Below are 58852 nucleotides of genomic sequence, written 5' to 3'. Positions count from 1 at the left end.
TGCAGGATGAAAGTAGGAACACCAAATGCCCATTCCTGGAGGGAACTGATTGGTGTGAGATAGTGCTCACACAAGGAGGCTATGGACCACAGGGCAGGGACAGCTTGAACATCCTGAGAATTTCCCAGGTTCTTCAGGGAGGACTTTTCAGGGTACAGAAACCTGTAATGTAGCCTCTGCAAACACACATCACCCAGTTGTCTGGCCAGTCCTGATGATGTTGGGGCAGAGTACACAAGAGCTTTACTGCCTATCAGCAGGAATGTTCTGACATTTTTTTAGATGCCCTGAGCCTGCCCCATGAGTGGCTGGTGTGATGGGTCTCAGCCTTGGTCCTGCTCCCATAAGAAATCACCATTCCCGAGCATGAGTGTGCGGGGCGGGGGGGCTGGAGGGAGGTTGGGGGTTAATGGGGGGGATGAGGACACATTTGTAATACCTTAACTAATAAAAAAAATTAAAAAAACAAAGAAAGAAATCACCATTCCCCTGCCAGGACTATAGCCTGCTCTGAACTCCAGCCTCCTGAGCAAGGTGCTGACTTCCTGCTTGGCTCTCACCTAACGTCCTCTGCAGGAACTATGTGTGGCAGCTGTCCTGGGAGAGTAATTGGTCCCAGGTCTTAGCCTGTCTTTGGTCCCTTTGCTGGGATTTGGCATAAGGATAGGGGTGGGCTCATGGCGGAGTGGCAGGATGTAGTGTGTGACACCAGTGGGTATCCACAAGGCAGAATCAGAGGCAAAGCCATGTTTGCCCAGCACCAGAGATCCTATCCAAAAGGGCCTCATAGATACCCCCTGTGGATGCAAGAGAGTATAGTCCCTGTGGGTACTGTGCAGGAGACTGCTGACCTGCCATGTGCCTGACCTCCAGCCTGCCCCGGGGTGTGAGCCACAGGACAACTTTGCTTTCCTTGAAAGCACAGCAAATTTGAAGCAGTGCGGTACAAATGCTTCTGGAAAATTGGGTATGTGAGGCCTTGGTTAAGTCCTATTATTGCCATATATCCTCGTGGACAGGGCTGTATGTTCTCCTTGGCAATTTGTCAGAACAAAAGAATACATGGACAATTTGTTGTGTATTCGTGTCCTATTCCCTAGGCCAGTGGTTGGCAAACTGCTGCTCAGCAAACTGTGGCTTGTGAGCCACATGCGGCTCTTTGGCCCCTTGAGTGTGGCTCTTCCACAAAATACCGACTTCTGCGCACGGGCCACGAAGTTTCAATTGCACTGTACGTGTGCGCCCGCACCTGGTATTTTGTGGAAGAGCCACACTCAAGGGGCCAAAGAGCTGCATGTGGCTCGTAAGCCACAGTTTGCCAACCACTGGCCTAGGCTAAACAGTACCCCCTGACGTGGTCATCTCTGGGCCCACTGTGGTCCTTCAGAGCAGAGGGTTCAGCTGTGTGACTCCTTGTAACTTCACCAAAGTAGTACCTGCCATCAAGGCTCTGGGGACACTGACAGCTTGCCTGGTCTCTATGAAACTCTTGAAAGGGCAACAATGCCTATTATTCAAGTGTCTTATCAGACAAACAATTTTACTCCTTATTGCCTTTTTGGGGTGCGTCTGACGGTAATTAAGATGGCCCTGGCCACTGTCAAGTATGTCTTTCTAGCTGCGTGTGGGTTACAAGTTCAGCCAGAACCCCCCCCCCTGCCCCCCAGTTGCATCTTTACTCCTACATCCTTACTAGCTGGGTGGCTCAGGGCACATTCTACAAGCTTTTCTGTGCCTCAGCATTCTCTCCTGTATTTAAATGTTCATTGGGAACCTCCTAAGGGTTGGTTGACTCTGCCTGAAGGATAGGCAGGGGAGGTGGACCCAAAACTCTGGTGCTTCAGCAGTTGACAAACTTGATTTAGAGTACTCATCCTTAAAACAAGCTCATATAATAATACCCATTTCCCAGTGGGTTTGGGAAGCCAAATTACTACTTGTGAGATGTTTTCAGGTTCTCAGAAGAAAGGTGATACATCACAGCAAATATGCCTATCATAATTGTGATCTTCTGAAGCTGCCTCAGGGCTAACCTGTATAAAATTTCCATTCATGAAATTGTGGTATTGTAACAACGACTATTATCCATAATACCAGAGTAATGTCTAAAGTATTGCTGTGTTCATGGAAAACTCTTAAATAATCCAGAAGGAAATGAAGAAGGGAGACTAAGTCACCTGCTGTGAGCTTGTCCTGCTCTCCAGTTCCAAAAGTAAACAGACTCCCTGAGGAGGTAGACAACTGTAAGAGCACCAAACAACAACAGCATTCTTAGGGCACCTAGTGTGTATCATGCAAGTTGTCATAGAATGTTCCCAACACGTTTAGAAAGTAGGTTTTATTATCTCTGCAGAGGAGAAAAATTGAGGCTCAAAGATGTTGACTTGTCCAATGAAGATGAACCTGGGAGTTGAAATAGATGGTCTGCAATGGGGACAGAGGCCAGATGTAAGGTGACCAAAAAGTCTAGGCAGGAGCCAAGGAGTCTCTGAATTAGGTTAGCAAAGCAAGGATGATTCCCAGATTTCCAGTTTGGGCATCCCCCACCCCCACCGGTGAATGTCTGCTGCTAAAGGAGAAGGCAACCTAGTAGGGGTAGGCCTTAGGGAGGGAAGATGACTTTGGTGCAGGGTAACCTGAGTTTGGGTAGGCCAGCATATCCCTTTGAGCTGGTCTGCGCCTTGGGAGGGAAGCTGAGAAGCAAACGTTGGAGTCACTGACACATCTGAGTAGTGAAGCCTGGGATAAGATCGCCAAAATGCAACTTCTCACCTTTGGCCACTTCTTCCCTTTCCCTAGGAGGCTCAGTACTCACTAGGAGAAATGTCCAGAAGGCAGCATGGGTCAAGGCAGGTGTCCTGGAAGACCTTACTGCAGGCCTCCTAAGCGGCTGCTCCCTCCCCGCAAGTCTGCACCTGGTCAGCGTCCTCCTTGGGCTCTTCGCCCCTCCCTAGGACCCCGGTCTCCACCAGCCTCTAGACCCCAAAGTCTCCTCAGCACGCCAGGAAGGGAAAGGGTCAGGGACTGGCATAGCTCAAGAGCCAGGCTCTTCACAGGGTGGAGGGGCGGGGCCTAGGGCGCATGCGCGACTGCTGTACGGCATCCCGGAAGGAGGGGCGGGAGGCGGTGGCTCTGGTTTCTCAGGGTGGCAGCGGCAGCAGCGGGGACGCGGCTGGCGCGCGGGCACCATGAACCCGTTGTAAAGCGCAGGCTGCGCGGGGGGGGGCGGGGGGAGGAGGAGGCCGCCGCGGTGAAGTTCTCCGCCATGAACCTGAGGGGCCTCTTCCAGGACTTCAACCCGAGGTGAGGCGCTGCGGGCTCGGCTCTAGGGAGGCTCACCGGCGCTAAGCCGCAGGGAGAGAGGCAGGGCACCTGCAGCTCCGGGCGCCTGCCTGAGCTTCCCTGCCGGTGCGAGAGACTCTCCGGGAAAACAGTTGGTCTGGGCCCAGGCCCGCTTCCTCCTCCCGCGCCCGGTGCCTTCAGTCCTCTGGCCTGTGGCACAATCTACTCTCCCGGCCAGGAACCCCGGTCTTCTTGGCGTGCCCTCTCTTATTGCTGTCCCAACGTCCCCCTCTCAGTTCCAGCTTTTCGCACCCCTCTGCCTGCCCCCTATTCCCCTCACAAGGGCCATTTCACTTGCCCGCACTCCCCTATCCCACAGGTCTTCTCAGCCTTTGAGGTTTCCTTGGAGGTAAGCCCATTCCTCCCTTGTTTGCTTCTTTGTGGGGCAGATATCTGAAACGTTGAATCCTTGGAGTCGGTGCCAGGGTATGGCAATACCTTACATAATGCCTTTGGGGGTGAACCTTACAGTTTTCCATACGGGTTTTCTCATACGTTCACTCTAAGTTTATTTGCAGGAGGTAGATATTGCTGTCCTATTTCCCAGTGGGGGAATAACAGTGGACAATATGGAGAGAACACTGGCTAAAGAATCAAGCATCTGTCCTTGCACTTGCCCAAATGTTCTGTAACTGTTCCCTCCCCCAGGCTATGCGCTCCCTAAAGCAGGGACCATCTCCTGATCATCTCACTGTCCCTAGCACCTCCCATCATGTCTGACAAATAGTAGGCACTTATGAAATATTAGGGAACCTAACCGGGCCATGAGACCTGGATTGGAGACAAGGCCATATGTAACTAGGTGATTCTCTGCTCATATGAAAAATAAGGAGTTGACCTAATTGATCTCTAAAGTCCACTACTCTATGAAGGCTGTGCTTATTTCCCTTATTTGCTGGTTGGAAGCCATGCACTCAATAAACCTTTTGTATGCGAGGTCTTATGCCAGGTGCTTCAGATGCTGGGATGTTCCAGCTTGGGGGTGGAGAAGGGCATGTAAATAGATGGTTTACAGCACCGTGCAGTATTGTACCGTGGGAGCCCACTATCTGGGCCGCTTATGGGGAATGAAAGAAAGTCTGAGGTGGGAGGGAGAAAGACATAGAGAGTGTTGAGAGTGCAGTCTCCTTAGGGACAGAGACATTTTAAGCTATGAGCCATTGTGACTTCCTAGGTGCTTTTGTTCCTCTTTGAGCACTACTGAGTTCATATTTGGGTCTGGAGTGACAAAGTCCCAGTCACTGTAGTCATGATTTTTTTGGCCTGAAGGCACTCTACATAGAGGATCTTGTTGAGAGCAGGTTACTGAAAACAAACTGCAGTGTCTTCCTCTGCTGCTTGTAGGAGTTAGGGCTGGGTTTCAGGATTGGTGCTGGAGTTGGACAGGCCTTGTGTGTTTGCATTGTTTGGTGAGGGTAGTAAGATATGTCAAACCTGAATTGTTTTTTGTCCTTGGACTACTCCTTTATCTGTCCATTTTATCTGTATAATGACCATAATCTCTTAGCAGGATAGAGAGGCCAAATTAATGATTGAGCACAAAGTGCTTTACAAATGGAAAGATCCACGACTATATTTTGTAAGGTGATAGATAATTCAGAAGTCACAAAGAACTTTGAGGAGTAATCTAACTGGCTTTCAGAGTTGCCAAAGCAAAATAGTGCTGCACAGATACTATCTTTAGCTATTTTTCCCCCCACTAGCATCTTGTGCCCTCAAAAAATTGGTATATGAAAATTACAATGAACGATTAGGTATCTAAACAGATTTGTAGTAATCATCAGCATATTTATCAACACTTTAATTCTACTTGAAAAGTTTAAAAATCTTTTATAGGGTGCCATTTTCCTGAATCAATGGGAGTGAATGGTATTACCCCACAGTGGTGACTGCTAAGACAGTGGCCAGGGAATATCAGCAAGTCTGATATATATATTTTTAGCTGGTGGTGTGTCATGTCTTGTGGGCACATCTAGTTTTTTACATTGTTCTTTAGTCTTGTTCCATGAGGAGTAGGGCCCTCCAGACAACTAGAAAGCAACCTGAGGTGTTTAGACAAGAGATATCTTGTGCTAGGACCTCAAACTTTATCACCGCTGCCTTGCTCCCTTGCCTCTAATTTAGAACCAGTTCAACATCTCCTTCTCACCCCAGGACTTTGGCACATACTGTACTCTTTGCTGGAGATTTTCCCCTCTTCTCTCTTCTCCTGTCCTCCTGGCCTAGTTAACTCCTATTTATCCTTAAGATCTCAGCTCACTTCAAAGCTCTTCTGACTTTCCCGACCAGGTCCATTGAGTCAATTTTGTACTATCTGTGTAGCATGCTGTATTTCTCCATCGTAGTACTTATTTGTACCCTTATATTTGTGTGTTTATTTGACTAATGCCTGTCTCCCCTACTAAATTATCCCCTACTATAGTCCTCTCCTATAAGCTCCATAGGGCCAGGGCCAGGGCTCCATTCATTATGGTACCATGCATACCTGCAATAGTATCTGGCTCAAGAAATACTTGTGGAATGAATGAACGAATTACTCTCCAGAGCCTATAAGAGAAGTCTAGAAATGCTTCTTTCAGTCACTGCTTTCCTGGTGGTCTGTGGCCTGGTTCTCTTTCCTCTCATCCTCTTCCCTCCTTTAGAAAGCAGCCATTCCACTGCAGAGACAGGAAAGGCGATGACACTAAGGAGGGATGTGACTGCCTTTGTTTCTTGGATTATGTGTGTCACAGAAATAGTCACTATCATGGTTTGGTGGTCCCAATTCATGGGCCATGGCTCCAGATCTCCTTTCCAACCTTTTGATCCTGGCCAGTCTGAATTCGCTACTGTATTGCCAACACTCTGAAAAACTACAGTGACAGAGAATGATTCACAATTGTCAACACTCAGTTGCATAAGACTGGTGACCCTCTGCCTGTTTCCATCTGGCATAGAACTGGTTGGTCATGAACTACTTCTTAGTTACACAGGTTAGGACTTGCTGAAACAGATTCACTGGACGGACCAAGTCCTTCCTTGCATGCTTGAGGCTTCCTAACAGCTAAGGAGCTTATTCATTGAATTAGCAAACTATTAGAAGTATACAGAATTGGCAAACTCTGACTCCAAGGTGTTCCTGAGAGGTAGAGGTCTGGAAGTAGGTGGCATTCAGTTATCACCCTGCCCTCCCCATGAAGCACTGGGATTTTCTGCTGTCTTGGTGGAATCACTGGCTCAGAGGAGGACCTTTAGCCCTGGTAGCCAGGCAGTGCTTGAAGGCTGTGAGGACTCTGCTAGGCATTCTGAGTTGTCTGCAGTGAGCTCCTGACAGAGAGTGGTGCATCGTACAGGTATGCTGGATTGAGAAAAAAGCTGAGGAACCCTGCTGTAGGGATTCCTTCCAGTGGGTGTGGAGTACTGAGGAGTTCAGTAGTGTTTAAAAACTTCCATGTGCTGCAACTTACAAAGTTATTCTGGAGTCTAAGTTATCTTGTCTCTTATTTGAAGTCAGGAAAAAATGAAATGTGATTTCTGGTAATTATTAATAAAAGGCAGCTACCTGGCCTTTAACAGTCTATTTGTAAAAGATTCATATTTAAAGCATTCATTACTCAAATATCTCCCAAGTTTCTGCTGTGTGCCAAGACATGTGCTCTGTGCTCTAAGTACAAAAAGAAATTGGACATAGTCCCTCTCCATGCTCAAGCCTAAAAGAAGCAGAAATGGAGAGAGAAATTCTGGCTCAACACAGGATGAGGCATTCCAGAGACAGGAACCAAATGTGTGAAAACACAAGGGGCAGAGCCACTAATTCTGTCTGGAGCATGCTGGGAAGGTTCCACAGCTCGATCTTGAAGGGTATAATTATAGGGTTTTGTCAGCCCAGAGGGCAGGAAAGGTACAAAGTATGCAAAGGCACGGGTTCATGGGAGGGCAGGGTATGTTCAGACAGTGGTGAAATGTCAGTGTACTGGGAATACTGCTAGTTACATGTGCCATGTAATTTAAAAATGCTGTACACAGTGTTAACAATTACTTAAAATATTATTCACATATTATGTTTTTTAAAGACAGCGCTAAGTATATGTCAGTACTGTGAATGAACTACTCACCACCCAGATGTCTGTTTACCTGTCATTCTGTCATCTCAAAGCACCTGTAGTAAGAAAAGTCTCTTGATTATACTGAGGTTATTATTAGTAATAGCAGTGACTTATGTGGCACCTACCATATGCCAGGCACAGTGTCAGTATTTTGTATCTATTATCTTGAATCTTTACAACAACCTTGCTAGCTAGATATCAGCCTTATTTTGTAGTCTTAGAGATCTTGTGACTTCCCTAAAGTCACACAGGCAATAAGGGGCCAAACCAGGATTCTAATACAAGTAGATCTACTTCTGAAGGTTGTGCTTATTCCTGCATGCCATACTAATCTCTAATTTAGTGACAGTCTCCCCCACCCCACGACATAGTATGTCCATTATACTGAGGAGCCTTCTGTTTATGAGTTAACTAATTAAATAAAGGGAACCTTATTCAGAGTTTATACATCCAAATGTGTATCATCCTCCAAAGAAGCTACTTAGGGAAAAGAGAAATATATACAGAGTGGGGCAAAAGTAGTTTACAGTTCATATGGGAAATAATACAATAATCCTATATAATAAAAGGCTAGTATGCAAATCGACCAAAGGGTGGAACAACCAGTCGCTATGACGCGCACTGACCACCAGGGGGCAGATGATCCACGCAGGGGCTGCCCCCTGGTGGTCAGTGTGCTCCCACACGCAATGGTGGTGGCGGGAGCCTCTCCAGCCTCCGCTGCAGGCAGGCGGTAAGGAGTGAGGGGTCCCGGACTGCGAGAGCCCCAGACTGTGAGAGGGATGTCTGACTACTAGGAGCAGGCTAAGCCATTGGTTGGACATCCCCCAAGGGCTCCTGGACTGCGAGAGGGTGCAGACTGGGCTGAGGGACCCCCCCCCCCCCAGTGCATGAATTTCATGCACTGGGTCTCTAGTTAATAAATGATTCAAGAATAAACTTTTTTTATGTACTCACAACTGTCAGTGTACTTTTGCCCCACCCTGTATGTACATCTATTCCATTGCTTACACTCCTTGTTACATATCTGAAATTTCCTTTGGAATCAGATTACAAATCATATAAGGAAATGTTTTCTTGTTCTGTAATCATATATAGTTTTGAACTCAAATAATGCCACCTAGTTTGATCACACATCTTATTCACTAAACTTGACTCTGACTTTTGGTTGTTTCTGAAAATTGAATATCATCTTGGTCAAGTTTTGACAGCAATGAAGATATTCAGAAGAACAGACTGCATGCTCTCAAGTGATTCCAGGAGGCACACTCTAAAGATGGTTTGAGCAAAGAAGTGGAATAGTGCATTGCATCCCAGGGGAACTGTTTAAAGGAGACAAGTCTCATTTGAATGTATAATTTCTGGTTTTAAAAATATTTTTCTTATACTTGGCAATTACACACATATTTTTCTTGGCTGTGAGTTCTTTGAAGGCCAGGATGTTGAGGCATTCAACAAATGTACTGATGAGTGATGTTAAGTGTAAGTAGACATATACCACTGGAGACTTTGTTGTAGGGGAGAAACAGTGGGTTGGAGGAGTTTTAGTAGGTTTCCTAGGACTCCGGGGTTAAGCTTGCCAATATTGAGCTTGGGGTTTCTAATTGCCTTGCCTGATTATAGTTCATGTCCATACAAGGTGACCAGAATTTAACATGAAAGCCTTGACTTAAGCTCTGGAGATGGGGTCTTTATAACTGATGATTTGTACTGTGTCCTAATAGGGAGAAGAGTCTCTTGGTTATATTAAGACCTAACAGTGAGAAAAATGATTGCTAAATGAGATTGTTACAGCTGTTCTGTTTTATAAAAAACTAATGGCCCGGTGCATGGAATTCATGCACATTAAAAGAAGAGAATTAATGCGAAGAAATATTATAATATTGCTATTTGCCCTTTTTCTATAATAGAAGTGTCAGAGATGAAAGAAAATTAGTAAAATGTATATAAACTCTCCCTCCTGTCAGAGTCTGGGGCGCTCCGCGGGGCCTAGAGTCAAGTCCCCACCCACCACCCTCACGCGCTTTGAAAAACGCACGAGAACCAGACCCAGCGGATCCCACCCCCATTGGGTGAGACCTAGACCTGGCTGGCCACACTGCCGTCAAGCCCCTCCGGGCGGGGGGCACAGCCTCATGTTTCCTGGCCCGGCCCCGGGGGGGGGTGCGGCCTGAGGTCCCCCATCAAGCCCCGCCAGTCAAGGAGCGTGGCTTGAGGTCCCCATCAAGCCCCGGCGGGCAAGGGGTACAGCCTGAGGTCCACTGTCAAGCCCCACCAGGCAAGGGGCACAGCCTGAGGTCCCCTGGCCTGGAGCTGGGGCAGGGGGCACGGTCTGAGGTCTCCTGGCCCAGAGTTGGGGTGGGGGGCATGGCCTGAGGTCCCCCATCAAGCCCCACCAGGCAAGGGGCTCAGCCTGAGGTCCCCTGTCAAGACCTGCTGGGCGGGGGGCACAGCCTGAGGTCTCCCGGGCCTGGTGCTGGGGCGGGGGGGGGGGCGCAGTCTGGGTCACCCGGCCCGGAGCCAGGGCAGGGGTCCCCCGTCAAGACCCACTGGGTGAGAGGTGTGGCCTGAGGTACCCTGTCAAGCCCTGCTAGCGGGGTCACAGCCTGAATTCCCCCGGCCCAGTGCTGGGGCGGGGGACACAGTCTGAGGTCTCCCGACCCAGAGCCAGGGCAGGGGGCATGGCCTGAGGTCCCCATCAAGTCCAGCCCCCTCCCCCACCCCACAGCGTCATACCAGTGCTGAATGGGGATGCACACAGGCAGCATGACCTTAGGGCTGGGTACAGAAGTCCCTGCCCCTGGCCCTGCCCACAGACTGGTCGTGGCTGGGACACTGTAATGGACAAATTAGCATATTACCTCTTCATTATATAGATGGGTGTAGCAACTAAACTAAGTAAAATTGATTATTGGCGCAGGGCTTTCACTTTGCTTATATTAACATATTGATTGATATATGAGCAGCCTGATGAGGAGACAGGCTTAGGCCCAGGTTGTTCCACCCACGACCACACAGTTTTGTGCAGTCCTGGGCTTCTTATAGTCCTCTTTAAAAGTGATTTGTTTTTATTTGGCTTTTGTGCTTCCTTATATCTATTGGTTAGATGTTCTTAAACATTTTTATCTTAATAAAACCAGTTAAAATGGCCACTAAAAGACATTAAATTTGGTTAGTAAGATTATGCTCAGTGTTTGGGACAGTGTCAGCAGATCGTCAGTTGGGGTCATTGTCTGAAGTGTTAGACATAGAAGCACCCACAGGGATATGTCACCCAGAGCATTCATGTGTGTGCATGTGTGCCTGTTCTAGTTAAGCCAGCAGCTTTCACTGGAGAAAATGGAAGGGTCTAGAAAGAGTTCAGCTGCATTCTTTTGATTTGCAGAAAACAGATACTAGAACATTTACACTCATAGAGTCATCTCTTTACTAGGTATATTCCCTCCCTTCTTCTCTCCCTCTCTCAATTCCTTTCCCCTCCCCACAACGTGGAGAGAGAATCTGAGCCTCAAGCCAAGGCTCCATATAGATTTTAGAGAGGATACTAACTTTGTAGTTTGATCCATGTCAGACTACTAATGATCATATGCTAGCATTACTTATTCAGATGAAGAGTGGAATAAATCTATTTTAAAGGTGTGATTGAACAAGTGAAATTTAGGAAATAGTGGTTAGTGCCAGAATATCCATTGGAACCTCCATTTTTTGGTTTGTGAAGAACCAAGCAAAGTTTATTTTATACTTGTTCTCTAGTCTGAATGTTTCTTGCAAAGTAACACAGAGTAGTGTTGGCTTTGACCATGGTTTTTTTCTTAAAAAATAACTTTTCTTATCACTGTGTTATTGCTGTAGCCTATTTTCTTCTTGCCTGTCAGGTTTGTAATTTCCTATTTAGTATGCAGTATTTTTTTAAAAAACTTGGTTCTGGCTGGGTAGCTCAGTTGGCTGGAGAATTGTCCCCATACGCCAGTGTTGCAGGTTTTATCCCTGGTCAGGGCACATACAGGAATCAAGCACTGAATGCATGCATGGGTAGAAAACAATATCAATGTTTCTATCTCTCTTTCTCTAAAATCAATGGATAAAGATTTTTTAAAGGTGATTGTATTGTTTTTTTCAATCAAATGTGTAGTTTGTTTATTTTTTTCCCCCCAAAGAACCAGTTATTGGTGTAACTTCATTCCGTTTTTGTATCTATCTTTCTACTTTTAGTTTTATTATTTTTTGGCTTCTTTGTGTTCCCGCTCACCCCTAAATTTCTTAGACACTCGGTTCACTAGTTTTTCCTTTGCCTCACTTTTCTTTCTTTTTTTTTTCCGCTTCCATTTACACCTTTTGAGTGGACACATTTTCTCTGAGTTTTGCTTTGGCAGCAGTCCAAGCAAGTATTTTGATATTTCAGTTGTGTTTTAGCAGTATTTTAAATACTCTGTGATAATTTTGTATTTCATCCTTGATTTAGTCCTTACTTCAAGAAGGAAACTAACATTCATTGACTATTACCTGCTTGATACCAAACCCTGCAATAAATGCTTTCTGATAGTTATTTAGTCCTTCTTAGCACTGCCTGGTAGAGGTTGTATTATCTATCTGCCTTTTGCTTGTGAGAAACCTGAAGTTCAAATGAAGTTGCACAAATAATCTCTTCAACACTACTATACTGCTTAACAGACCCAGATAGTTAGACCATTTTCAGTCTGTTTTTGTCAGTTTATTATGAATTGCATAGAATTTCTGCCTCGCGATCTCTACCAATTACAGTCTAGCTTGCACACTCTTCTATACCTTCTGTCACCCTTCTTCCCAGACAATCTTCAGTGGCTTTCTATTGCCCATTAATAAATTCAAAGGAGTTTACCTTGTTATTTAATTCCCCTACCTTCTTATCCCAGCCTGCCTTTCCCTTATTTCCTCAGGTGCCTTTTCTCCTGCCTCTCCAGCACCCTACCCCACAAAATTCAGAGAATGTACTCCATGTGTTCCAGTCTCCTGGATACAAAAGACTGTCTCCTACTTTAAAAAAATCTTATCCCTTTGCCTAGAATTCCCTCTCCCCAACCTACTGACCCAATCCCACCTCCTTTCACAGCTCTTCCAGGGAAGTTAAACTTCCATGTCTTTACCATGGTATATATAGTTACTGTTGATCGATAGTCCCCCTCTGCTCCTATTAATCTTTGAGCATCTTCAGGGCAGAGACTGTTTTTTCATCATCTTTGTATATCTCACACATTGTAGGCACTCCAACAGTTTTTTTTTAAATTTTAAATTAGATTTGTGTTTATTGTGTATCAGTGCCCCATGATTCTTTACCCCCTTCTGGAAAAATCTGTCTGCATGTAAAGAAAGCATTTTTTTTTTGTCCTGCTACTTAATTCTCTCGATAGAACCATGCTATTTTTATCTACTTGAGTGTTCATGTCCATAGTTTCTTTAGGAACTTTGTCTACTTTATCTATTTTGATATAATAGTAGTATGTAGAAGCCCGCAATGAGAATATGTCCGCATATTCTAAAATAAAAATTGTCAGGTTATTTTCATATTCTATGGCAGTGGTTCTCAACCTTCTGGCCCTTTAAATACAGTTCCTCATGTTGTGACCCAACCATAAAATTATTTTCATTGCTACTTCATAACTGTAATGTTGCTACTGTTATGAATCATAATGTAAATATCTGATATGCAGGATGGTCTTAGGCGACCCTGGTGAAAGGGTCTTTCGACCACCAAAGGGGTCGCGACCCACAGGTTGAGAACCGCTGTTCTATGGTCATGTTGTTAGTTTTTTATTACTTAGATTTTCCTTATTAATCATTTTTCTATTTTAATTCTTTTTTTGAAATCTGATTTATTAAATTGCTGTACTAGTAAACTGCTTCTCTTTCCTTACCCAGGCATGATGAACCTTTGTCATCTCTTTTCTTGTAGTTTGTTTGACATTTCACATTGGTTGCAAGTGTGACTCTTAAATGCAACAGATTTAGATTTTATTTTTTAATCCAGCAAGTGACCTTTGTTATTATTGGACTGTGGTAGGCAGAGCAATGACATGCCCCTCCCCCCCCCCCCAAATATTCCCTCATCATAATCCTTAGAACCTGGAAGTATGTTCTGTTACCTGGCAGAGAGAAACTAAGGTAGCAGATGGAATTCAGGTTGCTAATCAGCTTACCTGAAAATAGGGAAATCATTCTGGATCATCTGGTTGGACCCATAATCACAGGTCTTAAATGGAGAAAGGGGAGGCAGAAGAGTAGGTCAGAGTGAGTCAGTGTGAGGAGAACTGGACTCTCCACTGCTGGCTTTGAAACTGGAGCCTAGGGCCATGAGCCAAGGGGCTATGAGGCAGCCTCTACAAGTTGAGACAGGGAAACTCTCTCCTAGAGTCTCAGGAAGGATCACAGCCCTGGTGATGCCTTGATTTTAGCCCAGTGAGACCCATTTCAGATTTTTAATATCCAGAACTGGAAAGATAATAAGTTTGTGCTTTTTAAGGCACTAGGTGGGTGGCAATTTTGTATGGCAGCAATAGAAAACTAATAAAAAGACATTCACCCTATTTCTATTTTCCAGCCCTAGTATTTGAATTGGGAGTAATATTTTGTACTACTATTTGTCCTCTTGTAAGTTCATTATGTATCCTTCCTAATTTTCATTTTTCATGTAATAGGCCCAGAACTCCTATTTTTCCTTTAGACCAGTGGTTCTCAACCTTGGCTGCACATTAGAATCACCTGGGAACCTTTTTAAAATCCTGATTTCTGGGCCACATCCTCCAGAAATTCAGTTTCTTTGTTACTAATGTTGTGGCCCCACCCCATAAGAAAGAAACAGAATTTCCGGAGGATGAGGCCCAGAAATCAGGATTTTAAAAAGATTCCCAGGTGATTCTAATGTGCAGCCAAGGTTGAGAACCACTGCTTTAGACTATCTCAAAACATAATAATCTCTTTTACAACATCTTACACATTTTGGTACTTATATTTTTATTATTTCCACTATTTTCTTCTATTAAAGAAAACTCTCTTTTAGGAAAGATAATGAATTTAACTTACAGGGTTTATCTCCCCCTAACTCATCTTTTTTTTTTTTTTTTTTAAGTCTGAAACTCCTTTAGAAAAATTTTACCTTTACATATTATCTAATTTACTTATGAATCCTATGTTTATCATTCTCCTTTCATTTATTGATGTTCTAAATCACTTATTTCTTTTATTTTAATTTTAGGATCTCACAGTGATTTAATCTAAAATATGAAGGGAGAGGTTTGTTTCTATGTAAAGTCAAATAGGATTGCCTGGATAGGGATTTGTGCCCAGAAAGAAAAATAGAATGGAGCCACAGGGAACAAGAGAGTTAATGACATCACCAGCCCTCAACTTCTGTTCTAGTTACTGAAAGAGCACCAGGGCTCCACTTCCAGCTGCATATCACTTACAGTCAAACCATGGTTGGTTCTCAGTTCTCAAATCTCTCCCATCTCGAACAATTCAGTTCTAGACCAAGTTGTTCATGGAAAAAATGTCTTAGTTTTTTCTAACAAAACTTCAGTTCTGACCTGACAACCCTGTAATGCTGACACATCAGCATGACAAAAAGCGTCTCTCAGGCCACTAACAAAGGAGAGAATGTGAGTCATTTACCATGCTGTGAATATTTTCGTTTCTTTTTTTTTCTTTTGTTGCTGGTGAAATGGAAAATCAGCACAATTTTAAAACATTAAGAGTGCTAATGTTGCTAATAGTATGACAGAAACAATGTTCACAGACAATTGAAGAGGTGGAAAAACTGTTGTTGATTTGATGAAAGGCAAAGCAATAGGCAGGTGACAGCATTTCTGAGGCAATGATATGTGAAAGAGGAAGATGCTGCACCCAGTGCTGAAAGTGATTTGTTTAAGGCTAGCAGGGGGTGTTTCCATAAATTTAAGAAAAGAAGTGTTTGTTTATAGATTTAATAGTGCATTAGACATCTAATGTATATAAGAAAGGTTAAAATAGGGAATCAGCTAGAGGTGGGGAACGGATTATTCAATTTACATTATTTCAAATGGGGAAAATGATTCAGTTTTCTAACAAATAGCTTCTGGGAACAGCCTTCCGGAACAAATTATGTTCCTGAACCGAGGTTCCACTGTATTTCTTTTAAATATTGTTTGTTTTTAAGTTCATTGTTTCTGGTAATGATATGTATTGCTGAATTTGGTTGACAAATGGGTTCTGATTTTCTAGATTTTGAATTTCCCCCTGTACTTTCAGAGAGAAAAAGTCATCTCAACTGGTTATTTCTCTATTTGTGGCGCTCACTCCATTTTTATTAGTTGTGAGTCCCCACTTTCTTCTCCAAAGTCTAGGGATGCAGTCGTTCACTTGGCATCTTTCAGTGGCAGCTCTTTTTTTTCTTTGCAGCAGCTTGTAAAAGCCTCCCTTCGTCTTTGAGCATTAATAATCATAAGTAACATACATCTAGTGCAGCAGTTATCAAGCTATTTTCCACAGACACCTGGGGGCCCTTGAGAACCTTTCCAGGGGTCTGCAAGTCACAGTTATTTGCATAATAATACTAAGACATTCTTTGCCTCCATCTCTGGGTTGACATTTATACTGATGGTGCAAAAGCAGTGGTGGGTAAACTGATGGCACCTGAACACAAATCACACTGGTGAGAGGAAACTGTACAAGTCCTCTCTGGATTATTCACCATTGTGCTTGCAGTTTTTAAAAAAAGGGCAGCTTTACTTAGGAATGTTCTTTTTTTTTTTGTTTTTTTTTTAAAAATATATTTTATTGATTTTTTACAGAGAGGAAGGGAGAGAGATAGAGAGCCAGAAACATCGATGAGAGAGAAACATCGATCAGCTGCCTCCTGCACATCTCCCACTGGGGATGTGCCCGCAACTCAGGTACATGCCCTTGACCGGAATCGAACCCGGGACCCTTTAGTCCGCAGGCCTACGCTCTATCCACTGAGCCAAACCGGTTTTGGCGGAATGTTCTTGACAAAACAGAAAAAAATACCAATCTCATTCAGTCTTAGCCCTTGCATATACATTGTTTTCGTATTCCATGTGACAAAACAGAAAGAATACATAAAGGCCCTCTGCTGTATACTGAAATACAGTAGTTGACTCAAGGAAAAACACTTGTGTACCTAAGTTGCAAGCTGCTATTTTCATGGAACATCGTTTTTATCTGGGCCTGTAGTTGTTTGTATTAGGGTATTTGACAGCAATTTACTCAAAAATGCAAATGAACCTGTCACTTCAAGGAAAACAACTGATGGTGTTTATCCAAATGGTAAAATTTGAGCTTTCAAGGGAAAATCAGAATATTTGAAATGTTATATCCACCATCATGAGCTTGAGAGTCTCCCAATACATAAAGTATTTCTGATAAAGTGGGTTGTGATAATAACTAATATGATTTTTTACTATTATATAGTGGAATATGTCAACATTTGAAAGTCCTTTATTACTCAGTGAACCAGTATTTTCCAGAAGCTCATTGATAGGGTTTCAAATTCCACACTACAGTCAACCTTCCAGAAACTATCACTGCTTCAGCTTTGGTATTCTATCAAAGAAGAATATCTACTATTATCCGAAAGAGCTATTAAAATATTTAGTTCTTTTCTAACTGCATATCTCTGTGAGGCCAGATTTTTTTCATATGCTTGAATAAAAACAACATATTGCAACAGAATGATTGCAGATGTTGATATTAGAATCTATGAATCTTCTATGAAGCCAGACACTTAAAATATTGCAAAACTATAAGAACAATTTTGGAAAATAGTTTTTAATTAAAATTATTTTACTTGTATTAAGATATGAATTTATTATTTATTTTTAAAACATTCTTTTTATTCTTTTTTGTATTTTTAAATATGTTTTTATTGATTTTTAGAGAGAGAGAGGAAGGGAGAGGAAGAGAGAAAAACATCGACCTGCTGCCTCCAGCACAACCCCCACTAGGGATCAAGCTCGCAACCCGGCATGTGCAGCATGTGCCCTGACCATGGATCGAACTGAGGACCTCTTGGTGCATGGGACTACACTCAACCAACTGATCCAGGGCTATTATTTATTTTTAATTAATGTTTTTAAACAACAGTTTAAAAATTTGATAGGTATAACACACAAACAAAGCTGTTTGGGATACTCATTAATTTTTAAGATTGTAAAGGAATCCTGATACAAAATATTTCGAGAACTACTCATTTAGTGATTTACACAACACACTTTTCATACTCATGATCTTACATTCAAAACCACTTTATAAGGTACATATTATCCAGATATTGTAGAGCAGAATACCACAACACAAAAAGGATATATGTATATATATATATACATATATATATATGTATATATGTATATATGTATGTATGTATGTATATGTAAGTATATATGTATATGTATGTATGTATATATGTATATGTGTGTATATATATATATATATATATATATATATATATATATATGGGTAGCAACTTCTCCAAATCACTGCAGTTTTGCTTCAGAGTTGAGTTTTGTAGGTCTCCTTTCCTTACAACACCCCCTTTTTTCCAATTGACATTCCTTACGGTGTTTTTCATAATACAAAGTATATGTAATACACAGTGCATGAACTGTGCAAAAAGATCAGCAATCATACGTAAAAAGTGTGAAGACTGTCCTTAATCTTCCCTGCTGGAGATCGCTATTCATCCACAGTGTATATCTATCTGGATGCTTTTCCAAAAAATGTTGAATTATCAGTATAAAGTTATTTGTGTATAGTATTCAATTGAAAATATTTTGGAGCCTGGGCTGGGTGGTTCAATTGGTTGGAGCATCATCAGTACACCAAAAGGATGCAGGTTAAATCCCCAGTCTGCTCAAGCTTAGAGGAGAGAACCCATCTATGTTTCCCTCTCTCTCTCTCTCTCTCCTCTCCCTCTTTTGGCGTCAAATAGATCTTCATTTGTATTCCAGCTCTGAGCTGCTAGCTGCTTGAACAAGTTAACATCTAAGCTTTCTTCATCTGTAAAAGGGAAATAGTCAGAGTGTCTCCTTTATAGGGTTGCTGTGAGGCTTAAATGAGATAATGCATGAGAAACTGCACAGTACCTGACATTCCACAAACATCTAGTAAATGTTACCTGTTGATGTTGCTTGTGTGTGTAGGTAGATCAATAGGTATGCCAGGTTTATGCAAGTAAATTTTACATGCAGTAAAACTTATCCATTTTTAGTGCACAGTCCTATGAGTTTTAATAAATCCATTCACTTGTAAAACCACCACCCAAAGGTATAGAAGAGTTTTATTGCTGAAAAAACTTCCCTCATGTCCTTTGTTGTCAATCTTTCCCCCAACACAGCCACTGGTAACCACACTGATCTGTGTTTTGTATCTGTATGTTTGCCTTTCCAGAATGTCAAATAAAAGGAGTCATACATTATATTGTGTCTTCAGTATAAGTAATTTTGCTTAGCATAGTGCATTTGAGGTTTGTCCATGTTGTTACATGCATCCCTAGTTTGTTAGTTTTTACTACTGATTAGTGTTCCATTGAATAGATATGCCACAATTGGTTTAACTGTTTACCAGTTTATGGACATTTGGGTTGTTTCGAGTGGCTATTATGAATAAAGCTGCTTTGAACATTTGAATACAAGTCTTTGTGTGCACATTTGTTTTTCTTTTTCTTGAGTAAATACCTAGACATGGGATTGCTGGGTCATAAGGTAAGTATGCACTTAATTATATAAGAAACTGCAGAAGTGTTTTCTAAAGTGGCTGTACTGTTCTGCATTCCCACCAGCAATATATGAAGGGTTCCAGTTGCTCTGTATCCTTAGAAACAATTGCCATAATTAATTATTTTATTTTTAGCCATTGTGGTGAGTAGGTAGTTTTATCTCATTGTTGTTTTAATTTGCATTTCCTTACTATACGAAAATATTGAGTATCTTTTCACGTGCTTATATGCCTTTTATGTAACTTTTTGATGGAATATCTGTTCTTATTTTTTCTGCTATTTTTAATCAGATTTTTTTAGTTATAAACGTTCTTTACGTATGCTGGACATAGGTACTTTGTCAGATATGTTTTCAGAATATGCTCTCCCAGTTTGTGGCTTGGTTTGTCATTTTTTAAATTGTGTCTTTTGGAGTGTAAAAGTTTTTAATTTTGAAGAAGTCCAATTTTGTATCCCATCTAAGAAATCTTTACCTAATCCTAGGTGGCAATTATTTTTTCCCCTATGCTTTCTAGACATTTTGTAGTTTTGGTGATTACATTTAGGTTTGTGATCTATTTCATGTAAATTTTTGTATATGCTGTGAGGTTAAGGGTCTAGGTGTATTTTTCCCATCTATCCAGTTGATTCAGTAGTAGTTTTTAAAACACAATTCTTTCTCCATTGAGTTGCCCTGGCAAAAGTTAACTGGCCATGTATGTATAGGTCTGTTTTGGACTCTATTCTGTTCTCTGTGTAATACCATTGTCTTGATTATTGTAGTTTTATAAGCCTTGAAAGCATGTAGTATAGGTTCTCCAACTTTGTTCTTTTTAACAATTGTTTGCCCATTCTAGGTTCTTTGCATTTTCATGTAACTTTCGAATCAGTATGCCAATTTCTAGAAAAGAGACTGCTGGAATTTTTAATGGGATTGCACTGAATCTGTAGAGTAATTGGATGAGTGGTGCAAGGCAAATAATGGCCCTTAAAGATATCCACTTCTTAAACCATGGCAAAAAGGTGCTAATTACCTTATATGCCAGAATGTGATTAAATTAAAGATCTCTTATTGGAAGAGTATGCTGGGTTATCCACGTGGACCATAATGTATTCATAGGTTTCCATATAAGAAGGAGGTAAAAGAGATGCTATTAGGAGGAGAAGGCAATTTGATGGAAACAGACAGATTTGAAAATGCTACACTGCTGGATTTGATAATGGAGGAAGGGGCCCAAGGAGTACAAGTAATGAAGCTTTAGAAACTGGGAAAAGCAAGGAATGGATTCTCCCCTAGTCTCTGGAGGAATCGGGGCCCTTAGTTGTAACTGAGTGAAACCCATTTTAGACCTCCGAACTATAAGAGAATAAATGTGTGCTGTTTTGAGCCATCATGTTGGTGGTAATTTGCTATAGCAAACATAGGAAACTAATACACAGAGGATGTAAATCTTAACAATAATGAAAATTTATATCTATAAACATGGTATATCTCTCCATTTATTTAGATATTTAATTTTTCCTTGGTAGTGTTTGGTAGGTTTCAGTGTACAAGTCCTGCACATATTTTGTTACATTTATCTATAAGTATTTGATATTTTGATGTTGTAAATTTTATTTTTAGGATAGTTTTAGATTTATAGGAAAGTTGCAATAAATGATAGTTTAAATGTTTCAGTATTCAATGTCTTATTGCTAGCATATAAAAATGCAATAATATTTTTGGTACATTTACTCTGTACTTTGCAACTTTGCCTAGTTCACTTATTAGATTTAGTAGCTGATTTGGGAATTTTTACATATACAGTCGTATTGTTTGCAAAGAACAAATGTACTCCTTCCTTTCAAATCTTTATTCCTTTTATTTCTTTTTTCTTGTGTTATCATTGTGGTAGGACATCTAGTACAATATTGAATAGATGTATTGAAGTGGACACAATTGCCTGTTTACAATCTTAGGGGGAAATTATTATCTTTCACTATTAAGTATTATCTTTCACTATTAAGTATTAGGGTTTTTTAAATAGATATTCTTCTACTTCTAATTTGTTTAGAGCTTTGAAGTTGAATGGGTAGTGAATTATGTCAAATGCTTTTTCTAGGGCTATTGATATAATCGTATTTTTTTTTCTTTTTCATGCTATTAATACTACACATTTTATTAATTGATCTCAAATGTTGAGTCAAGCTTTCAATCCTGGCACCAACCACACTTGATCATAATGCCATATATGTGTGTGTGTGTGTGTGTGTGTGTGTGTGTGTGTGTGTGTAAATTGACCATCCCTCCGCTATACTCACCAGCCAATCAGGAGTGAGTATGCAAATTAAACCAACAAAGATGGCAGGCTGATTTGCATACACAGGCACTGGGCGGAGAATGGAGCGGCTTGGGGAACTTGGTTCCCCAAGCCACCAGACAGAGAGTAGAGAGGGAGAGCTGGAGGCTTGGAGGACCTGGCAGAGTGGGAGGCCACGGGATGGTGACAGAGCAGGAAGGGAAAACCAAGAGCACAGGGAGCACCAGGAATTCTGGGAATAGTAGTTCTGGTGGCAGCCCCAGGACTGGAAGCAGAAGCCCAGAGCATGGGGAGCACCAGGAATGTTGGGAATCGTAGTTCTGGTGGCAGGCAGATCTCTTAGACCAGCTGTGGGCAAACTAAGGCCCGTTTGAAATGAATAAAACTTAAAAAAAAAGACCGTACCCTTTTATGTAATGATGTTTACTTTGAATTTATATTAGTTCACACAAACACTCCATCCATGCTTTTGTTCCGGCCCTCCAGTCCAGTTTAAGAACCCATTGTGGCCCTCGAGTCAAAAAGTGTGCCCACCCCTGTCTTAGACACTAGAGCAGCGGTTCTCAACCTGTGGGTCGCGACCCCTTTGGGGGTCGAACGACCCTTTCACAGGGGTCGCCTAATACCATCGGAAAACACATATAGCATATGAGATATTTACATTAGGATTCATAACACTAGCAAAATTAGAGTTATGAAGTAGCAACGAAAATAATTTTATGGTAGGTAGTCACTACAACATGAGGAACTGTATTAAAGGGTCGCGGCATTAGGAAGGTTGAGAACCACTGCACTAGAGCAAAGTGAGCCTGGAGTAAGTTACTGTTGTGGTGGGGAATGGAGGGAAAGCAAAGTTGAGAGACATGAGCAAAATCAAAGTGTCTAGGAAAGATTAAAGGGAAGATACCCTAAAACTTCTGGGAAATCTCCACCAATGAAGCAAAGAAAAAAAAAGCCTCTATTATTCTGTGAACAACAAACCAAACTGAGTTGGGGTCTCAGACAGTTTGCTCATATGATTGAAAAGACAGACAGAAACTCCCGGATTGGAGAGGGCTCCCAGATTGGAGAGGGTGCAGGTCAGGCTAAAGGACCCCCATACCCCCTCCCAGTGCACAAATGTTGTGCACTGGCCCTCTACTGTGTGTGTATATGGATTCAATTTGCTAATTTTAAAGGTTTTTGCATCCGTGTTCATGAAGGATACTGGTTTGTAATTTTCTTTCTTGGCCAGGTTTTGGTATCAGGGTAATGCTGGCCTCATAATATAAATTGTGAAATGTTTCTTCCTTATCTATTTTTGCAAGAGTTAGTTAAAAAATGGTGCTATTTCTTCCTTATGTGTTTGGTAGATTTTGTCAGAGCCTGACATTTTCTTTGTTAGAAGACTTTTAACTATAATTTTAGTTATTTTAATAGTTATAGGGATATTAAAATATCTATTTCTTCTTGTGTGAACTTGGATAATGTCTTTCTTTCAAGAAATTTACTTGTACAAAGTTGTTCATAATATCCCTTTCTAATCTCTATAATGTTTGTAGGATTTGTAGAGATGTTTCTGCTTTCATTCCTGATACTGGTAATTTGTGTATACTATTTTTTCTTAGTCACTCTGGGTATAGGTTTACCAATTTTCTTGATTTTTTAAAAGAGCCAGCTTTTAGTTTCATCAGTTTTTCTCTAATGAGTTTTTACTGTATTTTATTAATTTCTGTGCTTATATTTATCATTTCCTTCCTTCTGTTTTCTTCTTTTAAATTTCCTTCTCTTCCTATTTACTTAAAATGAATCTTAGATTTTTTACTTGATATCTTTTCTAATGGAAGCATTCAATGCTACAATTTTTTTTTAAATGTTGCTTTAGATGTCTCTTACAAATTTTGGTACATTGTATTTTCACTTTCATTTAGTCCAGAATTTTTCAGATTTTCTTTGTGTTTTTTTCTTTCACCTATGAATTATTAGAAGAGGGTTGTTTAATTTACAAGTTTCATGAAAATATTCCATATCTTATATTGATTTTTTAGTTTAATTTTATTGTGTTTAGATGTTTACTTTGTCTTATTTCAGTCCTTTTAATTTCGTAGAGGCTTGTTTTATAGCCCAGAATTCAGTCTGTCTTGGTGAATGTTCTATGTATACTTGAAAGGAATTTGTATTCTGCTGGTATTGGAAGGAATGCCTTATCAATATAAATTAGGTGAGATTGATTGATAGTGTTATTACCATCTTGTATAGCCTTAATAATTTTCTGTGTGTTTTATCAGATGAGAGAGAAGTATTAATTTCCAATAATGGTGGATATTTCTATTCTCCTTAATATTTTAAATATTAATATTTTCGACATGTATTTTGAAGTTTTGATATTAGGTACATAAATACTTACAGTTGTTAGGTCCTCTTTGAAAAATTGACCTCTTTATCATTATGCACTGTCCCTGTTTGTCTCTGGTACTTTTTCTTGTTAAGAAATATGCCTTGTCTTATGTTGTGGTAGGTAGAATGTCCCCCCCACCCCCCCAAGGATATCCATGCCCTAAGCCTTGGAACCTATGAATATGTTGTTACACGGCAAAGGGGATTTTGCAGATGTATTTAGTTTTGCAATATTAGTTTATATTGCTTCCAGAACAAATTACCACAGATTTAGTGTCTTAAAACTATAAAAACTACAGATACAGCATGGCTCTGTTGGATATTCTGCTTACAGCCCTTCTGACACCTTGATTTAGAGCTTGTAAAATCAAGAAATGGGAGAACTTCACTCTTATTTATTTATATCAGCCAATAGTGAAATTGGTTTTGTTTATATCTTTTCACTTAAAGTCACAGAACCTATCAACATTAACTGAGGACTTACTATATTCCTTTCTGGAGTCTCTGGGGATTGATCTGTTTCCAGACTCATTCAAATTGTCAGAATTTAGTTCTTTGTGGTTGAAGGGCTAAAGAACCTATTTCCTTGCTACCTGTCAACCAGGATTTATTCTCAGCTTCTAGAGTCTGCTTGCATTCCTTGGCTCATGGACCTCTTACTCTGACTTTAAAGCTAGCAAAGGCAGGTCAAGTCCTTCTCATGCTTGAAATCTCTGACTTCACCTTTCTGCCTCATCTCTCTGACTTACTTATATGCAGCCTTTTGCTCTTAAATGCACATATCATTGCATTGGACCCACTTGGCTAATCGAGAATAATCTCCCTATTTTAAGGTGAACTGATGACCTGATTAGTAACCATACTTCCACCTGCAAAGTTACTTCATGGTATACCTAGATTTGTGTTTGATTGACTAACCAGAGGACAGGAATCTTGGGGAACATCTTTAGAATTCTCTGCCTACCACAGTTACAGACTTTATGATAGGAATAGTACCATGGATTATTCAGGTGGACCCAGTCTAGTTACATGAGCTCTTAAAAGCAAAGAACTTTCTTAAGAAGCAGGAGCAATATGGCAGAAGGAAATATCAGAATAATTCCAAGCATGAGAAAGATTATTTAAAAAGTATTCTTATTGATTTCAGAGAGAAAGGGACAGGGACAGAGGGATAGAAAAATCAATGATGAGAGAGAATCATTGATTGGCTGCCTCCTGCATACCTCACACTGGGGATTGAGCCAGCAACCCGGGCAAGTGCCCTGACCAGGAATTGAACCGTGACCTCCTGGTTCATAGGTTGATGCTCACCTACTGAGCCATGCTGGCCTGACAAGCATGAGAAAGATTTGATATGCTGCTGGTTTTAAGATGTAAAGGCCTATGTACAGGAATCAGAGGGAGAGAGACCTCTAGAACACAAGAGTGGCCCCCACCTGACAACTAGCAAAGAACCTTGGATCTCAGTACTACACCCACAAGAAACCAGATTGCCAACAACGTGAATGAAGGAGATCCTTCCCAGAGTCCCCTGATAAGAGCCCAGCCAACTGGCATCTTGGTTTCAGCCTTATGAGGCTCTGAGCAGAGAAACCAATGAAGCCTGTCTGGACTTCTGACATACACAACTGTGAGATAATAAAATTGTATTATTTTAAGCTTCTATTTGTGGTAATTTGTTACAGCAGCAATAGAATACTAAAACAGATATTAATGTTGTTCACTCTAACTTTCTTTTGGTTAGTGTTTGCTTGGTATAACTTTTTTCTGTTTTTTTTTTTTTTTTTTTTTTTTTTTAGTCTATATGTGACTTTATAGATAAAGTGTGTTTCTTATTGATAGCTTACAGTTGTCTTGCTTTTTCAGTTCAATCTGACAGTCTTTGACTTTTAATTGTTATTTACATCATTTACATTTAATGTAATTGCTCATTGGGTTGGGTTTTAATTACTACTTTCTGCTACAGCCTAGAAACTGCCTCTAGACAGTAAGCTGGGACAATAATAGAGTTTGTTTATCTTCTTTGTTTTCTGTCTTTCCTTCTGCCATCAAGGTCCTTCACTGTCTGTTGTCCAGTATCTGAAAACTGTTTTTTCTTATATTTTGCCTAGTTTCTTGTTTAAGGTGGGAAGGAAAACCCCATACCTCTTATTACATAAAAAATAGAAGTCCTCAACAATGTAATTTCTAATTAATATTTTAAGGATATACTCCTCAGGAAGTTCCTTTGATATGGAAAAAGAGAAAAAGAGAGAGATAAATTTATTCAGTCATTAAAAGTATAACACATGTACTAAAATGTTACTGTATATGAACATGACAGAAGGCAGCCTTTTAATTTATTTTTAAATTAAATGAAATCTTTATTGTTGAAAGTATTACAAGTGCCCCCTTTTTCCTTCATTGACTACTTCTAGCCTGCCCTTGCCCCCGACCCCAGACCTTCACCACCCTATTGTCTATGTACATGGGTTATGCATTTATGAGTTGGTAGCCTTTTTAAAAATAGAATTGCCGGGGTCCAACCCCTGCAGGTCCAGGGGTTCCCAAAGGCGTAGACGGAGTCGGCGAAGAAGGAATGACACGGAGACAGCGTTCAGTTGATCAGCAGCCTAGCCAGGATCTCCAGCCAAGTTCTGGTCTCGATCTCCAGAGAGGTTCTGCTTAGGATCTCCAGCCAGGTTCTGTCCAGGTTCTCCAGGCAGGTCCAGTCACCAGGTTCTCGTCAGGCTCTCCTGCCAATCTCCGCAGTCAGGTTCAGTCCAGGATCCCCTGCCATGCTCTCTCGCCAGGCTCCGCCTCCAGGCTCCGAGGCCAGTCCCTGTCCAGGATCCTCCGGCATGCTCTCACCAGCGAAGTTCTTCTGTCCCTAGAGAACGTTCTGTGTAGGTTCTGTGCCTAGGCTCTGTCTCTTTTGGTCCTGTCTTCCAAGCCCTGTCTCCTAAGTTCTGTCTCTGAAGTTCTGTCTTGTTACATCTGTATTTATACCAGTTGATTCAATCCTATCAATCTCTATTACAAAGGTTAGGGCGTTTCTTATCTCCATTCCAGGGAGTAAAGATTATGTAGCTTAAGCATGATTGTTTGTAGTGATTAACTACCCGCCTGGCACTTAGTTAAGGAGTTTCATCCCCTCCCTGACTTCAGGGAAAAATTCCTACCTGGGGAAACAACCTTTCTCGGAGAGGTGACCTTGGTTAAAACACACAGCGCTAAGGGGAGCAAACATATTAAGAACCGTATGCCATATATGCCAGGTCCCTTGAAACAGCAAGCATGGACCGGCTCCCGGCAAATTCCCCCTTTTTTATTTTTTAAAGGCAGGCATTAAAAGAAAAACCTGAAATGCTCTCTTGTATCCATTTTAAGAGTAGGATTGGCGCTTTCCGCTACTACCTGAATCCTGATCTATCACCCCAGGGAGAGCTTGCCATTCCTGCACTTTCCCGGGGTGGAAAGGCTGCAGTGGGGTTAAGGATAATGCTCCTTGGGCCTACCTCGTCCCATGCCTTCAAAGAATTAGTCTTTGACAGAACTTGACCATTCCTAAACATGTCATTCTTTCCCAGTCTCTGTGTCTTGGTATGCCTAGTTCCTTTGTCTTGGAATGCTTCCTAATTTCACATTCTTTCCTGCCTGGCAGCTTTCCACGTATCCTCAGGAACCAGTTCCAGCGTCATCACCCCTGCTTCCCAGTGCCCATATTTTTTCTTGTGGGCTCCCATCACACCCTGCTCCATAGCACCATTATGGCACATATCATGCTGTATTACAATTATATGTTTCTGTATGGACTCCCTCTTACAGGAAGCCCTGGAAATGGAACTGATTTTAGTCTTCTTTATATTTTTCTTATCTCTTAACATAGTATGTCTTCTACATAGAACTTTTCAATAAATGATTGTGGAATTAGTGATTCTTTTCATGTGCTAAAAAATACTGCTGTTATTATTCCCCATTTTAGTATTAGATATTTGTAAATGTGAATCATCTTTAATAATTTTACTTTTCTCCTAGTAAATTCCTCATCTATGCATGTCTGCTGCTATTCTCTGTGCTACTGGCCCTTCGTCTGGATGGCATCATTCAGTGGAGTTACTGGGCTGTCTTTGCACCAATATGGCTGTGGAAGTTAATGGTCATTGTTGGAGCCTCCGTTGGAACTGGAGTCTGGGCACGAAATCCCCAGTATCGGTAATACTGCTTTATAAAACTCATCGGTCTCTATCCTGAGGGAGCAATATTTTGTTTTTCACTTTGAATAAAGTAAAGACTATTTTATTTTCTCCCTAGTCAATGTTTTATTAGAACTATTACACAAGCACACTGAGTTCTAGTCTTAAGTTTTTAAAAATTAAGGTATTCAACATGCATTTTTCTTGCAAAAGCAGTGTTATTTTGGGTGGTTCATTTCCTACCTAGCCTACAAAAGTCTATGTGATCTAAAGTTCACGCCACATATAGAACTGTTATAGCCATGCTTGACTAGGAAGTGTGAAACCACCATATTTGTAGGAGCAGTTCTACAAACCAACGTTCTAGCTCTGATCATCAGGGGTATATCCTTCTCCAATTCAGTCATGGAACTGGGGCTCTCCTTGTTCAATCTCTTAGTCCAGGGGTTTTAGGACTGTAATCAATGTGGAGGAGGTAGTTTGGCCAGGAAACAGTGAGTCCCTGGAGAGATGAGGCCCAGATGCTGTGCAGGAGAGCAGAACCTTTGGGGGCTGGGCAGGTGTGTGACCTTTACCTTCAGGTCTTCTGTGCCTTTTTCTTCTTGGATGGCTCAGCTGATTCAAGTGCCTGGACTTGACTCACTCCAACGTGTAGCCTGCTGGGGCCTGTTAGAGTCTCTCTTTACTCCTTTGTAGATACTGGAACTTCAGAAAGGATGAAAAGGAGGAATTGAGAGGAGGGCTATTCTGAACCTCAGCAGGATGGTGTGAAGTGAAGGAATGCCGTGTAGGGGAAGAACACATGCAGCTGCTAGTGTGAGAAAAGTGTAGACATTGTGACATCTCAACTTGTTTAATTCTTGGTTATTGACATTAAAATAAGCTTTAGATTATATAAAACATGTTGCCACATACATGTCCAAGAACTTAAACATAGCCACACAAAGAGCCTTGGTAGATGGGGAACATTCAAGTGTAGTTGTTTTAATGTTATTGGGGTCGGGGTTTTTTCCAGATTATTTGTGTGGCTGCAATTTTTTTTCTAACGAGATACTTTCCAATATCTATATTTACTACTACAAAAATAAAAAGTTAAATCACCGAACATGTTGGGTTCCACTAATTGATATTTAGAAACTATTTGAGCTTTTCCATCTTCATTCAATTTAATATTTTTAGAGGAAGGATATGAATTGTATGTGTGTAGTTTAATGTACTCAGTATACAGATGTGGTCGTTCTATTGTCAACAGTAGTCAAGGAAACATTGTTGGGTCTTATAGAAATAACTTTATTTTCTCTGTGTCCTAAACTCAGTTGTATTTATCATCATCAAGATACTTCATAAATGTTCATCCATATTTTGAATGAAACATTGTAGTCCTTCCAAATGTATTATGAAGCATTTTCCTGATTAGTGGCCTTATTATTTTTCTGTTGTTCATCTGGTAAGTTCATGCATGATATTTAGACAGCTAATTAAACTGATTTTGTTTAAGAACAGTTTTAACTCTTTTGCTCTTCTCTCTTTCATCTGCAGGTGTTAATTCATCCTATTGGAATAGAAAGGAAAATAAAAAGGCATTAATACTTTTTACTTGCATTTTAAAATAGCACCTAACCATAGTTAATGTATTTTCTTGAAATATAACCCACATTTGTTCATAAAGCTAGAGTTGTTTTTATAGCATTGCATGAAATGTGATGTACATGATTTTTAATTCATTAAGAAATGAGAATCATAAAATTTAAGGAATATTTGTCAGTTTTTAGCAATAGACGCAATCAGCTTGAATAATCTTGCAAGTAGTTTAAAATTATGAATAAAAGTGTTTTGTGCCTTGTCAGGGAAATAATAACTGTGCTGTTACTTCTGATAATATCCTTATATAGTTAAAACTTTAAGTCTGGTTTGGTTATAATGTTTATTTCTTATGCAGCAATTCTATTTTTGAAAGATCGACTATTAAATATCAAGTTTAAGTTAGCTTTCTGCCTGATATTTCCTTTGCTTTTTGTCCAATTTACAAATACAACTTACATTATCAACATAAGTTGGTATTTTCCCTGGAATACTTGCTTATTATGGAGACTCTGAACTGAGGGTGTTCTTCTTCTTCTGTCCCTTTTTAGAGCAGAAGGAGAAACATGTGTGGAATTTAAAGCCATGCTAATTGCAGTGGGCATCCACTTACTCCTGTTGATGTTTGAAGTGCTGGTCTGTGACAGGATTGAGCGAGGCAGCCATTTCTGGCTTCTGGTCTTCATGCCCCTGTTCTTTGTTTCCCCGGTGTCTGTTGCAGCTTGTGTTTGGGGCTTTCGACATGACAGGTCACTGGAGGTAAGATTTCTTATATTTAAGAATGATTAGTTATTGTAATGTAAATTTTTACCCTTTGTTAGGGAGAGATTGATCATTAACTCTAGATCCCAGTATATTAGGAAACAAAAGACCAGGGAAATAATCACATTGTATTTTCTTGAATTAAAACACTGATTTTTCACCCAGGTCATTAGCTTTCATCCAGCTTTGCCTATCTACCTGTTTTAGTCAGGCTTCTCATGAGAAACAAAACCAATAGGATAGATTTAGATGTAGTTGTAGCTATAAATATAAATATAAGTAAACTAGAGGCCCGCTGCACAAAAATTTGTGCACTGGCGAGGGGGGGGGGTGTCTCTCAGCCCCACTTGTGCCCTCCCATAGTCTGGGACCCCTCTGGAGATAACGACCTGCTTACTTAGGCCCCCTCCCGGGTGGCAGAGGGCAGGCCCAATCCCTAGGTGGACCCCCTGGTCGGGCTCAGAGCAGGGCCAATTGGGGAGTTGGGGTGCCACACCCTGTCATGCACAGAGCTGGGCAGATCAAGAGGTTGCGATGCCACTCCCAGTCACGCTCAGGGTAGGGCCGATTAGGGGGTTGGGGCACAGCCCCCTGTCACACTCAAGGCAGGGTCGATGTGGAGGTTGTGGCGCCACCCCCTGCCACACACAGCAGGGCCGATCAGGGGGTTGGGGCGCTGCCCCCTGTCACGCACAGAGCAGGGCAAATCAGGGGATTGGGGCGCTGACCCCTGTCACGCACAGAGCAGGGCCGATCGGGGGTTGGGGAGCTCCCCCCGTCACACACAGAGCAGGGCCGATCGGGGGTTGGGGAGCTCCCCCCGTCACACACAGAGCAGGGCCGATCGGGGGTTGGGGCACCACCCCCTATCACCCACAGAGCAGGGCCGATCAGGGGGTTGGGGCACTCCCCCCTGTCACACTCAGGGCAGGGCCGATGGGGAGGTTGCAGCTCTACCCCGTCACACACAGAGCAGGGCCCATAGGGGGGTTGGGGCGCCGCACCCTGTCACACACAGAGCAGGGCTGATCAGGGGGTTGGGGAGCTCCATCCTATCAGGCACAGAGCAGGGCCGATCAGGGGGTTGGGGTGCCTTCCCCTGTCACAAACAGAGCAGGGTGGATAGGGAGGTTGTGGCCCCGCCCCCTGTCACACACAGAGCCACAGGGCGATCAGGGGGTTTGGGCACTGCCCCCTGTCATGCTGCTCCAGGGGCCAGGAGGCCTCGCGCGGCTCCGCTGATCCTGGTGCTGGGAGGCCTCGTGGCTCTGCTTGACACCAGGGCAGTGAGGCCTCACTGCTCAGCTGATCCTGGTGCTAGGAGGCCTTGCTGCTCCGCTGATCCTGGTGCTGGGAGGCCTCGCGGCTCCACTGATCCCTGGGCATAAGGCCTCGCGGCTCCACTGATCCCAGTGCCGGGAGGCATATTAACCTTTTACTATATAGGATAGAGGCCTTTTGCACGTGTGGGGGCCGGCTGGTTTGCCCTGAAGGGTGTTCCGGATCAGGGTGGGTGTCCCCACTGGGGTGTCTGGCCAGCCTGGATGAGGGGATGATGGCTGTTTGTAGCTGGTCGCACCCCCTTCAGGGTGGGGGTCCCGCTTGGGTGCCTGGCCAGTCTAGGTGAGGGGCTGAGGACCCTTTTCAGGCTGGCGGGTTACTGAAGCTCCCAACCTCTCCTTTTTCTCTTTTCCTTTTTTATTCTGGGATTTATTTACCTTCTATGGCTATCACTGGAACTGAGAGCCAGCTTTAGCTCTGAGGCTCGGCTCCAGCTCTGAGACCTCGGCTGCTGATCTGGGTTTGTTTGGGTTCTATATTTGAAACACTGTTTCAGCTCCAGCTCTGAGGCCCAGCTGGCTGAAAGCAGGTTCCTGTGTGTTTAGCTTCTATAATTGCAACATTCTTTCTTAGAGTGCAAGCTCAGAGGCTGGCAGCGGCAGGCAGGGAACCTTGGCTTCCTCCATCACTGGAGCAAGCAAGCCTCCTGTTTGCTTCAGCTGCTTGGCTGCCGGCCACCATCTTGGTTGGCAGTTAATTTGCATATCTCGCTGATTAGCCAATGGGAAGCGTAGCGAAGTTACGGTTAATTACCATGTTTCTCTATTATTAGATAGGAAGATTTATTTTAAGGACTCATTCAGGGCAGGATCAGGATCACATTTCAGTTCATATTAACCAAATTGCTTAGAAGCTGTGGGTCCGAAGCCCTATACAGATTGGTTCAGGGGAGAATTGGACACTATGGACACTTTGTTTTGAGCTTTGTGGGTAAAAAGTGGAAGAAGGAGATGGCAGTTGTGTTGGAAGGAGCCTGGAGAGTGGCTTACTTAGGATGTGTGAACCTGGAGAAGAAGGTTCCTATGGAGAGGGAGAGTGATGGAATGTGGTTCTGTGACAAATAGAGGTAACAGGACCCTAATCACCAGGAAGAGCTTGATCTTGAACATGGAGTGATTCCTCTGGTGCTGGGTGGACTGTGGAGGCAGAGTACCCCTGAAGGCCAACTTTTACCCTCTACTTACTTCCCCAAGATGGACCAATCCAGTCACTTCTCTTCACTTCCCCCTGTGGCTGCTTGCCATCAGTATTAAAATTTCAGGAGGGTGAATGATTAAGAAAAAAAATGTCTAAAAAGACTCCTGAGGAAACAGTTATTTGAGCAAGGTTGGGAAGCTCTAAGCAAAATCTTCCTTTCTTCCCTGCAACCTGTTACCTGGCCATCTCTGCATGGCACCCCTCCACACCCCCTGTTCCCCAGGAGTCATTGGAGACTTTGTCTGTTCTCTCTCTTCCCTGACTGTCCAGTTCATCCTCTCTCCTGGGGCAGGCCAGTCATGCTTGTGCTTTAGCACTTCTCCCCTACATGTTCCTCTAAGCATTTGCTCCTGATCTCATCCATAATCTCTCTGGTAACTTTGGTCTCTCATCTGAATGAGAAAACAAAATGACAGCAGCAAAACCTTCTCAGTCCTCTGGCTATTGTGCTTTTTCCTTCCATTTGCAAAAAGGCTCCCTGAAACAATTCTGTTCTAACCTTGCACTCCCTACTCAGCTTCTGCATACCCTAAAACTGGCACTGAACACCCTCTGGTCAAATCCTCACTTCGTTTTTTTTTCTGGCCACCATCCACTCTGCAGCTCCAGACATTCCTGGTCCTTTGATCATTCGGCCACCTCTACTGCTGTTTCTTAGTGTCCTAGTCTTGGGTATTTTCTGTCCTCACTGTGTATACTTCGTCTGAATAGCATGTGTTGACTTCTTATTTCCACTGCCACTTATGTGCTGTCAGATCCTAAATTCATATTTCTAACCTCAGATTTCTCCTCTAGCTCCAGTCTCCATATCAAGCTTCACCTAAATATGTATTCTCTATATTGGTTAAAGGCACCATTCCTACCCAGTAGTACTACCTTTCTACGTTATGCCTCTCTCGTTTTGCACATTTTTCTATTACCAGAGCAAACGAAGTAAAACCAAGCTTTAAAAACCACTTGCAAAAGATTACATTAAATAAAATCACTGAGCTAAAATATTCCAGATATTGCTTATTTGGCTCAGTATTTCTCAGTGCCGGATGGGGTACACAGTTGGCCTTCTGGATAGGAAATGTTTAGTTGAACAGGAATGTCCTATGCTTTGCAGGACCTCTTCCCCTAGTCCTTGTGACATTCAGTAGTACCCCTACACAGGCCTTGCCCCTTCCCGAGGGAACAGCTGTCGCCTAGGTTGAAAAGCACCAAGTTGTTTAGAGCCTGAGAAGGAAGTTTAAGAAAACTAAAAATTTGTTACTTTGTTTCTTAAAAGTAAAAGCATATATGAGGGCTAGGAATGCATTGAGCATAAAACAGTGCTTTCCTAATGAAGAGTTAGTTATAGAAAGTCAGTTGTTCATATAGTCACACTCTTGGCATTTCTGCTACAAGAAAAAACATAATTTGGAGAGTTGATCTCCCCCTTGGTTCTTGTGTCCCAGAAGGAGGAGTACCTACATTTGCTAAGGATTGTTTGGGAATAGGCTCACACAGAGATGTGAAGGAAGAGTTAGGATTGGCCCTATGTATGTAGAGGAGGATTAGGAGATGGTATTTTCTAAGGAGAGGGAATAACAAAACATATAAAGGCAGAGGCAGGAGAAAGTCTATTATGTTGAGTGAATTATGGTGGCTCCAATATGACCGGAGCACAGTGTTGTAAGCTGCAAAGTTTTTGGAGATGAATAGTGGTAATATGTGCAAAATAATATAAATGCAAAGATGGCAAGTTTTATGTTGTATGTATTTTACCTCAAGAAAAAATATATGCCTGGAACACAAAGTGTAAAGGAAGACATTGTGGTAGTTGGGGGAAAAGAGAGGCTGCATAAAGGGATTAGGCTGAGTAGGGGCCAGATCTTCAGTCCTCAGAGCATGTGCTGAGCTACCCCAGGTTCCATAGTGAACTCACAGGGCACTATGAGGTAGTGGACATTTTTGAGGGAAAACCAGTGATAGCTGATATCTGAGGGGACACCATAAGAACTACTTAGCTCCAAGTAGTTTATGGTTTTAGTCACATTACATTTCTTTTGATAACATCACAAAAGAAGCTGATTTTTGGCTGTTTCTGTGATGAAAGGTATTAGTGTGCAAAAATTGGTATGGAGAAGAGGTAACAAGGGTGGAAATTGTTGAGAAATTGTTCAGCACCCAGCAGACACACCTCTCCCATTAGCAATTAGTTGTGCTTATTTAAGAATGATTTTGATTTATGTGAGGTTTTTTTTAAGTATATAGTCACCTTTATTATCATTCATAAATACATTAGAAATGGACCTTAAAAATGGCATGTAGGTTCTCATTGGCTTCTGCCTTCTGTTCATTAAGCTATGCAATTAGAAAGCCAGCTTTGAGGATGAAAAAGGTTAAGTATCATTTCAATTTTTTTTGCCTTAAACATTCTGAAAAGTTCCCTGGTCCTTCTAGGTCCAGGGACCATAGTGTCTTAATAGACCTACCCATGCTCAGTGCCTTCTGTAATTACTCATAAATTTCAATGGGCCACCTGGCCAATGGAACATTCTATTAGTCTACCAGTTAATATAGACCTGGAGCTATGACTGAGAATATACATTTCTGTCCTGTTCCATGTTTTTTATTCCAAAGGGCAGTTACTTATCTTCCAAAAATAGCTATCACTTTAGAGGACCTAAAAAGCATTATCATCTGCCAAAAAGGTGAGGTGGCTCCTCTTCTTTTCCCAAATAAAGTTATTTGGAATCTTGACTGAAAGCAAAAACCAGATACGCAAAGGTCTTCCCCTGAAAAGCTATGTGAGATTATTTAATGGCTACTTAGTATATAGCTACTAATTTTAGAACTAATTACTTAAATAAATGGAACTATTAGGTACTTTTTTCGGTCCAGAGCCTACAAAAGAATTTCTGAGTCACTAAATGTCCTATGAACTGAAAACTTTTGAGGAGCTCTGGCCCAAATCCAATTGCCTATAGGATATTACTTTGGTAGGCACTGGTGAGCCACTGAAGAGCAGTGAGTGCTGCAGGCAGAAGCAGAGAGTCTGGATGGGGACTGGCGGACCTTCAGGACTGAAGGCTGGGAAGCTTCTCAGAGGGCTGTTGGACTGCTTTGGAAGGTTAGGGATGAGGAGGGCCTGACTAGGCAATAGCAGTTGGGATGGAGAGCAGGCAGGGGATTCAAGAAAAGTCTGGATAGTAGAGAAGACAGGATGTGGTGACTAAAGAGAAGAATCTGGGAAAAGAAATATAGGGCGCTTTCTAGCATCATGCTTTGGGTAATTAGGCCACTGTGATACCTTACAGGGAGGTGGGAGGCTATCAAAAAGGGTGGGACAAGGTAAAGGGTAAAGATCTGGGGAACAATGAACTCAGTTTGGGACTGGCTTCATCTGAGGTGCCTCAAGGAGAGCTGGGTCCATGCCACAGCCTGGGGACTAGATTGAAAACAGAGATTACAGGACCAACCAATTGGAGGTAATGCAAACCAGGGGTGTGGATGACATTTCTCCCCAACCTCTAGGGCAGAGCAAGTGAGTGAAAACATGTGTTTGTGTCTATGTCTCTAGTGGAGAGAGAAGACCAAGTTTAAGGCTCTGGGAAGCATCACCATTTAAGGAGAGGAAAAAAGACTGAAAAGAACTGTCAGAGTACCAAGAGGTGGGCAAGACTGTGCACTGAGACCTTAGACAGGGGTGGGCAAACTTTTTGACTCGAGGGCCACAATGGGTTCTTAAACTGGACCGGAGGGCCGGAACAAAAGCATGGATGGAGTGTTTGTGTGAACTAATATAAATTCAAAGTAAACATCATTACATAAAAGGGTACGGTCTTTTTTTTTCAATAGTTTTATTCATTTCAAACGGGCCGGATCCGGCCCGCGGGCTGTAGTTTGCCCACGGCTGCCTTACAAGGAGGAAGGGGTGGTCAGCAACATCAGATGCTGCAGAGACGATCAATAAGATTTGAACTGAAGTGGTCTGATGCTGCAGAGGTTATTGGCCAACTTGATGAAAGCGGTTTTTGGGTGGTCATTGGGGTGGAGGCCAGATCACAGTGTGTAGAGCTTGGATTGGCAGGGGAGGTCATGGGGCTTAAGTATCCCTGATGTCTCATAAAATCTGATGGTCATGGGAAGAGAAAGCTAGAACTAGGAGTATATAATGGATAAAGGGAAGGGTGAGTTCCTTTGGTCTTTGGGTCCTTTTGTGTGTAATGGAAATTAGTTGAACTTGTTTCTGTGTTTCTGGGAAAGATCAGTGGAATGGGCAGAGTTAAAGATGGAGTAAAGCAGTGGTTCTCAACCTTCTGGCCCTTTAAATACAGTTCCTCATGTTGTGACCCCACCATAAAAGTATTTTCATTGCTACTTCATAACTAATGTTGCTACTGCTATGAATCATAATGTAAATATCTGATATGCAGGATGGTCTTTGGCGACCCCTGTGAAAGGGTCGTTCGACCGCCAAAGGGGTCTCGACCCAGAGTTTGAGAACCGCTGCAGTAAAGTATTTATAATTGATGTCTTAATGTGACAGGTGCTCAAGGAGCCAGAAAGAAAGGGTTAGATGCAGGACTGAGTCCTGGGTACAAGAAGGAAATACAGGGGTGGTTAGGAATAGAGGTGTTTGTGGATATGGGCAGGGAGGAAGCTTAGGGAGTCCCATAGATTTCCTTTATACTCAGGGATCCTGGAAACAAGGTCATTGCCTGGCAGAGCATAAAGAGCAGGGCAGTCTCTAAGCAGAGGGATCAAGGCAGGAAGCCAGGGGCAGGTTTCTCCTAGTCATAGCACTGCTGTGCTCTTATGTGCTGAAAATCTTCCAGTCCCAGTGCAACTTAATAAAATGTTTACTATATTGTATTTTGCATTGCCTTTTAATATGTTAGCCAAATAATTGCAGTATTTACTTTGTTTAACTGATTCTTCTCTTGACTTTTAGTTAGAAATCCTGTGTTCTGTCAACATTCTCCAGTTTATATTCATTGCCTTAAGACTGGACAAGATCATCCATTGGCCCTGGCTTGTATGTAACATTTTAAAGCTTTAAATAAACTTTTTTATTATAAAAATATTTTGTGTTCATTGTACAAAACTTAGAAAGGACAGATAAGCATACATAATAGAATAATAATAACTCATAATCTGGGAGATAAGATGTTTAGAATATTTTTTTCTTGTTTTGTGGTTTATTGTTTCATAATGATAGTTGAGAGCATACCACATGTATAATTTTGTATCTTACTTTTTTGTCTTAATGTATCATAAACATTTTCCCATGTAAATAAAAGGTCTTTAAAACCATAACTGTTAAAGTTTAATTGATGGAAAATATTCTTCAAATGCATCTACCAAACCATCCCCTTATTTCTGACTATTGAGGTTCTTACCAGTGTTTCAGCATTATAAATCATGTTGCAGCATATATTTTTGTGCATTAAAGTTTTGCCTAATTTATTCATTGTTTTCGTATGAAAGACTCCAAAAACAGTATTAGTAGACCAGCGGGTGGGAACTTTTAGAGATTTTGAAATAAAAACTGAACTGCCAATTTGCTTTTAAAAAAAGCTGTGCCAATTTATACTCCTGCCAAGGGTGAGGTCTAAGTCATGCTTGTAACTGTGGCTTCAACTAATGTGTGTTTGTTTAATATTAACTGTGCATAGATCGATAGAAGGACTGATGGATAGATACATTCACACATGCATATATATACACACACACACACACACACACACACACACACACACACACACATACACATACATGGCAAGCTATAAATTAGAGAATATACTATGGTTTCTATTATTAATGCATAGAAAAAAATGAGAATAAAGGTAGAGGAGCTCCATTGCCTCTGGGAAGTGTTCATGCCCGTGTTTCCCTCCCGCCCACCCGCCCCCATCCCCCTCTGCTTGTTGTGCATTTTTTAAAAATATATTTTTATTGATTTCAGAGAGGAAAGGAGAGGGAGAGAGAGATGGAAACGTCAATGATGAGAGAGAATCATTGATCGGCTGCCTCCTGCACACCCGCTACTGGGAATCGAGCCCACAACCCAGGCATGTGCCCTTGACTGGAATCGAACCCAGGACACTTCAGTCCACACGCCAACACTCTATCCAGTGAGCCAAACCAGCTAGGGCTGGTTGTGTATTTTTGCACATAAGACATTTTCATTTTTTTGAGGGGAGGCATAGAGCTTATTTATTTATTTTTTTTAATTTTATTTTATTGTTTAAAGTATTACAAATAGTAGTACATATGTCTCCTTTTCTTCCCCATTGACCTTCCCCAGCCTCCCCTACCCCCCAGCACATGCCCTCACCCCCCCATGACATTTTCTTAATTCACATGGTTTACCTTTAAAAGAAAAACCAAAAGAAAAAAAATTGAGAAACTATTCATTTGGCAACAGGGAAGAAAATAAGGGAACATATGTTGCCTTCACATTGATTAAAGACAAGGCTCATCATTTCTGCCCAAAGTCTTTGATAAAATATTCATAATAGAAAATATTGTCCAGGCACCCATCCTACATCTTCAGGGTACTGGATCTAGACAACAGTAATTGGGTTTCAGACTTTCTGTTGTGATATGGAGGAAACAAATTTTAGTAAGACCAAAATCTAAGTGTTAGGTAAATCAGAAGAAATAAAAAAAGAATAGGAGTTGTGAATGTTTTCTGTAGGTGAACAGAAGAATTTTTCTAGGCCCGATCCTGTGCAGGTCCCAGCAGATGAAGTAGTCCGCTTGCACATTTACCACAATGATTAAGGGAGACCAAATGAGGCTGTTAGGACCACTAATATTTCACCCACAGGGAACATGCCACTAAGTAAGAGTCTGATCACAGGGAAGAGACTGTGCATAGACTCTACAGTAAAACCTATGATCAGGAGCTCCACTCAGGAGGACTAAACAATCATACAACAACTCAGGTCATTGGTCTAAAAAATTAAAGGTAAACCCAAAGAACTGTTAGAAGAAAACATAGGAAAAAATCTTTGGGACTTGGAGTTAGGTGAAGAGTTCCTGGAAATAACACCAATAACATGGCCCATAAAAGAAGCTTGAAAGCGAAATGAAATTAATGAAAAGACAGGCCACAGGCTAAGAGAAAATATTTGCAAAGCACAGGTCTGACCAAGAATTTGTATCCAAAATTTCTAAAGAACTATTAAAACTTAAAAAAAATAAAAACCAAACAACCTAATTTAAAAATTTATAAAACACTTGAACAGAACATTCACAAAAAAGATATGCATATACTGAATGAGCATGTGGAAAGGACACTGTTGCCCATTAGGGAAAGGTAATAAAAACCAGGATGAGGTACCACAACACACACATATCAGAATGGCAAAGGTAACACAATTATCAAGTGCAGAGAGACATGGACACTCACACATTACTGGGTGGGAATGCCTAATTGTATAGGCACTCTGGAAAACGGTTTGACAACTTCTTATAAAGTTAAACATGGAGTTACCGTGTGACTCAGCAGTGCCAACCCTGGGTATTTCCCCCAGGGAAGTGAAAATATATAGCCACACAAAAACCCATGCACAAGTGTTTATAGCAGCTATATTTGGGATAGGCAAAAGTAGGAAAATACCCAAATCTTCCATGAGTGACTGGATGAACAGACTGTGGTATATCCATCCAGTGGAACACAACTCAGCAATGAAAAGGAACGACCTGTTGATACACTCAACAACTTGGATGAATTTCAAAGACATTCCACTGATTGAAAGAAGGGAATCTCAGAGTATGACATGCTATATGCTAATCTGTAGCATGTTTTTGAAAAGACAAAAGTGTAGTGATAGAGAACAGTTCGGTGGTTGCCAGGGTTTATGGGTAGGGTAAGGAGGTGACACAGTGAGGGGACAGCATGAGGGAGTTTTGTGGGGTCAAGGAGCTATCCTGTATTCTACATGTGCATGCATGAAAAGTCATAGAATGTACACCAAAGAAAACAAGTTTACTGTTTGATAACACAAGATAGAGGGCTAACAGACATGTCCAAGGGGGCAGTACAAGCAGAGGAGAGATCATGAAGCCCCCACCACCCCCAAGAACTTAGCCTGTGGGCTTGTATGGGTATTAAACAAGGTCTTTGTGGTATGGCAGCAACAGACACAGAACCCATGTGGAAGAGGAGGCAGGGACCAGGTAGCAGAGTCCTCACAGCATCAATGTGCAATTTTGCAGAGGACCTGTGCACCCTGGGCAGCTGAAGCTTCTAGGGCACACATTCCCCAGTCTTTGGCTAAAGTACCTCTATGTTGTAAGTTGGTGGTCTAGTTTCATTTTTTTAATCTATCTGTCCAATTTTCCCAACACCATTTATTGAAGTGACTCTCTTGACTCCATTAAATGCTCTTGCCTCCTTTGTCAAATATTAATTGAGTGTAATGGCTTGGGTTGATTTCTGGGTTCTCTGTTCTGTTCCATTGATCTATATGCCTCTTTTGGCAGTACCAACCTGTTTTACTTATGGTGGCTTTGTAGTATAATTTGAAATCTGGTATTGTGATTGCTCCAACTTTGCTTTTCTTTCTCAAAATTGCTGCAGCTATTCAGGGTCTTTTTTGATTCCATATAAATTTTTGGAGTATTTGTTCCAGTTCTGCGAAATATGCCATTGCTATTTTAATAGGGATTGCATTGAATCTGCACATTGCCTTGGATAGTAGGGGCATTTTAATGATGTTGATTTTACCAATCCATGAACATGGGATATTCTTCCACTTGTTTATATCTTCTTCTATCTCTTTTTTTTCAATGTCCTGTAGTTTTCTGAGTACAGGTCTTTTACAACTCCTTAGTTAAGTTTATTCCTATGTATCTTAATTTTTTTGTTGCAAGGGAAATGGGATTGGTTTTTTTTTCCATTTGAATTTTTTTTTTAAATAAAACTTTATTGTTCAGATTATTACAGTTGTTCCTCTTTTTCCCCCATAGCTCCCCTCCACCTGGCTCCCACCCCACACTCTGCCCTTACACCCCCCCCCACTGTCCTCATCCATAGGTGTACAATTTTTGTCCAGTCTCTTTCCGCACCTCCACACCCCTTTATCCCCTTAGAATAGTCCGTCTACTCCCTTTCTATGCCCCTGATTCTATTATAGTCACAAGTTTATTCTGTTCATCAGATTATTTATTCAGTTGATTTTTAGACTCACTTGTTGATAGATGTGTATTTGTTGTTCATAATTTGTATCTTTACCTTTTTCTTCTTCTTCCTCTTCTTAAAGAATACCTTTCAGCATTTCATATAATACTGGTTTTGTGGTGATGAAGTCCTTTAACTTTTTCTTATCTGTGAAGCTCTTTATCTGACCTTCAATTCTGAATGATAGCTTTGCTGGGTAAAGTAATCTTGGTTGTAGGTTCTTGGTATTCATCACTTTGAATATTTCTTGCCAATCCCTTCTGGCCTGCATAGTTTCTGTTGAGAAATCAGCTGACAGTCATATGGGTACTCCCTTGTAGGTAACTGACTGTTCTTCCCTTGCTGCTTTTAAGATTCTCTCCTTGTCTTTTGCTCTTGGCATTTTAATTATGATGTGTCTTGGTGTGGTCCTCTTTGGATTCCTTTTGTTTGGGGTTCTCTGTGCTTCCTGGACTTGTAAGTCTATTTCTTTCACCAGGTGGGGGAAGTTTTCTGTCATTATTTCTTCAAATAGGTTTTCAATATCTTGCTCTCTCTCTTCTTCTGGCACTCCCATAATTTGGATGTTGATATGCTTGAAGCTGCCCCAGAGGCTCCTTACACTATCTTCGTATATTTGGATTCTTTTTTCTTTTCTTTTTCTGGTTGGGTGGTTTTTGCTTCTTTGTATTTCAAAACTTTGACTTGATTCTTGTGATCCTCTAGTCTGCTGTTGGAACTCTGTATAATATTCTTTATTTCAGTCAGTGTATGCTTAATTTCTAGTTGATCCTTTTTCCTAACCTCGAGCTTCTCACTAGATTTCTTGATGGTCTCACTTAGTTTATCGGCGGTTTCTAGAAAATTCTTGAAAAACCTTAAAAGTGTGGTTTTGAACTCCATATCCAGTAGTTTGCTTTCCTCCATTTCTGTCATTTGTCACCTGTTTCTTTTTCTCCACATTTTTTATGTTTCCCTGTGTTGATAGAGTGGCTTCCTGTGCTAGGTGTCCTATAGGGCCCAGTGGCTCAGCCTCCCCAATTACCTGAGGTGGACACTCTTGGTGCACTCCTTTGTGGGCTTGTGCACAGTCTTGTTGTAGTTAAGCCTTGATTGTTGTAGGTATCACTGCAAGGAATTGACCTCCAGGCCAATTGGCTGTGAGAATCAGCTGTGTCTGCAGTGGGAGAACTTCTGTGCTGGAGACACCCTTCTGGGGCAAGACTTGCTTCAGTGGGGCTTTGGTGCACACTGAGTCTGCCCCCTGAGTGTGTCCGTCATGGATCTGAGGAGTTGTAATCTGGATAGTCCCACTCTGACCACTGGGTACACTGGCTCTTGGATCTCTAAGGAGGTGCTAATTTAGCCTCTGCCTAAAGCTACCCAGCAGGAGCTATGGAGAGATATGCAGATTCCTCTTCTTTGTCTGGGGTTTGGAGGTGCCCAGATGAGGCCCAGCTGTGAAGCAATGCAAGTGCTGTGGGGCCTTGGGCCTTCTTTTGGAAGTTTTGGGTCTCTCTGACCCAGCTGCAGTCTGTTAGGTAATTTTCAGATTGCAAAGGGCCAGGCCTTTCATATGCAAAAGCCCCTGTGCACAGCTTGGGTGGGGTCTCAGGGGATCAACAGGGCGGAGCAAGCAGCTATGACTGCTCCTCAGTCCTACCCTAAGAGGCCCCAAGTCTCAGTGTCCCAGTAATCGCTGCAAGCACCTCTGAAAGAAAGCCGACCAATGCCAGACAGTCCAGTTTCTCCCCGTATGAGTTTGTGTCCCCAGAGACTCACCCGGAAATGGAGTCAGGGCCGTCGGGAGCTTGTGCCTCCCTCCCGATTGCAAAAGACACCGGTGTCCTCCGTTGCCAGCCCCTTTCCACATGCACTCAAGCCTCCGTACCTCTGCACTTTCCTTCTGCACTTCCTCTGAGTCGGTGTGCATTTCTCTTTCCTTCTCATTGTAGAATTTCCATTCAGCCAGTCTTCCTGTGGTTCTGGATGATGTCTGTTTTGTCTTTTAGTTGTATTTTTGAAGTTGTTGTGCAAGGCAGCCATTTCCGGTATTTACCTCTGGGATTATTTTTTAGTTTCTTTTTCTGAGAATTCATTGTTAGTGTATAAAAAAGCCATCAGTTTTTGGGTTCTTGACTTTGTATCCTGTTACATAGCCAAATTAATTTATTAAATCTAGTATTTTTTTTTTTTTTGGTAGAGTCTTTAGGGTTTTCTATATACAATATCATGTCATCTGTGAATAATGAGAATTTTACTTCCTCCTTTCCAATTTGGATGCCTTTTATTTCTTCTTCTTGTCTGATCGCTGTGGCTAGGACGTACTGTACTATGCTGAATAAGAGTGGTGAAAGCAGACATCCCCGTGTTTTTCCTGTTCTTAGAGGAAATGCTTATAGTTTTTGACCATTGAGTATGATGTTGGCTGTAGGTTCGTCATATATGGCCCTTATCATGTTGAGATATGCTCCCTGTATTCCCACTTTGCTGAGAATTTTTATCAAAAACTAGGGGTGCAGTGCATGAATTTGTGCACCTTGAAGGGAACTGTGGGCCATGAGGCTGCGGTGGGCACAGGGACAGGACTTGGCCCATCCTCTGCACCCCCCGGCCCCTCCCGCTGTGGCCCAGGGTTCCCTATATACCAGAAGCCCCACTTCTGTGACCACAGCTTCCACGTGTTGATGGCTCCAGCCCCACCCCCACCCTCTGATGGCATGGAGCGATTGGGGCTGGCACCAGTAGTGGGTGCAACTGGGGCCGGAACTGGCAGAGGGTGTGAGTGGTGGCTCTGGTGCCAGCAGCAGGTGTGAGCAGGGCCAGCACTGGCAGCAGTTGCAAGCGCTGGGCAAGACCAAGGTGCATGGGAGCAAAGTATTTTCAGTAATCACTAGAGGTTCACCCTGATGACATTGACCAGCGCCCCACCTTGGTCTGGCACCCCTGGTCACCTGCACCACCATCCCGATGCGGCTGACACCCGCCATGTTCTGTTCTCTGTCGCCTGCTGCCACCACCCACCACTGACACCTACCATGTTCCATGCTTGAGCCCTGGTGGTCAGCGGACGTGGTAGCGACCAGTTGTTCTGCCATTTGGTCTATTTTCATATTAGGGTTATATATATATATATATATATATATATATATATATATATATTTATATATATATATATATATATATATATATACACTAGAGGCCCAGTGCACAAAAATTTGTGCAGTCGGGGGGGGGGCAGGGGAATCCCTCAGCCCGGCCTGTGCCCTCTCACAGTCTGGGACCCCTCAGGGGATGACCACCTGCTGCCTTAGGCCCACTCCCCGGGGCATTGGGCCTAAGATGGCAATCAAACATCCCTCTGGCAGCCCGGCAGTCCTTGGGGGATGTCCACTTGCCAGCGGGGAGCAGGCCTAAAGTGCAGTCGGACATCCTTCGCGCTGCTGAGGAGGCAGGAGAGGCTCCCACCACCACCGCTGTACTGGCAGCCATCAGCCTGGCTTGTGGCTGAGCAGAGCTCCTCCCATGTGAGAGCGCCCTGACCACCAGAGGGCAGCTCCCACATTGAGTGTCTGCCCCCTGGTGGTCAGTGTGTGTCATAGTGATCAGTCATTCCCAGTCTTTCTGCTGTTAGGGTCAGTTTGCATATTACCCTTTTACTATATAGGATAGAGGCCTGGTGCACGGGTGGGAGCCAGCTGGTTTGCCCTGAAGGGTGTCCCGGATCAGGGTGGGTGTCCCACTTGGGTGCCTGGCCAGCCTGGATGAGGAGATGATGGCTGTTTGCAGCTGGTCGCACCCCTGTCAGGGTGGGGGTCCCCACTGGGGTGCCTGGCCAGCCTGGATGATGGGCTGATGGCTGTTTGCAGCTGGTCACACCCCCTTCAGAGTGGGGGTCCCCACTGGGGTGCCTGGCCAGTCTGGGTGAGTGGCTGAGGGCCGTTTTCAGGCTGGCGGGCGACTGAAGCACTCAGGCTCTTTTTAAAATTTTTTTTTTATTCTGGGATTTATTTACCTTCTATAGCTGTCTCTGGAGCTGAGAGCCGGCTCCAGCTCTGAGGCCGTTGGCAGCTCTGAGGCCGTGGCTGGCTGAAAGCAGGTATCCCAGTTTGTTTAGATTCTATAATTGAAACTCTGTTGCCATCACTGGCGCTCTAAGCTCTGAGCCCGCTGGCGGTTAAAAGCAGGTACCTGGGGTTTGTTTAGCTTCTATAATTGCAACATTGTTGCATCCGGAGCTCAGAGCTGGGCTGTGCCAGGCGGGGTACTTTGGCTTCCTCCTTCGCCAGGGCAACCAAGCCTCATGTTCGCTTCAGCTGCGTTGCTGCCGGCCGCCATCTTCTTTGGCAGTTAATTTGCAAATCTAGCTGATTAGCCAATGGGAAGGGTAGCAAAGTTACGGTTAATTACCATGTTTGTCTGTAATTAGATAGGATATAGATGGGTGTTGAATTTTGTTGAATGCTTTTTCTGCATCTGTTTTTTTAAATATATATTTTTTATTGGTTTTTGTACTGAGAGGAAGGGAGAGAGAGAGTTAGAAACATTGATGAGAGGGAAAAATCCATCAGCTGCCCCCTGCACACCCCCCACCGGGGACGCGCCCACAAGGAAGGCACATGCCCTTGACCAGAATCGAACCCAAGACCTTCCAGTCCGCAGGCTGACGCTCTATCCACTGAGCCAAACCGGTCAGGGCTTTTTCTGCATCTATTGATGTGAGCCTGTGATTTTTGTCTTTCAATTTGTTTTTGTGATATATCACATTTATTGATTTACGAATATTATACAGGCCTTGCATCCCCAGAATAAATCCCACTTGGTTATGGTGTGTGATCTTTTTAATATATTGCTGGATGTGATTTGCTAATAATTTCTTGAGGATTTTAGCATGTATGTTCATCAGAGATATTGTCCTGAAATTCTCTTTCTTTGTAGTGCCTTTATCTGGTTTTGGAATTAAGATAATGCAGGCCTCATATAAAGAGTTTGGAACTGTCCCTTCCCCTTGGATTTTCTGAAATAGTTTGAGGGTTATAGGTGTTAGTTCTTTGAATTTTTGGTAAAACTCCCCTGTGAATCCATCTGGTCCTGGGCTTTTGTTACCTGGGAGGTTTTTTTTAATGATTATTACTGCTTCTATTTCATCAGTTGTTATTGGTCTATTCAGGTTTTCTGATTCCTCCTGATTTAGTTTTGGGAGATTGTATTTTTCTAGGAATTTGTCCATTTCATCCACATTGTCCAACTTGTTGGCATATAGTTGTTCATTGTATTTTCTTACAATCCTTTGTATATCTGTGGTGTCAGTGGTTACTCCTCTAATTTTGTTTCTATTTTTATTTATTTGGGTCCTCTCTCTTTATTTCTTGATGAGTCTGGCTAATGGTTTATCATTTTTGTTTATCCTTTCAAAGAACCAGCTCATGGTTTCATTGATATATATATGTTATTTATTTCGGATCTAATTTTTATTATTTCCTTCCTTCTACTTACCCTGGACTTTTCTTGTTGTTCTCTTTCTAGTCCTTTAAGTTGTAGGGTTCAATAATTTATTGCTGATTTTTCTTGTTTTTTGAGGTATGCCTGTAGTGCTATGAATTTCCCTCTCAGTACTGCTTTTCTGTGTCCCAGAGATTTTGGGTTGTTGTGTGTTCATTTTCATTTGTTTCCAGGAATTGTTTTATTTCTTTCTTGGTCTCTTTGGTAACCCATTCATTGCTTGACACATTGTATGGGGGAAACGTATTTATACGTTTTACTTTGACTGGTAGTAGAGTGCGGGACACATATTAATACGTTTTTTTATAGACTAGCGGTAGAATGCGGGTAACGTATAAATACGTAAACTAAAGTTATCGTAATTTTACTGAACGTTGCCATTTGCACAAAAAATTAGCAAAAATGGCCTGCGCCACCTGTTAGCGCGCGATAACAACTACCCGCAAACAATGTGTTAATAACATGATATTCAGCCTCCATATGCTTGAATGTTTTGGGGTATTTTTACTGTACTTGATTTCTAATTTCATTCCACTGTGATCTGAGACGATGCTTGATATGATTTCAATCTTCTTTAACTTGTAAAGAATTGCTTTATGTCTATCAAGGGGTCTGTCTTTGTGAATGATCCATGTGCACTTGACAAGAATGTATAGTTTGCTGCATTGGGGTGAAATGTTCTATAAATGTCAATTAAATCCATCTGATCCAGTGTGTCTTTTAGAGTCATTGATTTCTTGTTAAGTTTTTTTTCTGGAACATCTAACCAGTGAAATCAGTGAGGTGTTAAAGTCCCTTACTATGACTGTATTGTTGTCGATCTCTCAGTTAAAGTCCTCTAGAAGTATTTTTTGTTTGTTTGTTTTTTTGTTTTGTTTTTTGGGGATTTTTTTTGTTTGTTTTTTTTTGGTGCTCCTATATTGGGTGCATGTATGTTTACCAAGGTTATATCCTCTTATTGGCTCAATCTCTTTATTATTATATAGTGACCTTTGTTGTCTCTTGTGATAGCCTTCATTTTAAATTCTATTTTGTTGGATATGAGTATTGGTACTCCAACTTTTTTGTTTCTTTTCCATTTGCATGGAAAATAATTTTCTATCCCTTCACTCTCATCCTGTGTATGTATTTTGTTCTGAGGTGGGTCTCTTGTAGACAGAATATAATTGGGTCAGGTTTTAAATCCATTCAGCTACCCTATGACTTTTGACTGGAGCATTTAATCCATTTACATTAAGGGTTATTATTGACTAGAGGCCCAGTGAACAAAAACTTGTGCACTCGAGGTGGAGGATCCCTCGGCCCGGCCTGTGCCCATTTGCAGTCCAGGACCCCTTGGGGGATGTCCACCTGTCGACTTAGGCCCACTCCCTGGGGGATCAGGCCTAAGTTTGCAGTCGGACATCCTTCTGGCATCCAGAAAGCCCTCGGGGGATGTCCGAATAAAGGCTTAGGCCCCCAAGGGATCGGGTCTAAACTGTTAGTTGGACATTCTTAGTGCTGCCATGGAGGTGGGAGAGGCTCCTGCTACCACCTCTGCACTGTCCAGCCATGAGCCAGCTTCTGGCTGAGTGGCACTCCCCATACGGAAGTGCACTGACCACCAGGGGGCAGCTCCTGCATTACGCATCCGCCCCCTGATGGCCAGTGCGCATCATAGCAACCAATTATTCTCCCATTCAGTTAATTTGCATATTAGCCTTTTATTATTATTATATAGGATGTCCCTATTTCCCCCCTTTTGCCCCTTCTGCCCAGCTCTTGCCCCCCACTTCTCTCTGGCCATCACCATACTGTTGTCTGTGTCCATGGGTCGTGCATATATTTTCTTTGGCTAATCCCTTCTTTAAATTCACTTCTTTAAATTTTTATTTTCAGATAAGTGCTTATAACTGCACTATTATATATTTTCTATTATATCATTTAGAATTAAGATATTTTTAATGGAACCCTTGTAAATTTTAGCACAATTTATTAAGTTTGCTAGAAGCAATTAGGAGATTTTTCATGTAATGCAGATATATTTCAATTAATATTTTATTAATTTTTAATTTTTTAATATTTTAATTTGAAATAACCTCATACATGTAAAAAAAAACTATAAAATACTACAGCATATTATATGTACCCTTCACCCAATTTCTTAGGTGTTAATAATTTAAACATAACCATTATACAACTAATAAAATTTGGAATATATTTTTCTTATAATCTCTTTAATGTTACTTAATCCATTTACTTTGTTTTTGTTAATCTTCACCCAAGGATATTTTTCTATTGAATTTTAGAAAGAGTGAAGGGAAAGGGAGAGACACATTGATTGGTTGCCTCCTGCACATGCTCTGATAGGGACTGGGGATCAAGCCAACAACTGAGGTACATGCCCTTGACTGGAATCGAACCTGGGACCCTTCAGTCCATGGGCTAATGCTCTATCCACTGAGCAAAACAGGCTGCAGCTTAATTCATTTACTTTTAATCTATATGTGTCTTTATATTTAAAGTGGGTTTTGTTTTTGATTCACCCTCATAATCTGTCCTTTAATTGGTGCATGTATGCCACTGACGTTCAGAGTGCTTACTGATAGAGTTACTGCCATATCAGGCAGCTTCTGGGGCTGCTGGGGCCAGCCTGCGGCCCTGGATCGGATCCGATCACGGATGGCAGGCAGGCAGCTTCTGCGGCTTCTGGGGCAGGCCTGCAGCCTGGGTTCAGATCCGATCACAGGCGGCAGGCAGGCGGCTTCCAGGGCCGGCCTCCGGCCCGGGATCAGATCCGAACCGTGGTAGCAGGCAGGTGGCTTCTGGGGCTTCTGGGGCTTGCCTGTGGCCTGGGATCGGATCCAATCACGGGCGGCAGGCAGGAGGCTTCTGGGTTTCTGGGGCCGGCCTGCGGCCCGGGATCAGATCCGATCACGGATGGCAGGCAGGCGGCTTCTGGGGTCACACACGGGGGCCTGGATGGTGGCTTGCACTGGCAGCTCACACTGTCCTGCCCTGCCTCCAGTATGCAAAGTAGCCGCCAACTTTGTTGGCGGTTAATTTGCATATTACCCTGATTATCCAATGGGAGGCATAGTGAAGGTATGGTCAATTACCATGTTTGTCTATTATTAGATAGGATAAGTACTTATTTATTGCCATTTTAATTCTGTATGCCTAGGTTTCTCTCTCTGTTTCTTCTTCTCATGACAGGAATCCCTTTAGCATTTCTTATAATGCTGGCTTGGTGGTGATGTACTATTTTAGCCATTGTTTTTTTCTGGAAAATTCTTTATTTCACCATCTGTTTTTAATGATAGCCTTGCTGACTATAGTAATCTTTGTCTCAGATCTTTGCTTTCCATTTCCTTGAGTACTTCATTGCCATTCGCTTCTGGCCTGTAGAATTTCTGATGAGAAATCAGGTGTCAGCTTTATGGAAACTCCTTTGTAGGTAACAGTTTTCCTTTCTCTCATGCCTCCGTACTTCCTACCAGTTTCTATGGAGTCTCCACTTTCAGTTCTCAGGTATCAGGGTTATCTCCTGTGAGTCTTCCATTGATCATTCAGGATATTTTTCTGTATTTTAATTGTAATACCAGTTTGTTCCTGAGAGTATGTCCATGTAACATCCATGTACTCTGCCACCATTTTTAATCTCTCTTCAGTGAGTTCTTTAAAGTCTTTGTGGCCTTTGCTAGCTCATGACTCTGCTGATTACTTATTTAAATGGATTTTCCCATTTTATGGGATGGAAATTGGAGAGAAGGCTCTGGAAACCAGAGTCTGGCATTTTTTGGAGAAAAGGTGTTCATTTTGATATATTTTAGGCACTCTAGAGTCGCAAGGTTTCTGGAGGGACATTAGCTCATGCTGTCTGATTCAAGAGCCACTGGATTTCTACTGTGGTGAAGAATCTAGAGAACCCGGCTCATCTTGTCCTCTGATATGAAATATTCACACTACTGACTTCAGTGGAGTTGAAAGAAGGTATTATGGAACTGACGTCCCTTGGCTGAGACTGCTCAGTTCCAGAATTTCAATCCTGGGTCCCATGCCCGCCAGTCACACAGTGTTTATTAGGCCCCATGCTCAGTACCTTTTGAGAAAGTAGAGCAAAGTTGGAGGAATCACAGTAACTGATATCAAACTATAGTATAAAGCTATTATAATCAAAATAGCCAGGTGCTGGTATAAGAGCAGACATATGGATCAATGGAACAAAATAGAGCCCAGGGATCAATCCATGCCTATATTGTGAATTTATATTTGACAAAGGAGGCAAGAGTCTGCAATGGGGTAAAGACAGTCTCTTCAATAAGTGGTCTTGGGAGAGGGAGAATACAGCATCTGAATAGGCAGACCTCTCCTGTACCTCCATCCAGGGCAAGAATGGAAATACAACTAAATTGGTGAGCATTCACCAGAATTACCAACTGAGGTCCAGCTGAGGATGTGACATATTTCAAGGAAGGACAAAAAACACCTGGAGACTGGTAGGAAGGTCCAGAGACCAGCTTACCAACTCTCATGGGTGACAGATCAAGAGTCAAGAAGAATCTCTTGGCTACAGGAGGGTTAGTTCCCTGAGGAGATCAAGGCCCAGAATCCAGGCTGTGCTCATCCTAGAGCACCAAAACTGAGACCAGTGGCCCAGGTAAGATCCAGCTGAGAAAGGCAGCAGGACTTCTTGTTGCCAGGGAGTCTGAAAGCCAAGGAAGTTAAAGCTACAATTTTTCTTTGTCTGTTTTCTTTTAAAAATCCAGAGGACTTGATTTTTGTTTGCAGCTAATCACCTGAGGCTTCAGTGGAGGTAGGGTGTTGTGGACTGAAGGTGCCTGAGGAAAGGCTGGGGGAAACACAGAAAAGAGGTGGCCATTTTTCCTGAGAAAAGCTGGTCCCTTCCAGTAGCCACAGCTCAGAAAAAAATTAAAAAAAACACCACCCAAAGGATGCATCCCACCCCACACTCAGGAGCCCTGCCTGCCACACCCTCCATCTTGAACTATGCAGAGGAGACAGCAGCAGAGGCCAAGCCTTCAGGTTTGTGCAGTCTCAGAAGCATCAGTCAGTGTCATGTGGGTGGAGCCAACCACCCTGCTAATCCAGGAAACTGACTGGTGCTTCCCCTTCATGGGAGAAACTCTAGGTTTCCAGCTAATCCCACTGGACTGCACATGATGATCTCTGCCCAGCCGAGGGCAGAGAAATATTCTGGATCACTTTCAGAGTAGTAGCTTTGGGACAAGGAAACACAATCATCACTTTCCCTGAAATCTGAATGGTGCCTCCCCATCACAGGAGACCCAGATGTCTAGACTCCTGACTCACCCTAACAGCCTTTCAGAAACAGACTTTTGAGTGATGTAGATTGATAGCTGGCTGGCATTTGAAGGCAGTCAGAGGAGGAGCCTGTGGATCCTGGGGAAGTTTCCTGACCTATTACTGGGCCCTGTGCTGCTAACAAGCCTGCCTTAGAGAGCAGCTTTGCCCCTTCCTCATGCAGCCAAGTCCTGTGGGGAAAGACACAAACTGTGGATTACTTGAAGTTTCAAACAGGTTGATGAGAGGCAAAGGAGGACAGTTTCTAACAGTGGTTAGCAGCTAAATACCTCCTGGCAAGTCCAGAAGTACAGACAAAACAGTCAGCTTCAGTCATCAGAAGAGCAGGATCCAAAGGGAGCTCCCAAGAGGCACTAAACTCTACTTAGAGACAAATGCTGCCTTACTACCCCCTGTATTTCCTTATCTTTCTTCTTTATTGAGTTATTATTTAAGTCTCTCTTTTTTCTCTCATAGACCTACTTTTGCCCTTCCCTTTTCTTATCCATTTTTTTCTTTCTCCTGTGTTCTCTTCATTTTCCTTTTATTATTTTTGACTACGTGCTTTCTCCTCTACTTTCCTTTTTGTAATTGTTTTCTTCCTCTTTTATTTTATAAAATTTCCTTCCCCTTTTCTTCTTATATTCTTACTTTCATCTCTTCCCTTTCATATTCCCTTTTCTTCCCTTTTTTATCCTCATGTTTTCTTTTCTTCTATTATTGTATTTTTTCATACCTAATACTCTTTTTTCTTTTGTGGTTGCTCTTGTTGTTGCAGGGGTCTTGTGTTTGTTTTTGTTTTCTTTCCTGTTTTGTTTTGTTGCATTTTGTTTTATTCTGCCAGCACCTACACAACAGCTTGCATGATGAGGTCGGGGTTGAGCCTCACAGTCTGCCAGCCTGAGAGGAGATTCCTCTCATGAATAGGACTATGACATACAAGACCCAATTATAATAGAGAGCCCATGGAACACACACAAGGATCATTCATAGAGCACCTAGCTCAAGAGATCTAAAAGACTGCCCCACTGGGTCCCACAAAGCGCTTACTACATAAGGCAAACACAGCAATACTGAGAGGCATAACAAAATGCTCTAATACATAGAAACAAATACAAAGGGATGCCCAAAACCAGGAGACAAAGAAATAACCCCCAAATGAAAGAAAAGGAGGAAACTCCAGAAAGACAGCTAGCTGAAATGGAGGCAAGCAAGTTATCAGACATAGAATTCAAAGTAATAGTTATAAACGTGCTCAAGGATCTTCATGGAAATTTCAAGAAACTTAGTGGGAACCACAGCAACATGAAATAAGAAATAGAAATCATAAATAATAATCAGTTGGAAATGAAGAATAACATATATGACATTAAGAATACACTGAGCTTGACCATCATGGCTCAGTGGTTGAGTGTCAACCTATGTACCAGGAGGTCATTGTTTGATTTCTGGTCATGGCACATGCCAAGGTTGTGGGCTCAATCCCCAGTAGAGGGCATGCAAGAGGAAGCGATCAATGATTCTTGTCACCATTGATGTTTCTATCTCTTTCCCTCTCTCCATTCCTCTCTGAAATCAATAAAAATATATTTCACAAAATGAATACACTGGAAGTAATCAAAATTAGATTAAATGAGGTAGAAGATTGAATCAGTGACTTGGAAGACAAGGTAGAAAAAACATCCAATTAAAGCAGCATAAAGAAAAAACAATTTAATATATTTTATTGATTTTTTTATAGAAACATCGATGAGAGAGAAACATCGATCAGCTGCCTCCTGCATACACCCTACTGGGGATGTGCCCGCAACCAAGGTACATGCCCTTGACCAGAATCGAACCTGGGACCCTTGAGTCCGCAGGCAGATGCTCTATCCACTGAGCCAAACCGGTTAAGGCAAGAAAAAACAATTTAAAAGCAGGACAGTTTAACGGAAATTTGGGACATGAAACATAATGATTTCCACATCATGGCAGTACTAGAAGGAGAAGAAACTGAGCAAGGAGTAAGGAACCTGTTTAAAGAAATAATGATAGAAAACCCCCCTAACCTTGCGAAGAAAAAAGTCACACAAATTCAGGAAGCGCAGAGAGTTCCAATCAAGTTAAACCCAAAGAGACCCATTCCAAGGCACATCACAATCAAAATGATAAACATTAAAGACAAAGAAGGAATCTTAAAGGCAGCAAGAGAGAGACAGAAAGTTACCTACAAGGGAATACCCATTAGAATGTCAGCTGATTTCTCAATAGAAACACTTTAGGGTGGAAGGGATTGGCATGAAGGATTCAAAGTAATGAAAAACAAGGACCTGAGCCCAAGTCTACTCTATCTAGCAAGGCTATGATTTAAAATTGAAGGGGGAAATAGTTTCCTACCCAAAAAAAGGCTAAAGGAATACATTATCACCAAAACTTTATATGGAAGCAAAAAAGAGCCTGAATAGCTACAACAATCTTGAGATAAAAGAACCAAGTTCAAGGGATCACAATAACAGATATCAAGTTATACTACAAAGCCACTGAATCAAAACAGCCTTATAAAGGCATAAAAACGGGTATATAGATCAATGGAACAGAACAGAGAACCCAGAAATCAACCCAAACGATTATGCTCAATGAGTATTTGACATTGGGGCAAGAGCATACAATGAACTAAAGACAATCTCTTCAATAAATGGTGTTGGGAATATTGGGCAGGTACAGGCAAAACAAAAACAAAAAAAATGGAGGTAGGCCACCAACTTAACCATACGCAACAATAAACTCAAAATGGATAAAAGATATAAATGTAAGTCGTGAAGCCGTAAAAATTCTAGAAGAAAACGCAGGTAGCAAAATATCAGACATGTCATGTAGCAGAATTTTCCCAAATACATAACCAAGGGCAAGATACATAAAGGAAAGATTAAACAAATAAACAAATGGGGATCCAACAAACTAAAATATTCTACACAGCAAAGGACACTTCTCCAAAGAGGACATACGAATGGCCAAAGACATATGAAAAAAATGCTCAATGTCACTAATCATTGGAGAGATGCAAATTAAAATAACAATGAGGTAACACCTCACATCCTGTCAGAATGACCACCTTGAATAAATTAAACAACAAGTGCTGGTGAGGATGTGTAGAAAAAGGAACCCTTATACAATGTTGGTAGGAATACAGACTGGTACAACTACTATGGAAAACAGTGTGGACATTCCTCAAAAAATTAAAAATGGAACAGCCATTTGACCCAGTGACCCCACTTCTAGAAATATATCCTAAGAAGCCTGAACCACCAATCAGAAAGATTTTATGCACTCCTGTGTTCATAGCCGTGTTATTTTTTAAAATTTTGTTTTATTGCTTAAAGTATTACAAAGAGTATTACATATGTCTCCTTTTTTCCCCCCTTGACCTTCGCCCAGCCTCCCCTACCCCCCAGTGTCTTGTGTCCATTGGTTATGCATATATGCATGCATACAAGTCCTTCGGTTGATCTATTACCACCACCACCACCATCCCCTCTCAACCCTCTCCAGCCTTCCCAATGTAGTTTGACAGTCTGTTTGATGCTGTTCTGCCTCTGTATCTATTTTTGTTCATCAGTTTATAATGGTCTTTATTATCCATAAATGAGTGCGATCATGTGGTATTTTTCTTTCATTGACTGGCTTATTTCACTTAGCATAATGCTCTCCAGGTCCATCCATGCTGTTACAAATGGTAAGAATTCCTTCTTTTTTACAGCAGTATAGTATTTCATTGTGTAGATGTTCCACAGTTTTCTAATCCATTCACCTGCTTAGGCATAGCAGCATTATTTACAATAGCTAAGTTCTGGGAAAAGCCAAAGTGTCCATCAGTAGAAAAGTGGATAAAAAAAAATAGTGGTAAATTTACACAACAGAATACAAGGTAGTGGTCAAAAAGAAGGAAATCTTACCTTTTCAGACAGCATAGATGGATCTGGAGTCTATTATGCTCAGTGAAATGAGGCAGTCAGCGAAAGGCAATTACAATATGATTTCACTTATATGTGGAAACTAATGAACAACATAAAGTGATGAACAAAATAGAAACATAGGCATGAAGACATGGAACAATATGAGAGCTGTCATAGGTGAGGGAAGAAGTGAAGGGATTAGCCAACAGAATCCATGGACAAAGAGAACAATATGTTGATGGCCAGATGGAAGGGGGGGCATGGATGCTGGGTGGAAAGGAGCAAAGGAAGGGAAATAAGGGATCTCTGTATTAGTGTCAACAATAAAACTAAGAAATTTAAGAAGTAAATTGCTATTCACAGTTATATCTTCATAGAAATTAAATAAAGGGCTGTTACTCTCAGACAGGGTGGAGGATGAGCAAGGGACTTCAGCAGGGAGTAAGTAGCTTCTATGTCAGGATGAGGCCAGGAGATTCTGTGAGCCTTCAGAGGAGGCAGCAGTGATGAGCAGGTCAGCAGACCATAATCCAGGGATGGACAGGAGAGCACCCAAGGGAAGGCTGTCGTCATGGGGGAAAATGCTGGGACTACACAGAAATGCTGGCACCAGGAAGAGTCAGATCTCAACAAACCTCAGACAGCTCCCAAATTATGCTTGATTCTCAATGTCACCTTCCTTCCTTAGGCCTGCTCTTACTGCCTGGGCCTCAGAGTCCTACTACTTGTCATCTGAAAGAGTTCATTCATTGTACTGAGAAATGAGTTATGGGGTAGAAGGTGGGCCATGGACTGGGGAGGGTGGAAATATTATGGACTCTAGATGAATTTGGCAAGGGATGGAGTCTCTATCCTGCCACTTACTAGTCATGTGATCCTGGGAAAATATCAGGCCCAATGAGCATCAGGTTCTTCATGTGTGAAGTGATTTTATTATTTCCTGTCTTGCAAGACTGCAGGAATGTGTGGATTGTTTGTAAAGCATCTCATACAGGGCCTGGTGTCAATTGGAATGTGATGAATGGCAATTATTTCAAACTAGAGGCCGGCTGCACAAAATTCGTACATGGCAGAGGGGGAGTTCCTTCAGCCCAGTCTGCACCCTCTCTCAATCCGGGACCCCTCCAGTAGGGTCCCTAGGCCTGGCCCGTGACCAGGGCCTATCGGGCTTTCCTTCCCCAGGCTGCTGGCAGCTGGCCCAGCCCCTGCCTCTGCCACTGCTTGCAATCTGTGCGGCGCTGCCCCCCACCACCACCACCCATCACCTCTCTCTGCTGGCGACAGGCATGGGGTGCAATCACTTGGCTGGCCTGGGCCTCCGTCTGCAGGATGATCCTGGGGCGATGGCAGGGACCCCCCAACCAATTGCATCACACCCACCTTGGCTGGCTGGTGCCAGTGCATGTCATAGTATGATCATCTGGAAGGTCATCAGGATGGTCGTTCTGCTGTTCAGTTGTTCGGTCGATTTGCATATTATGCTTTTATTATTATAGATATCATTTTTATCCCAGATACTTCCACTCTCTCTGTTGGCACTGAGATTACTTGTTATCAAGGTCATGTTAGAGAATATGCAGCCCAGTAGGGCATAGAACACACAATCGGCCAAACAGGATGTTCCACGAATAAAACTCAGCAAATTTTCCCAATTCATGGGTGTATGCTCAAATTCATGTGTGTGGAGCCTTCCCAGCTGGACACAACACAAAGCTTCTAGAAAGAGAGTCTAGGAACAACTCTTTCCCTCCGTCCAAGCTGCTCTTTTATCCAAACAAATGTTTTCATTCATTTCACCCCCACCCAAAATCTATCCCTTGATAATGATTGGCCAGATCACACTCAAGATTATTATCATTCAAACCTAATTATGCTGTGGATTGTGGCTCTCCCAAGCCATCATGTTACTCATGGTCCCGTATCTGTAATTCTGTAGAAATCTGTGCAGATGATGTGTATAACACACCTAGTGCTCTTACTGTCCAATGACACTGAGACTGTGTGCAGGAACCACCCTTCCTAACCAGGTGGAGATTTCCCTCTGGTTTATTCATGATTCAATAGGAACTTGTTAGGACAATTTTCCATTTC

The 58852-nt window shown here is 42.1% G+C and overlaps 1 protein-coding gene across 1 annotated transcript; it reads left to right on the top strand.

The window, feature by feature from the left end:
• Positions 1-3146: 3146 nt before the first annotated feature.
• LOC132223284 (transmembrane protein 185A-like) lies at positions 3147-38410 on the top strand. The gene is made up of 4 exons (XM_059678504.1): positions 3147-3303; positions 27843-28019; positions 30133-30340; positions 37803-38410. The coding sequence occupies exons 1-4, from the start codon at positions 3266-3268 to the stop codon at positions 37908-37910; spliced, it is 531 nt and encodes a 176-aa protein (XP_059534487.1). The 5' UTR covers positions 3147-3265; the 3' UTR covers positions 37911-38410.
• The last annotated feature ends 20442 nt before the right edge of the window (positions 38411-58852 follow it).

The sequence above is a fragment of the Myotis daubentonii genome, chromosome X (assembly GCF_963259705.1).
Source record: "Myotis daubentonii chromosome X, mMyoDau2.1, whole genome shotgun sequence".
Lineage (NCBI taxonomy): Eukaryota > Metazoa > Chordata > Mammalia > Chiroptera > Vespertilionidae > Myotis > Myotis daubentonii.
This window is presented reverse-complemented; position numbering and strand designations above follow the sequence as displayed.

Coding starts and splice junctions, on each gene's coding strand:
- LOC132223284 (XM_059678504.1), top strand. CDS start 3,266: ATGAACCTGAGGGGCCTCTTCCAGGACTTCAACCCGAG. Junction 28,020..30,132: donor GCACGAAATCCCCAGTATCG/GTAATACTGCTT, acceptor GTCCCTTTTTAG/AGCAGAAGGAGAAACATGTG. Junction 30,341..37,802: donor GACATGACAGGTCACTGGAG/GTAAGATTTCTT, acceptor CTTGACTTTTAG/TTAGAAATCCTGTGTTCTGT.